The sequence below is a fragment of the Dermochelys coriacea genome, chromosome 1, assembly GCF_009764565.3.
Source record: "Dermochelys coriacea isolate rDerCor1 chromosome 1, rDerCor1.pri.v4, whole genome shotgun sequence".
NCBI classification, from domain to species: Eukaryota; Metazoa; Chordata; order Testudines; family Dermochelyidae; genus Dermochelys; species Dermochelys coriacea.
The window spans coordinates 311852761-311924849 of record NC_050068.2 but is presented as its reverse complement, the minus strand read 5'-3'; the positions used below and the strand labels follow the sequence as shown (position 1 = coordinate 311924849).

Sequence of the window (72089 nt, the reverse complement as noted above, 5' to 3'; positions counted from 1 at the left end):
GATGATCTCCAGCTATCAGTGGATGAAGGGAAGACATCAATTCTCATCCTTCTGTGCCTCCTGTAGAATTCACTATCAACCCTGAGATACTGCTGTCCTGCTTGAGAGATAGCAGCATTTGATCAGGTAATCAGAGACTATATCATAATGCATACACCAAGGTGGCAGATTAAGATTGTGCAGGCACTGGCAGCTGGAGGTTTAGGGACAGCCAGAGCATGGGGTTGCATCCCTGACCACCTTGGCTAATAGTCACTGATGGACCTATCCTCCATGAACTTATCTATTTCTTTTTTGGAACCTGTTCTACATTTGGCCTTCACATCCACCTTGGCAACAAGTTCCACAAGTTGACTGTGTGCTGTGTGAAGAAGTACTTCCTTATGTTTGTTTAAAACCTGCTGCCTATTAATTTCATTGGGTATCCCCTGGTTCTTGTGTTTTGGGAACGAGTTAATAACAACACTTCATTATTCACTTTCTCCATACCATTCATAATTTTATAGACCTTTATCAGACCCCCCCCTTAATTGTCTCCTTTCTAAATTGAACAGTGCCAGTCTTTTTAATCTTTCCTCTTATGGAAGCTGTTCCATACCCCTTATCATTTTTGTTGCTTTTTTCTGTGCTTTTTCCAGTTCTGATATATCTTTTTTGAGATGGGGCAACCAGAACTACATTATACTTAGTTTTCAAGGTGTGGGCATACCATGGATTTATGTAGTGATGTAGTGATATAATATTTTCTGTTTTATTACCTATTCCTTTTCTAATAGCTCCTAACATTCTGTTCACTTTTTTGACTGCTGCTGCACATTGAGCACGTTTCAGAAAAGTATCCACAATAACTCCAAGGTCTCCTTCTTGAGTGGTAACAGCTAATTTAGACCCCATCATTTTGTACACATAGTTGGGATTATGTTTTCCAATGTACACTACTTTGCACTTATCAACATTAAATATCATCTGCTACTTTGTTGCCCAGTCAACCAGGGTTGTGAGATCCCTTTGTAATTATTCACACTCGGCTTTGGACTTAACTGTCTTAAGTAATTGTATTGCCTGCAAATTTTGCCATCTCACTTTTTACCCCTTTTTCCAGATCATTATGAACCTGTTGAACAGCACAGGTCCCAGTACAGATCCTTGGGGAACCCCACTATTTAACTCTCTCCATTGTGAAAACTAAACATTTATTCCTACCCATTGTTTCCTAGCTTCTAGTCAGTTACTGATCCATAAGCAGACTTTTCTTCTTATCCCGTGACTCCTTACTTTGTTTAAGAGCCTCTGGTGAGGGTTCTTATTAGAGGCTTTCTGAAATTCCAGCTCCACCTTAAATCGACTGGATCACCCTTGTCCACATGCTTGTTGACACACTCAAAGAATTCTTGTAGATTGGTGAAGCATGATTTCCCTTTACAAAAGCAATGTTGACTTTTGTAAAGCCAAGTGATTGTTTGGCAGGCTTCCTGCTTCTGATGTACTTAAAAAATTGTTTGCTATTAATTTTTGTTTGTTCAGTCAATTGCTCTTCAAATTCTTTTTTGACCTGCATAATTTTACTTTTATACTTGATTTGCCAGAATTTATGTTCATTTCTATTTTTCTTGGTAGGATTTGACTTATGATTTTTAAAAGATGTCTTTTTCTCTCTAACCCCCTTATTTACTCTGTTGTGTGTGGCATTATTTGGTCCTTTTACATTTTTTTCTGATTTTAGGTATACATTTAGTTTGAGCCTCTACTATCATGTTTTTATGAAGTTTCCATGCAGCATGCAGGCATTTCATACTGTTCCTTTTAATCTCTATTTTAACTAGCCTTTTCATGTAGTGACCCTTTTTGAAGTTAAATGCTTATGTGGTTGGTTTCTTTGGTATTTTTCCCCCTAACATGATAAATTAAATTAAATTAAAATTTAGTTACACTATGGTCACTATTACCAAGTGGTTCAGCTGTATTCACCTCTAGGACCAGGTTCTGTGCGTCACTTAGGCCTAAATCAAGAATTGCCTCTCCCCTTGTGGGTTCCAAGACTAGGTGCTCCAAGAAACAGTCATTAATGGTGTCTAGAAATTTTATCTCTTTATGATATCTTGAGGTGACATGTTCTCAGTCAATGTGGGGATAGTTTAAATCCCCCTCTAATCTCCCTAAGAATTTCACAATCATGGTCATCATCCTGGTCAGTAGTATATTCCTACTGCTATATTCTTATTATTGAAGCAAGGAATTTCTATCCTTAGAGATTCTATGGTACTGTTTGATTCATGTAAGGTCTTTACTATATTTGACTGTTTTTTTTTCACATATAGTGCCATTCCCTCTCCAGCATGACATAAACTGCCATTTCTATATTGTAATGGGGGTCTACAAACACCATACTGAGCAGAGGCAGAAGTGGGAGGTGAGCATCTTCTGCATACTGGCAAACAGTTTGACCATACCCCCATACAGCTGCCACAACTGCCAATCATGTAGGCTGGCACCCAGAGATGCAACCAAATGGGGAAACAAGTCCTGCTATAAAAAAAGAGCTCAGAGAAGGTAGGAGGCAGAAAGGCCTGGGACAGTGAAGGGGTACCACTGCTACACCAGGCTGCCTCCAGAAACACAGCCAAAGAGACAGAAACATACTTCTAGGCCTAACTAGAGGCCGGGGCCAAGAACTGTCCTGACCAGGGGCTAACCGAAGAAAGCCAGTCAGGTTCAGTAGAGACCTCTCAAAAGACCATATCAAGGACAGGTGACATACATATTTTGTACCCTCATATTATTGTGTCCCATTGATTAGCATCATTGCACCAAGTTTCTGTCATGCCTATTATATCAATATCCTAATTTAATATTAGGCACTCCAGTTCACCCATCTTAATATTTAGTCTTCTAGTATTTGTACATAAGCACTTGTACATTTTGTCAATATTTAGTTGCTTGCCTTCACATGTTTTATTTAAATGGGATTCTCTTACGTGTGACACAGTAACTCCTACCTGTACTTTACCAACTTCTTCCCGATCCTCTTTACTGGGATAAAGAATCCCCTCTTTAATAAGTTCATCCCTAAGGGATGTTTCCACCTGAACAGTGTGCTCCTATGTACTTGTCAGCTTTCCCCCAGCCCTTAACTTAAAAAAACCTCTACAAACTTTTTTATTTTATGTGCTAGCAGTCTGGTTCTATTTTTGTGTAGCTGGAACCCATCCTTCCTGTATAGCCTCCTCCTTTCCTAAAAGGGGTCCTAGTTTCTAATAAACCTAAACCCCTCCATCCTATACCATTGTCTCATCCATGCCTTGAGACCCTGCAGTACTGCCTGTCCTTCAGGCCTTGAGTGTGGAAATGGAAGCATTTCAGAGAATGCTGCCATGGAGGTCCTGGACTTTAATCTCATATCTAGCATACAATCTCATACAATCTAGCAGCCTAAATTAGGCCTCCAGGACCTCTCTCCTACCTTTTCCTATGTCACTGGTATCTATCTGTACTATAGCCACCAGCTCCTCCCCAGCACTGCACATAAGTCTGTCCAGATGTCTCATAAGATCTGCAACCTTCACACCCAGCAGGCAATTTACCGTGTGTTTCTCAGGTCATCACAAACCCATCTATCTATATTTCTAATAATCAAATCCCCATTACTATTACCTGGCTCTTGCTAGTAACTTCCCAAGAGGTGTATGATCAGAGCAATAGGATACCATGACATCATCTGCGTCTCTAATAGCTATTAGCTGCTATAAGAACACATATGCCACCTGCCTACAAAGCAGGTAATCGTATATTCTGCATCCAGTGCAATAAATCCCCCTGACAGAATACACTCCTGTGTTCACACCCCATACACTATTGTAATAATCTTTGTACAAGGTATGCCTGTTAGGGTATGATATGAAAACTCATGATTTGCTGGTCAGTTTTGTCCTGATAAAATATGTGTGGCAACACTGTATGTGAAGTTATAAGAGTCCCCTGTGCAATGTTAAGAGTACATGTTTAAAACTCATATAGCACCAAGCTAGTCAAACAGGCCTGTGTTGAACAAAGGAGCGTAATTTGCATATAAGCAATAAACAGTTATCAAGCAAGAAGGGAAAACAAAAAGGAAGCTCAAACAGGTGAGAGAAAAACAGCAGGAAACATCCTTATGTACAGACTCCGTCTCCTAGTTCCTAGCTGGAAATGGTTTTCAACAGGGAGACTGAAACTATAAAAAGAAGGGGCAAATACTCCAAGACCCTTCTCTCTCTCTCTCCCTGCCCAGTACATTCTCTGCACCTGATAAGACAAAGGGAAACAGCTGTTGGAGTTGGGGGCGGGGGGGGGGGGGGAAGGGAGAGGAGGTCCTGACCTGAAGAGTTTGATCAGTAACTTTGCTGGAAGCATGTGGTAAGAAATTTTGCTTGGTTCTAATATAGTTTGTTAAGTTAGGCACTACTAAGTATTTTTATCCTTATTTTTCTTGTAACCATTTCTGGGTTTTTTATGCTTCATTACTTGTAATTTTTCCCCTCAGGGTCTTAAGTCCAGCAAGACGGAAGTCCCTTTAATGTGCCCGTCCCTTCTCTGTAGCCCACTCAGAGTTGCTGTCCTTGGCCAGTGCACCCCAGAGTTCAGAGGTTCATCCGCAGAGTTCACCTCCCATCCTGTGTGGAAGGCAGAGGGTGGGGATAAGGAGGCACCTTACATGCTGCACTGCTCAGGCACTCACTCGTTGCCCCAACGGCCAATTGCCACACTTCCACAGGGCTCTGCCGGCTGCTCTGCTGGCTGCTTGCTGCACCTCTCCGCCAGCTGCCTGGGCCACTTGCTAAGATGTCTTCAGGGGCTGCCCCCCCACACACACTTAACACAGTTCTCAGTGATTTCAGCTGTTAGTGGGGAGCCTCACAGCTGGTACACACTGGACAGACTCTTGTAATAGAAACACTGTCCTATAGTAGGTCTAATACTTTGACCTAGGTATTGGTGATTTCAGTTCTATAGCACGTAACAAAACTCTCAGTTGAGTCTAAATTAGCTCTTTTATTATACTACAGAGAAAGGAAAGGTCAAATGGTGTCTGGGTCTCTTAAAAAGGACCCACCAAGTACCTATTCTCACCCTCTCTCAACTCATTGGGCTTTGGAATCCATGTACCCTGCCTAGCGAGTGCCATTCAGTTGAGGGTGAGTCCCTCAATGGGAATATGCCAGGTACAGTTCTGATGCCTTCGGTTCGCACAACAAGGATAACAACCCTTTATTACTTCTGCCCCAATAACAAGGAGACTGGGGATCCAACACCAACCACAAGTGATCGTTTGGGCAAGCAATCCCATCATGCTGAGCACCCAGGCAGGGTGGGTGTGTCCATGCAAACAAGATCAGCCCCTGAAGTCTTTTTCCACAGCTCACCACTAGATGACAAGGGAGAGCTTATTCAGCCTCTGCTTACATTTGCTTGAAGATTATAGTGTGGTCTGTTCTGGGGGCTGTGGTGCTAGGCTAGCTGAGAACTAACTGATGAGGCTCTTCATGGGGAAAGAAAGATTATGACTATATAGATCAACAACAAAAGATTTGGCACATATAGTGTTGGACTAGTTGATTTTTAATATCCAGTGCAGATAATATGGTCCTTTCAAATAACAAACAGGAGCAAATGGGGGTAGAGTGTCATAATAAAAAAAAATTGCTATGTGTTAATAGTGCCACATTGTACAACAGATGAGCATATTTGCCGAATGATTTAAAACACCTAACTTTTAGGTGTCTACCCACACAGTGGAATCCACAAACCCTGAGTTAGGTGCCCAAGGTCCCTATACAATGCATGGAAAGAATGCCTGCAAATGTGTGATGCTTCCTGGGGGTATTCAGCATTGGGATGCACCTCACTATCGTCTGCCCGTTGAGTGAGGAAGCCTTGTCTGTGTCGGTCATGGGTCAGCTCCCTGACACCACCAGCCACAGGAAGCACAAGCACTGACCTCTCAAGCTAGGCAGGCTTCGCTGTCCCTCTACAGATGAGGGATATGCACGCTCCAACCTCCAAGCATTCACCTGCAGTGCCCAGCCCCATAGCCCAAACTCTGACCTGTGCTTCAACGAAGAGTTAAACTGAGGTTCAAGAAGAAGGGGAGCATAAGAGTTGTGCAGAATATTGCCCAATCACCCCCTCCTTTCCCTTCATTACGCAAATGAAATCAATGAGACTACATGCATGCATAAACTTAGGCACATGCTTAAGTCTTTGGAACATCAGAGTCGCCACCTGACTGGGTGTCCGTGGCAGGGCAGCAGCGGGAGAGTGTGTAGGAAATCCCTGGCAGTTGAGGAGATAGTCCAGCCCTGCCCTGCCTACAGCTTGCTGCTCTTCCCCCTTTGCCCCTTCCTGACCACTGGGGGCTCCCTGTGTGCTCTCCCCACTGCTGCCCAAAGCCAGACACCTGGCCAGCCCCAGTCTCATTTATTTTGAACCCTCCAGAGCCTGCAGGAGTGAAAGTCTCTGAGCAGGGGAGGGGGAGCAGAAGCTTTGGTTCACTCTGTGTCATGTTACCATGCCATGCGTTCTTCCAGGGATGGAGCCAGTCAGTCCTGCCACTGTCCCTCAGTGAGTCACTTTCTGCTGCAACAGGTGGGAGCTGGGGGGGGGACGGACAGGATGCAAAGACTGTTATGTAACTCCATAGAGAAGGGAATGCAGCAACACAAGTTTGGAAACCACGGTTCTAGGAAATCACTTCTGCTCTAGAGTTATTTACTGGAACAAATGGTCACATGCTTACCTGCCATCTGCTGCTTCCAATCTACTGTAACTTTTTGTTTTCTCCACGCTGCCTTAGATAGTGAGGAACCCATCCCTTTTAGTGGAGGATGGTTTCTTGTGGTGATGGTTTCTGTTTGTCATTGTGGCTATTGTTTTCCACTCCTGCACTGTGCTCTAGAAGCACAACTCCACAGTTAGTGGAAGATGCAGTCTGCATGACCTGGAACTTTGAGAGCTTCCCTAATGAAAGGGGAATCATTTGACTTGGCTTTTAGGAGTCGTGCTGCTAAGGAAATTCAGAGAATCCTCACTGGTACAGCAGTCACTTCCTGATGATCACTGTGATTAGGCAGAGAAAACCAGCTGCGGCTAACTGATAGGTGCACAGGTGGATAATTAGCTTCATAATTAGTGAAGTCATTCTAAAATTGCTAAAAACTGATTTTGCTGCATTCTCCAGAAAACTGGCCAGGTACTGGCCCTCGGGTTAAGGAATGTATTAAAGTGTTCTCAGGATTTAGGGGGATTGCAAAAGCTTACTTGAGAGCCTGTCAAGTTCTTTGCCTTTTATTGGTTAATAAAAGACCTGTCTGTGTGCATCTTACTGCCGGCTTGCCCAATTCAGCAACCTTCGTAATATTCTTGTGGAAGTGAGAGGCTGCTCCACTGCTGGCTAGCAGCCAGAAGTCTTAGAGCCATCCGTGGTGGACTGAGCAGTCTCTATAGCCACGCAGGGAGCCTGGGTCCACTCCAAAACCTGGAGAGCTGTGGCGAATGGGATTCAAAGGGCAGGTGTGGGAGGGGATTAGAATGAATGTAAATATCATGTACAGCTGGTGCAAAGTCCAATCCCTCCCGTCCACACATACGCATTTTTAAAAAAATTGAAAAACACGCAGGAAAGACTGGCTAAGTTTTAGCAATATTTCACCACCCTCTTCTCCATACAGCTCCTTCTCTCCATTTTTTTTAAACTATCTATAGAGCTGATGGACATGTTTTTCCCCTTAAAAATAATATGAAATTTCAAAATTCAAAACATCAATTGCTTTGCTTTCAGAAATGGCCTCACTTTTTGACTTGCTGTAATATCGTGGAGACGCCATGAAACACCAGCCTGACAGACTTTCAACAGTTGAGACCAATCTATATTTTCAAAGCTAGTCTTGTGAACAAAATGACTAAAACTTGATTTTAAATACAAGCTAAGATTGACTTGGATGTCTGTAAAGTCCCCAAATGAGAAGGATGAGAGGCTGCAAACATGGGCTTCATAGACCCCCAAATGCCATCTGAACGGATGGTTACTGCCTTTGGTCACAATTGGCTTGGGAGAGATTGGAACTGATTACTTAGAAATGGAAGACTGTTTTGTTACCAGTCACTTGACCCAGGATGTTATTTCATACTTTAATATTTTTTGGAAAAGCAATTTCACCCTTTTCATATTTTGGAGTTGGAAAGAGTTGGTTAACTTTTTATTTTTGCCTGACTCTTCTCTCCCTGGTTTCTGCTGCAGCAGACAATGGAAGAAACAGAAAGTTCACAATAACAATACTAATATGTAGTGCATGTTTGCTGAACTGGAGGTCAAGTCATGACAGAGCTCAGAATAGAATCCAGTCCTATCCATTAACCCTCACTGCCTTCAGCTTGTAAGATTTCCTGCCATTTTACTAAACCAAAGAGATCTGGATGAATTCAGAAGCAATGAAACTTGTTCTGCTTAGCTGAACCTCCAAACCTTTTCAGAGTCCCCCTTCACTACTAAAGACTCCTTCACTCTCCAAGATAACACCACAATATTTTGAAAAATAAAAATAAATCAAAATGTCAGAAGTAGTTATGGCACTAATAGAAAAAACAGACTTTGGTCATATTCTGCTCTCCGGATACAGACATTTAGGAGAATTTTCTCCTTGTTAATTAGTTGGAGCAAACAGAAAACGTATTCTTTTATTCCCCAGATGGAATCTCTCCAGTTCTGTAATGTACCTCAATTATTGGCAATCGGTCTATTTTCCATTTCAGAACAATCTTATTATCTGCTGCCAACAGCTAAGAACTGATCATACTTTGGCACAAATTATCAAAGACATGTTTGGTGAAATCCAACCGATTTGAAGTCAATGGGAGTTTTGCCATTGACTTCAGCGGAGCCAGGATTTCACTCCGTCTACCTAGAATTTCAGTAGTAATTAAAGAGCTTAATTTCTCTTAGTAAGGAGAAATCTGTTACCTCATTCCAAAAATTAAATGTTTGGACAAGGCAGTAATATTTGAGGCAAAGTTCCCTGTAATGGGTATAGAGGTTTTTTAGAGATGTACAGGGCTTTTGGGGAATCACACAATGCACCATTAGCTTGTGGAACTCTTAGCCACAAGACTTCATTGTGTTCAAGAGCTTAGCAGGATTAAAAGAAGGATTGGACATTTATATGGATAATATGATTAAAAAGAGAAAGCATTTTGGAAGGTTATAAACCTTCAGGGGTCAGAGCACAAATCTGTCTCTAACGAATAGTGATTAAAAAGGAACTGTCATTGGGTAGGTTATTCCATAATTGCCTATTGCTGGTTTTCATTGCACCTTTCTCTAAAACAGTGTTTCTCAACTGGTGGGTCATGACCTCTGGGGGACTCATGAAGGGCAATCAGAGGGATCACAAGACATTGAAAAATTGATTACAATCTGAAGCAAACAAAATCTCCCTACCCCTTATACCCTTACTCTTCAAGGTCAATTATTCTCAGTTAACCTCTCAAAACACAAAAACAAACAAATGACATGGGCTTATCATTGTTTTTGCTTAGACATTTTTTGCTCTTTTATAGAAACGAGGTTGAACATTTTTTCCTTCCAACCTGAAAAGATTGAGAAACATTGCTCTAACGCATCTGGTACTGGGCATTGTGAATTACAAACAACAGGATTAGCTGGGTCACAGTTCGAATCCAGTATGGCAATTCCTATGTATCTGAGATAACACTTTGTCTCTCTTTCAGAATAACTACACTTAACATTGGGGGGTGGGGGGGAAATAGGAGGCCACTAGCATAGCTCCCTGTCCACTGTTTCTCTAATAAAAGGGCCTCTCCTCAGGAGAGGAATTTTAAAGGGAGAGACTAGTATAAGGCTCCTGTGATTGGATGACTTTAAAATAGTACAAATTATCTGTATTATTTTGATTTATTATTTGTATTACTGCAGCATCTATGTATTCCAGTCAGGGACTGGACTCCACCAAGTCCTGTGCCAAGTCCTGTACAGCCAAATAACAAAGAAGTCTCTGCCCTACTGATCTTACAGTCTTGGTACCAGACAGGACACTACAGGTGGTCAAAACAGACAAATGGGGAAAAGGTGGGTGGGAGGCTGAGGTGAGAAAATTAACAGTTTAGCAGAAAAATGAAGCCTTTTCTCAGCTCTTGCCTAACCAACATCAGACAAAGGGTTGTTAATTTTAGTGGTATTTTTAGCTGTGCAAATTGTCACTAGTACCTGGTGAGAGGGAAGATACCCAGGACCCTTTATTTGTGTTTAGCTGAAATGTGCTATAGACAGTTTCAATAAAAGACCATCCCAGATAGGGATTACTTCTGAACCAGTGTGATGTATTGATCTGTCAAAAACCTCTGGCTTCTTGCATTCTCTTAGGGCTGAGGCATTTGCATCATCTCTCTGATATCCATTCTGTGAAGTCTGTCTGGGCACTGATAAAAATCTAAACCAAATGTTAGGGCAACACTGTCACACTACAAACAAAGTCAATTGTTCTTAGAGCAACTGAATCTCTCTCTCCAATTCCAAACTTCAGCACTATTGCCTCCCATTTTTTGACAAAAGGCTGTTACTTTACAAAGAGTGTGCAAAAGGTTTCCACTAAGATTTGTGATATTCAATGACTGAGAAATAGTCCTTTCAATTTTATTTGGGAGCTGAATGATGTGATGTTAAATGTCCTTAGTAAGGACAAATAATTCACAAGGAATGTAGTTAAAGTTACACTTAATTTCAATAGGAGTTAGAAGCCTAAATACCTTTGAGGCTCTGGGCCTAAGTTCAAACTTTAGCTATCAAAACTAATCTATAGCCCCCAAATGAATTGTGAGTAGAAAATAAGTCCTTTTACCTTCATTATATTGATCACATCATTCATTATTAAGCAGGGAAGAGGACTGCCCCTATCTGAACACAGGGAATTCACCTGGTCCTTAGTGTCTCTCAAATTATAATCACAGAAGAATTTAAGGGATGGTGGTTTCTGACACTTACATCTGAGTGGGAGCATTCTGAGGAAGTTTAATGGCAGAAGCTGGTCTGTGCTCTATCCATACAATGACAATGGATTAAGTTTAACCTCCAAAAAATTACCAGAGTAATATAAAGTCCAGCAAGTCCTACAAACATAAGAAGAAAAGGAGTACTTGTGGCACCTTAGAGACTAACAAATTTATTTGAGCATAAGCTTTCATGAGCTACAGGTCACTTCATTGGATGCATTCAGTGGAAAATACTTAACCTCCTGCTGGTAATCTCTCACCTTAAGTGATCACTCTTGTTACAGTGTGTATGGTAACACCCATTGTTTCATGTTCTCTATGTATATAAATCTTCCCATTGTATTTTCCACTGAATACATCCGATGAAGTGAGCTATAGCTCACGAAAGCTTATGCTCAAATAAATTTGTTAGTCTCTAAGGTGCCACAAGTACTCCTTTTCTTTTTGCAAATACAGACTAACACAGCTGCTACTCTGAAACCTACAAATGTAAGGAATCCCAGTGCTTATCTAAGATTTATGTTGTTTTAAATAAATTTATTTTGTTGCAATATCTTAAATTTGACTCAGGGTCTTTCAGCACAAAGGTAATGGCAAATCCCAGTATTAATCACAAGAAGGAGAAAGATGAAGGTAAATCAATTGGTGGCATATAGAACAAGTGAATGATTCTGGCCAACCAGTTCATCTTTATTGCACTCAGCCTTTCTATCCTGGAAATATATTGATATAGCATCTGTCCTCAACTCCGATTTCGCAATCAAGAGCAGGTTGCAGTTTGTTTTACATAACTACTACATTTTGGCTGTGAAGTATAATCTAAATATCTTAGTTTATCTTTCTCCCTCTAAGGATCATAAGGCACATAATACATCGCTTGGGACAAATTCCAGGGGCGGCATTCCGGTCACTCTTTTTTTTTTTTTTTTTTGCTTGGGCAGTTACGCTCTCGGAGCTTGGGGTGGCAAATTTTTTGCTTGGGCCTGCAAAAAACCTAGAGCCGGCCCTGAGAGTGTGAGGCTACATTAACAACGAGTTAACCCTTGAGGGCTCAGCTAACTGCTAGTTCATCATTTAGCAGTAAGGCATTCCCTGGGAAATATCCCACCCTCTGACTCTACCACCTCAACCAAGCTTCACAATCATCATCACTGTGTACAGTATTAAATTGTTTGTTTAAAACTTATACTGTGTGTGTGTATAGTCTTTTGTCTGGCAAAAAAAAAATTTCCCTGGAACCTACCCTCCCCCCATTTACATTAATTCTTATGAGGAAACTGGATTCACTTAACATCATTTTGCTTAAAGTCGCATTTTTCACGAACATAACTACAACATTAAGTAAGGCGAAAAGGAGTACTTGTGGCACCTTAGAGACTAACAAATTTGAGACTAACACGGCTGCTACTCTGAAACCTGTCATTAAGTAAGGAGTTACTGTATGTGAAATTGCCTGATAGAAACCAAACATTTATAAAAATGATTTGATCTTGGTTGATGAAACCTATGTAAATACCTTTTCAATACCAGATGATAATATGATTACACTACCAGAACAAAAAAGGCACATGCAAAACAAACTCATGTTTTGGTTTTCTAGCTTAGAGCTTTATCTTGGAAACTTTAATGGGACTACTTATGAGTAAGATCTACAGGATCAAGCCCTTTTAAAAAAATCATCTGGCCCCATGCAAATAATAATTAATAATACCTAGCACTTGTATAGCACTTTTTATCTGTAGATCTCAAAGCACTTTACAATATCATGTACCCCTATTTTACGGATGAGGAAACCGAGGCACAGAGAAGTGCAGTGATTTGCCCTAGGTCTTTCAGCAGTAGCAAACTGAACAGAAGGTATCCTGAGTCCCACTCTAATGTCCTACCCATTAGGCATTAGTGCTTCCCTAATGGATATTATTTCCATTCTTAGGGAAAACCATACAGCAGGCTTGGATAGTCAGATGCTTAAGGCCTCTTGGCTGTGGATCACTAGGCATTTGCAGGACTGCTCAGCTTTTATCAAAGCAATGTGTGCACTGGGCTGTGGAATGGCTTGTAGGTTCTTATCCTAGACTGGACAAAACAGTCATACTGAACCTACTCAAACTGAACTTGAATGTCCACTTGAGCAGTGAGATGAAAGTTTGCACAGTGGTGGATTTCACAAATCCTGTTGAACATTCTTCCTTCATCAGATTGGATAGCCGCTTGCATTTTCCTCAGTTAGGGTCCCTTGTCCCCTCCCACCATCACCCTTTGTGCCCAAACAAACCCTGGGGCCCCTACTAACTATTGTTTTCTTCAGCGATGCCTGGTGTCCCCCTCTCACTTCCCTATGGGTCTTTGGAGTGGGTTGCCTGTTGCTGATGGCCCATTATGCTCAGGAAGCACCAGACACTGTTCAAGTGTTGCCTAATCTAGTAGTAGTATTTCAGATATCGGGGGGGGGGGAGGGTAAGCCTCAGCTTCCATAGTCAAAGGATTGTGTGATAATCTCAGTCTTTTCTTTTCTTTCTTTTCTAAAGTAAGCTTCTAGCTCTCTTGGTTGAAGAGAGAGGCTTAAAAATGTGACTCCCAAAGGCTCAAATGAAAAGAACCCCAAAGGTACTACTTTTAAAGCTCTCCTGATTTTTAAGCCAATCTCCAGATCTTTGGTGATAATGGGGGATGACTCATGATGTTTGAATGCTTGGGTTGGCAATACTAAGGTTCCCTCAGTACCAATGGTCTTGGGGGGAACTGGTGAGCAGGAAGTGACCTGATCCCAGCCCTCTCGGGGCAGCAGGACAGAGAAGCACTGTGCTGCACTGTGTGTTGCTTCTGGTCCCTGACTGGATGACTCTAAAAGCCATATAACTTTCAGAAATAAGTATGTGTGACATGTCCTGTAGGAGTATAGGACCATATTAGACATGGGTGAACCATAGTTTTAAACTGAGTTTGGATCTTAGCATGAGTGATAGGCCCAAAGCATGTGATGAAAAAGATTTTTACCAGGAATAATTCTTCTAAAATTAAAGGCAGAAACCCATATTTGCTGGATGCTATTTATTACTTCCCAGCATCCAAACAAATGCTAAAGCTTTATGCTACAAATAAGAAGACAGGGACCCTTGTTCCAAAGAGCTTACAATCTTATTTCAGACATGATGGAATGAAGAAAGTATCAAGATAGCAGAAAGGGATTGTGGGAGGATGGACAGAAAATACTGCAAAGAGATCGCATGGTTACTCAACAAAGCTTGGAGTTTAATATGGTAGAACAGAAAATGTTGTTTTCCTTTGTTTTTGTTTAAATAAATGTCTTTACTGAATCATTTCTTATAAGCATTGTTATAGAAGTGGGTCTGTAAAGATACAAAACCTGGGGCCTGATCAAGTCCAAAATCTTTATTGCATTATGTATGGCAATTCTTTAAACCTCCTCAAGAAAAGTCTTCTACTGTAATACTCTAAGTACAACTACTAAATATAATTAAAACTAGGCAAAATAAATATCAATACACTGCTTTGTGCAGTAAGAAAATTACTCCTGCTGAGCACTAATCTTTAATCCATTGTATAAAGAAATTGATTTTTTAATTTACAGTTTCAGTGAAACTGATATTCCAGAAAAAGCCTTATGCTCAGTCTTTCATTAGATTCTGACTCTTTGTTTCTTTGTACTTTGAATCTTTCTTTCACAGTAGTCTTAATTGGAAATCCTTTTCTACAAGTTCCAGTAGTATTTTATTAGTGCTTCCCTCTTTTATGGTATATTTAAGATGAACTGAACTGCAGCTTTTAAACTTTATTTTTGATCCAGTTAGGCCAGTGTAACAATTCCGGTTTTGGCCACCTATGAGAACCCAATAATATACATCAGTAAGAAAAGCCTTAGGCAAACAAAACTCTTTTGAAGTATAATTCCCCAGGAAGAAAGGACTCCTAATTCTCAGAATTCTTCATCTTTTCCCTGAATTTTCAGAGATGTGTGTGACCCCACTTGGGATATATTTTCTGATGATTACACACATGCACACTCAGGCAAAAAAGGGCATGATGATTCTGCTGCATTTTTTGCTGGAAAAAATTATTACAAGGAGCAGCGTAACAGCAAATAAAGTGTAAATGGGGGTTAGATTAACTCTTGGATTTCTTTAGAGATGCCTTGATGGTGCAGGAAAAGGCACAAGCATGTTGCAATTTATTTTGCCATTAGTGTGCCAACAGGTCCTCAAAAGAATGGATCTGGTTCCAGTACCAGATACTCTGCTGTCTACTGTTGGTTAAATGCTGCTTTCTTGCAACATTAAGAATGCTATTCGGCCTGCACTTATGAGCCAGTCATCTCTAATTTTTGCATAATTGATACAAGTGAGGCATGCAGTGTGGCTTTATCAAGTGTGTGAAAAATGGCTGTATATTACGTGCGACTTGGAGACCTTTCCAGTTACATGGGAAAGGGGAGCAGGAGGGATAGAGCACATCATGGAAAGTTTGAGGAACTGGTTAAAAGGATTGGAACAGGTCACATAATTTCACTCTTCCATAATGTGAGCACACTGAAGATGGGCATGTTAACTTTTGTCTATTTGATCATAGGGTCATTTTAAACAGTAGATAGACTACTAGCAACTGTCGTGTGTAAAAGGTGACATTATACACTGGTATTTGCTTGTAGGAAACACAAGGAAGACTCACAAATTGTAGATTAATAATTTCACCTTCTCCATATTAACTGAAAAGTATCATTCCATGCCCAAGTATGGATGTTTGCGTAAATGGTGGCTTCATTTATTCTTTCCTGTATTCAGAGAACTAAACTAAACCCCATAGCCCAAGCTCATGATTTCTGAGGCTTCAGAAACCCAAATACTCTGGGCCATAAACACTAAGAAAGCCTTGGCATATAGGGGAAAATCAAATGCTTTCTTATTATTTGTGTTCTCAGAGAGCCCTGTATATGGGCAAGGACCCCATTGTCCTAAAGTCTATGTGGGTTTTAGCTCATGCAGTAGAGGCTCATGCACTAAGCTTCAAAGATTCCACGTTCGATCCCACCTGCCGATGACCGGAGTCTATATTACAAGTGTTATTAATCTCTCTCTAAATGGTCTTAGTGCCACTAGATGGGACAGAGCACCACATCCAGGAGGTGTGGGGGTTACATTAGTTTTGCAAGCCAGTCCATTAACAGGTATACATTTGACATATACCCATTCATTTGCCTAGTTACTCCATGACTGAGAAGGCAATTGAGCATCAAAGGGCCAAATTACCTCCCTTTTATCCACAAGGAAGTCCTCCATACACCAGAGGAATTCCGTCATAATCACAGCACCATCTCCTCCCACAATTTCTGTGTGTCCAGGGTCCATGTGGGATGGGGAGTGGAAGGAGAGTAGGTGCATCGAGGGGATGTATGTCACTCCCCACCCACCTCCAGCCCTAGAGATATTACCCAGAATGAAAGTACAGTCCTAGAGGGCTGCTACTGCTGTCAGGATGAGTCCCTTTTAGAATGACTCCACTGGGGTGGCACTATCAGGAAGCTAGGGGAGGAGGAAAGGCAGGGGGCAGAGGAACAAGACCACTGCATCCCTGGTCCTACTTTCTTGGGATTCGCATCAGCCCTTTTTCCAAAGGGGGACAAACCCCTCCTCTCAACTGTACGAGGAAGATGCTTAATTAGGGATTGAGTCTCCTGATTTTTAACATAGGAGGGAGCAACCTGACCCAATGGATGGAGTATCATTTGTGCTTGGACTACCATGCAATGCCAGTCCCTTGGCTCAACAGAGCTCTGATATACAGTCAGCACAAATCCAGTGAAGTGCTGCCAATATTGTCAAAAGGAGATTCCCACAATTCCCTTCCTTTAACCAAGAACAGAAGCCTGCATACCAGAACTGTATGTGTCTGCACATAGAATGGACGAGGAATTGAAGAAGTTTATTAACATGTTTTCCACTTAAACAAAAACACTCTCCACTTCATCTGCATGTAACAATAACCAAGGAATGAGATTACACAGCTTGGCCAACACACTTATAATAAGTGCACTTCACTGTAAACATTTATACTTTGCTCCTGAAAAGTATACTGAGAGTATTGCTAGCATCACATGGCGCTCAGCTTGTGCAACTGGAAGAGAGATGAGTTATGTTCTTCTGGGGCCATATTTGGAAGCTACCTACCATTTGGTGCAATCTGGTCCAGTCCAGTGGCCAAAAAAACTTTTCCAAATGTTTGTACGAGTCCCAGGAATCAACTGTCTCTGCTAGGGATGATTAAGCAACATTGAGAGAAAGAGTGAACTCCCCTCAGAGATAGGGAAATCACTTGACTCTCGTCAGTTCACTGGTAGACTCACCAGCTCACTCCAGCACATCACGCCAAAAGCCTCATTTGGAACGTGGAATCGTCCAGAGCAGAAGTTCTCCGACACTGGTCTGAGAGCCTCTGGTGTCCATGGAAATATGGCTGGTCACACAGACTTGGCTCTCTTTCTCATTAATGCATCTCATCAATTCATTTCTCATTGCATTGAAAGACATACCTGTATGCTGAAAACTCTCCTAATATTAATGTACAATATAAGAAATTGCTGTAATTATCACAGGCATGCTATGTGATTGCAAATGAGAGAAGAGGTGAAAAAGTTTGAAAACCTATAAACCAGGGAAACACAATTTCCACATTGCAGCTAAAATAAGCCTTATTTGCTGCTGTTTATTGGATAACTGCCCCCTGGCATCACTGGAAAGACTTATACCTTACTATATTGTTTTGGGAGTTAGTTAATTTATTTGGCCACTTATACATGAACCCAGTACTTGTCCTACAGACTTGCTATGAAGACCACTAAGAGCTGGTTAGGACACACTGTACTGGAGTATATAACAAAGCTATTCAGTTTACTATTCTGCCTAGGTGACTGAAGTACCAGCATTTTACAAAATGACTTGTTCAGAAACAAATTATTTATTAGTCACTGTTCTCTGCTGCAATTGTGCAGGGTTGTTTCATGTGCCTGGTAACTTGACTTTCCTTTGTTTCCCCCCCTCTCCCCCATACCATTTAACTACAATTGTATGTTCTAAGTTTACAGAATTTCTTTATACAATATATACAAACAAAATGTGCCTAAGTCACTTTTGTGCTCCCTGCATGCTGAGCTGTTCAGGGCCCTGCCCAGCCCCTAGTATAAGTTAGAGCAGCTTGGAGGCTACTCAAACTCAGTAAGCTTCTCATTGTGAGTCTCTTGTGAGGTCAAGGAAGCAGTGAGTAGCCACAGAGCTCTGCATTGTAGCCTGCCCCTGAAAGACACTAATATGGCTCTCACACCAGGTGCTGGGGCTGCGGGTTTGTATAGCACTAACACCAGCTCAGTACTGGTTGGGGTGGGTACTCTCAGGAAGCTGTTTGAAATCCCTTTCAAGTCTTTTATTTTGCACCCTTATGTCTTATTATCTAGTCTCTCTGATCTTGTATGTTTGTGTATAGCTTCAGAAACAGGATGATGCCAATTTCTACACTCAGATGCACCCTATCTCCCTAGCCCTGCTATTGTGTGTGAGGGTAAAAGCCCATCTACAGTTAAGTCCACTTTGAAAAGTTATCCTTAAGGAAGAAAAATGGACAGGATATTTTGAATGGGGACAGCAAGGCCAGTGTCTGCACTGTGCTGGCTGAAGCTTAAAAACAGGTTCACGCAGTAGGGAGGAAGGGAAGGAATTCAGTAGATGCTGTATAATGAGACATTCTTAATAATCAAATCCCTCATTCACATCACCTGCTCTCTGAGATTCATTCAGCTGGCTGAAAACATAAGCCTGTTCCCTCTAAAGAGCCTTGACTCCAGCTTGCGAATGAGGATGTGTGCTGCACATAATAAGCATGCTACTTAGTTTCTCTGAGTAAAGAAATGAGAACCAACCACAAGTAGGGGGAAGGTGGAAAGTAAGTGCTGCCTCTCCTTACCTCTGTTACTTACATAGGTCGGCAGCTGCTGCTGCCACCAATTGTCAAGCAAGCAAAGAATCCAGTGGGGCAACCACACCCAAGCCTTCTGCAGTGAAGTGGTTGAAATGTCTCCAAACTATGAGTGGAACAGCAGGGATTGATACACACCCCTGGAACTCCCCATGCAGAAGCAGTAGCATAGTACGTTCTCAGGGAGCTATCCCCTAGTGACAAGCAACATAGTCCTGGTAGTGATGGAGACCTTTGGCGTGGATGCGGCTCGCTTTGTGGTATGCACAACATGATTCTGGGATGTGCTGAGGTTCTGCCTCCAGGGCCAACAGCAGCAGCAGTAGCCCCACCCCTTAAAAAGACAAACTAAGCATGGCTGGTAATCATTGTTCAAGATTTATTAGTTTTGTCACTAGTGCTGGTTTTCAAAATACCAAAGGCAATTAGACTACTAGACTACAGTTACTTGTCCAAGTTTGGAATCCAGGTTGTTTATAAGAAAACAAAAATACCCCAGCCCAAGACACTTGCATTTTTGTTTTTCCTGTTCAAAGCTGTAAAGTGGCCACATTATTTTCTTTTAACTGCTAGACAAAATGGTTTCCAGACTGTGACTTTGCATGCAAATACCAGCATGCTGCAAACATTTACAAACAAGCTATATGCCCCTGAAAATAGGGGGTTTGACAGAAGAGCCAATCTTGATTGCAGTGGCAATGGTAGACAGTAAAATAAGATTCCATCAGCTTTGTTTAGCATGGTACTGGGAGTGACTCACTAAAACTACATCCAAAAAGCATCTTCAAACTGAAGCTGCATCAAAATTATTATCATTTATATCATTTGTACATATAATGTTTAAGTAGTGCTCAAACATGTAACAACTTTGTTGATTGCTGTAGCCATCTCTCCACATGCCATCTTTAGACCAGTAAACCCAATAGCTTTTCTCCATGCTGCACCTGCAAACATCTAAAGGAAAGACTTAGCCCTTGGTCAGCTTTCTTGGTTACCTCTGAAGGTCTACTCACTATTTGCGCCTTAAAGTTCCATTAATAGAATCATATTGATCTGTGTACATATGAAACAGGTTCCATAAGAATGCATTTCAGGGCAGGGGGATATCGCTAATGTATGGGATTGAAGAATAATAAGGTACATACAGTAATATAAAAAGAATTAACTGCTTCTTTAGCCTGTTGGCAAAGGAGCAAATCCTAATCCCAGTACAGAGCCCAAGTAACTAGGCTGTGGGCTGGAGAGTTCTGCAGGGGCCAGGGAGGGAAAGAATATTCCACTTATAGGCCACACAACAGCACTAGAACCACTTGGAGTGCTACTGCAGCCTCAGGGAGGAAATGGCCAATAGATCACAGGGTGTGGAGAGTAGAATGGCTAGTCAATCTGTGCAGTCATAGATCCATGCACTCTGGCCTACTCCTCTATATGTTGGTGCTGATGGGCAGCTATTGTAGGAATCTAATACATCTACCTCCCTGCATGAAGCCAAGCATCCTGTTCCACCCACGCAGTGGGACATCACATCACTTTCACTGAAGTCACACACTCCATGTCAGCTAGTAGAGCATGGAGTGGGATTTGCTACAACATGGAGAAAGTGATTTTTTTTTTTTTTTTACATAAAACAGACAAATGAATACGAGTCATTTATGCTTATGATGAGACTATGGTACCCGATTATAAATGTGCAAATTCTTAAACAGCTCTTTTCCACATCTGGCCATTTAAACAACGTTTTGATTGATACGTTCTTTTTTTAAAAAAGGACTATTTGACTATTCAAGAATAACTAACTCAGTATTGGCAATTGAAAATAGATATTAATAGCAACATAACCATAAATACTGTGCGCATATGTTTATACATCATCTCTGCAATACGCCTTACAATAAGACACACCAGTTTCTATTGTGCAGTTTATTCAGCTTCATATTTAAAAAAATTACTAAACAGTTGACAATTCACATGCATAAACTCAAAACATTCCAGCTCAGAAAAAGTATTGATTTTTTTCAGTTTTATATTAAGGCTTTTAGGACAGACAGACAGACATTCTGGATGTATGTATGTTTGTTTTTTAAAGGCCATAATTGACTGAAATTTTACATTTGTTAACAAATCTAGTGAAAGTGAGTCCGGATAGTATTTAGTTTCATTCCTTATCTTTTCAATAGCGTATAGCAGATGGGGACCAGTGAGATTTGGAAAGAAAAGTTATCTTCAGCAAAAGTTTTCTTCAACAATGCCTTGATTTGGAGTGCTGAATAAGCCACTGTAATGTTATGTCTGCAAGGACAGATAAAAAACAAATAATCTGTGAAGGGACATGAGAATGCTAGAAGTCGTTACAATAAAAAAAACAGAAGCCTCACATTTGACTTTATATCCATTTCAAAAGAGTGGGGAGAGAAGAAAATTTCTGCAGTCTGCCTCAATTTGTCATCAAGCTTTTGTTGTTGGGGTATGTTTCAAGGCCAAGACCTTCACAGTTAGCTTACACTCTTGGGCACTTTACACGTGACCCATCCCCAGCTGTGATATGCTCAAGATGAGAGTTCCCAGTTTCCCCTATTTGTTTATCAGGCTCCATGGGAGGAGGGAGAGGGAGTACTGGGTTAGGGCATGGTAATGATTTCTATTGCTCTGCCAAGGACAAGGGATTACTTCTACTTGCCCTGCTCTTCTCCAGTTTTGTATAGGATAAAAGAGTCAAGCAGATCCTTTGCTGATATAAATCGATATAATTCCATTGGGTCAATGGGGCTCCACTGATTTACACCAGCTGAGGATCTGGCACTATTTTGCTAAAGAATGGAAAAACATCCAATATTTAAATAAGTGGTCTGGGAAATAGTGAACTCCTTAGCGCTTAGTTGGGATGTATTTGAACTCAAGGACATTCCAGTACAGAAGACAAAGCTTAAAAGTCTGCAGCAGCCCCTAGGGGAAACATCTACTTGACTGCTGCCTACAAGACAAGTATCCATCAGAAGTTTATTAAACAAGATAACATACTGATATCTTTCTATCCAGGAAATAACAGTCTGCAAGTATCACAAGTTGTATAATATATTTAGTTTATGTTTAAGATGCATCTTCAAGGCTTCAGTTAAACTAATTTATTGATCTTCTGCAAAACTACATGTCTTTCTAACTGACTAGTCTATTTGCTCCCTAAAATTTCTAGACTGTTCTGAAGGGTTGCTTTAATAGCAGGCTTGGGTCAAAACGTCTCCAGCTATAAAGCTGCCTAAGGGAGTTGGATGCTCACTCCCCATTAAAATCTCAATCATAATGTAAGTAGTGCACAGAAAGTATTGTTAAAATAACATGCTTACCTATGTTATCCTTTTCTTTACAGGAAATAGAATAGCAGCAGATTTCTCGGTCTTGAATAGCTGAAAGGTTTCTACAGACAGGAAATTCCATTAAGTAGTTTTATTACTCCACAAAACCAAACCCAAGCATTTTCCACACAATCCACTAAGTTACATGTTTGCAAATTTGTATTCAAAGGGCCAAACTCTAACCTCTGACATGCAACTTTAAAACTCCACTATTGCTTACAATAAGCGCATTTTTAAAGTGTTAAATATTTTAAGGGCTTCAAAGCCTTTCTGATTAAGCCAGGTTTAACAGAGAAAGATAGAAAAGAGTAAGCACCATATGTCTGAGACAATATTTCTTAGTAGTAACGAGGAAACAGTGTCGTGTCTTCAAAGGTAAACTTTCACCCTTTTGTATCAGAAACCAACGTTTTTATGAGTTTACAAGATTTTGCAACAACAGTATTCAAAGGAGCTCAACAGCAATCTTTGGAAGGTTCACAACACCATACGAAGTTTACTAGGTTAAGAACTAAGGTATCTAAGATTCCTGTATAAATGTGGATGCTGCCTGTGGCGAAAAAAAAAATCTGTATTTTAAATAATATTTTTAGTCTCTTTGAGGTACTTATATGGCCCCCAATATTTAGTGTCTGAGTGTATATTTATCCTCACAACACCCCATTTTACAGATGTGGAACTAAGGCACAGAGAGGTTAAGTGACTTGTCCAAGGTCACACAGGAAGTCTTTGGTAGAGCAGAGAATTGAACTCAGGTCCCCCGAGTCCCATCTTAGTGCCCTAACCACTGGACCATCCTTCCTCTCTGAATTCTTTTTCAAAAGGGATTGCATCCCACAAATGAAAAATGTGGTTTGATGCACAGAAACTTATTTAAGCAAAATTACTGCTGTATTGGCAGGGCCCTACCAAATTCAGGGTCCATTTTGGTCACTTTCATGGTCACTGGATTTTAAAATTAGTCAGTTTCACGGTTTCAGATGTTTACATCTGAAATTTCACAGTGTTGTAACCATGGGGATTCTGACCCAAAAGGGGCTTGCAGGACTAACACCCTCACTTCTCTGCTACCAATTGGGCTCAGAAGGCAGCAGCCTTGGAGCTTCCTGCAGCCTGGGTAGGTTTCTGGAGGTGGGTCTGATCTCCCCCATGTTGCTGTGAGCGTCCCAGTGGGGACTCCTAGCTGCTAGTCCTGGTGGGGCTGGGGAAGGATGGGACTTCCTCTTTCCTTGCATGGCTGCTCTCGGGGGGGGGGGGGGGGGGAGATCAGACCCAGTGGTGAGCTGGAGCCGCACGGATCTACTGTTGAATTTTGAAGCCAGTTTAGAACTGGTTGTTAAAGGGGTGGGAAAACTCCGGCCCGCTGGCCACATCTGCACCACAAGACCGTCCTCTCCAGCCCACCTGAGCTCTTGGCTGGGGAGGCTCCCCTGAGAATCCCGTTTTAATTTTTACTCACCCGGCGGCTCTCTGGGTCTTTGGCGGCACTTCGGCAGTGGGTCCTTCACTCGCTCCTCACCTTTGGCAGAGGGTCCTTCGTTGCCACCGAAGACCCGGAGCGACTGAAGGGCCTGCTGCTGAAGTCCCAGAGCAACTGAAGGAACTGGTTCTTCAGCTTTTGGCAGCTCATCACTGATCAGACCCACCCTGCTGTGGAGTTTCCTGCAGCTAGGGGAGGTACTCTGAGGTGGGTCTGATCTCCCCCTGGAAGCAGTCCCTGCAGGGGAAGAGGAAGTCCTGTCCCTCCCCAGCCCCGTTGGGACTAGCAGTTGGAATCCAGTGCATTCTAGGTGTCCTGAGCCCTGCCCTCTCCCCCTTCCTTCCAGTAGCTAGATTTCACTGGGGAGATCTGATTTCATGGTCCACGACCCATTTTTCATGGCCATGAATTTGTTTAGGTCCCTATGTATTGGACTTCTTTGTACAAAAGTAGATTTCCTTTACCCACCATAATAATTTAAGCAAGTTTCAGTAATCAAAAACTATGTACTTTGGTTGTATGCCAAAAATATTGAGTTGCTTAAGTTTACAGACAATAGTTTCAAATGACTCTCTTCCAACAACAGTCAAGCATAAAACTGTCATTACAATGCATCCTGGATAGCGTAAGAAGGAACATTACTCTTTAAATTAGTTGCATCTTCAGTGATGGGGGGGAAAAAAGATATCTGAAATAACTTTATACAACTGAAACTATCAGAAGGAAAGATTCAATACTGGTTTCCTCAGTTGTCAACCATTGCTATTTTAGATGCCAGTGCAGCTAAAAGTGGAGCATCTGAGAATGTAAAATAGAATCTGTCACTGTAGCACACTTCCAATGATTCTGCTTTTACACAACAGCGTTTCAGAATGCCCCAACTATTTAGATAGGCCAGCTACTTACAATTTCTCAATTAGCTGTTTTTCATCCAGTGCACCGGGAAGGTCTCTTTTATTTCCAAGGACTAGCACCTGTGAAATAATTCACATTCAAATTAATGACAGGTTTCAGAGTAGCAGCCATGTTAGTTTGTATTCGCAAAAAGAAAAGGAGTACTTGTGGCACCTTAGAGACTAACAAATTTATTTGAGCATTTTCCACTGAATGCGTCCGATGAAGTGAGCTGTAGCTCACGAAAGCTTATGCTCAAATAAATTTGTTGGTCTCTAAGGTGCCACAAGTATTCAAATTAATGTAAATTTCATGTAATTTTTTTTATTTTATTAATTATTTACTATCATAATTTCATTCTATTACCTTTAACACCTAAATATTTAAGACATGATGGCCTACATTCTCGAAAGCGACTAGTGATATTTGCATTCTAGATGGAACACACCTTAAAAGGGTCCGATTTTCACAAAGGGTTGAGCACTCACAGGCTGAAAATTACAACCTTTTAAGGTGCTTCAAGTTAGGCACACAAAAAGCAGCCAGTGCCATATTCCCTTCCTTTCCCCGTATCCCTTCCATGCAGAAGCAGTCATAGGAGCCTCCATTTAGAACTAGGTAAGAGATGTAAGAAAAAATAAAATAAAATAGATGCTTGTGCTCACAGAACTGCATAAAGAATACAAAGTGCACCATGTATAACTTAACACTGGATAAACATCCTGTATATTTTAATGGAAGACAAAATAAGTGATGGAGGGGTTTTTAAATCATGGTCACATTACTGTTTTAATGTATGTCACAACTGCAAGTAAAAGTCCAGATTAAAATTAAACAACACATTAAAATTCATCCATTGCCATCCTGGGGTTTACTATCTTACTATTATGCCAAGGAATAATTGCCGTAAATAAAGAGTAGTTCAATACTAGTTACTTGCAACAAACTAATAAGCAAAAACAACATACTATTGCAGCCTGAAAATTTAGGTGGACCCACAGAGTGTGATATAACAGCACACAAAAGGAAAAGAACTTCGTTATGCACTGCTAAAAATCTCATCCCTTTCAATCTCCTCATGCTCAGTAGGTAAGGGGCACAACAGTATGGGGAAATCTAATGAAAAACTGAAATAGGAGCTCCCTACTTTTTTGTCCCTGTCCTTGTAAATCCTGGCTGCAGTTCTACTTTCTCTTCCCTAGTTGACCGATCCAATAATATGCAGTGAGGTTACAGAGGGGGGTCTCGTATCTTTCTGTTGTAATAGTGGGTGGGATCAGAAATTTTGCCTGAATTCGTTCTGCAAATCTCAGCTTACTGCAATGATTTGGATGTCAGTTTACTGTCTACCTGTCTACTCCTTCTCATCCAGATCTCTTTTAGCTAGCATTTTCCTAGATCAATTACTGGACAGAACTGAAAGTAGCTGCCCATAGAAAATACGCAGGGGCGAAGCAATAGCTCTACATTCCTAATACTCTTTGTCCTGGGTCAGAGAACAATCTATTTTCCTTCCCAAAACATCATCTCTGTGGATGGGCCCCATGTCCTCTTTTGCTGATATCAGTATCCAGACAGAAGAATGATATAAGGCTGAGGATAACCTATTCTAAAATTGCAAATTATCTTTAACAAAACATTCAATTCCACCTCCTCAGTTACTTAATGGTGCTTCAAGCTCACACTATTCTTTGCCAAAAGTCAAGATCCTCCTTGAGGACAGATTAATTTTTGCATTCCTTTTTCTATTTACATTTTTTACTTTGCAGCCAACATCTTCCTTGACCTGTAGAAGCAGAGGACTATTTCATGCTTGAGTTCTGCTAACCAGCCTCTACAAAGACAAGTCTCATACATCTTAAGATATTGCTACTAATATCTAAATTCTAAAGTCTAAATTCACATGTGAACAATTAAGTAATTAAATAAATCCATTTATTCATGTCTGAATATCAATGACACCATAGCAGAACAATTACATAAATTCAAAAACTCAAAAACACTTACTGGAATTCCATGCAACTGTGGCTTGTCTATTAAGCTGTGTAGTTCATTTTTCGAAGCTTCTACTTTTTCTAAATCTGCTGCATCCACCATGTAACTAAAATGGGAAAATTGTCACTTGTACTTTTATCCATTACACATAGAAAACATTATTAAAAATATCTGAAATGTGTCCAATGCATCCACTGCTCCCCCACTGAGCAGATGATTTTTAAAATACCAATTTTTCCTATTTCATTGGGAATAAAGAAAAAAAGAAGAATTAAATACAGGTTGTGGGAAGACAGAACTTTCTGGAAAATGTAATTGATTGCATACAAAGGATGCTGGATGTGCAAAATATACCATATATGTGTGCCACGTCTTTTTACTGAATGACTTGTCAGATCCAAATATTGTTTAAAAAAAGATTTTTTTGGAGTAACCTTCTCAGTTGGCAGGAAATAGGCAGTATTACACTCCAAGCATAAGGAACCACCACCTATTAAACAATATTGGGCAAACGGATGTGAAGCATGTGCTCCTAGCAAATACATATGTGAGAGTCAAAATCTCCAGGAATAACTGAAGTGTAGGGAATAATCTTGTACAAGTGAGGGGACTGACTGGATAATTTAATAGATGATCTTCATCTAGGGCCTGATTTTTGGGCCTGGCCTTTTCACTAACATCAGTGGGATTTGGATCAGGTTCCTAAATTCTACAAGTGTATATCCTTCTAATGCTCCAATGTTATTTCCAATAGACCATTTGAGAGAAATTTTCTCCCAACCTCCAAAATCTGGCCATCAGTTTAACTCACTCCATATGACCAAGAATGACTGGGTTAAGAAAATGATCCCACTTTTACACAAAAGATAGTGTTAGTGACCAAGTAGATTTTTCTTGTTGAATTTTAGTATGATTATGGTATGATTTTGTCACAGTAAAATTAGGCAACGTTCAAGGAACAGTTATGGTAAAAATGTACAAAATCAGAGTATGGTCACGGCAACAAAAATTGCCTAACAATTTAACAAAGTATCACAGTGTAATGTTAACGCAATAATTTTCATTTCCTTGTCAAAGTAAACTATTTTGAAATTATATATGCACAGTGTGCAATCAATTTTCAAACAAAAATAATGAAAGCTATATTACTAAAAAGAATCAGGTATTTTTGTTAAGTCCCTTGTACAAACTGTTGCAATTTTGGTACAAGACGTTATTTTTTATGTGGTGTCTATTGACACCAAGCACATTTTTAATAGGATAAGGAGCATTTGGCATCAACATCGTTGACTGGTACTGCTAAATATCGCAGGGCAATTGCTGACAGAGCTGGGAATCTGGCCATCATGCTTCTTTAGAACTGGAAAACATCCTCTTTCTCAATACTTGAACTGCTCCACAGTAAGCCCAATCTTCTAAGTGCAGCAATTTTGTCTTCAAACAATGGTATATTTTCATTTTCTGTGCTTTCACAAACATCAAGGTGTTTTGCTTGATTTGGCTCAAATACACGGCATGCACGAAGAAAGCGGAAGCAGACTGCTGAAAGTGGGAGGTTGAGTCAGTGTCCATGTATGACACTGTTTTTTTTTTTTTTGGAGCTTTCCAAGAATGCTGTTTTTGCTGCTAGTGTTGGCAAGATTCAGAGCAGCTCTCTGCCCACAATGCAGGGTCTCCCACTTAATTTTTGACTTCATGAGCATGAACTGTGAGCTCTCCATAAGATGTAAGCATATTCATGATTTGGGGTGCAAACTCTTTTAGAGCCTGGAGTTCTTCAATAAATGCTGTGGATTGACAAGGATAACGATCTCTTGAAAACTTGAACTACTGCTATAACCATTCTCCTCTGTAAAAAATATGAAACATAATCCTCAGTGTGTCCAATGTGATAAAGAGCTGCATTGAACCAGCTGTTCCATATGGTTATTATGGGGGTTGGTAAGATGGAAGGACTTTGCGCTATTTCCATTAGAAACATGCAGAACTGGGCTTTTCTGGCAGGGCAGGCAGTGTTTCACAGCCACAACTAACTCATTTACTTTCAAAAGTATCTTCCTCCTCAGATTGCCCAGAAGGTTAAGCAAATGTGCCATGCATGTAAGATATACAGCATTTAAAAACAAAGGTTTCAAACCTCAGTCCCAAGCTTTTCCCATGTAGGTGGCATTATCGGTCACAAACTCAGTGATGGAATCGAACGGTATTGTGGATTTTTCAACAATTTCCCGTATTGCTTTGCTGACTGTTTTTAAATCAACTACTTCCAAAACTTTACAGTGTAACAAAAAAAACATCCAGCTTGCGTTCACCTGCATTATCACTGCTTGTGGGAATGGGATGGCAAGAATGTTAAGCACATACCTTTCTTCAGCATTGGTAGTTTCATCTGCCACAATGCTAATTCATTCATAGGACTGCAACTTTTCTTTTAAATTCTTCAAAATGTCAGTCAAACATTTTGGGGAGGTAAAACTTTCTAAGTTGATCTGCACTCGGTATAACACCTACTTTGCACTCTAAAAGCCTTCTCACAGTTTTGGATTGTCGAGCGTATTCAGGGGTATATTTGCAGCAGAGAAGACTTCTGTTAACTTGAACACTACATTTCTCCTGTAAAGCTGCTCTTCGGTCTTGGTATTAAACAGCTTTCTGCTTTTTTAAAATTTCTGTCTTCATCCATTTTTAATGCCTCTCATTTGTCCTTATTAGTTGCACTTCCAATATACTTATCACAGCCAGCCTTTCTCGTAAAATCAACAGGTACATTGCATGACATACAAAATAACTTTCCTCCACTTTCATGGAATGTTTTAGAGTACTGCTCTGGTTGCTACTTTGCTAATTTTTTCGTTTGCTGTTGTTCTCCTAGTCTAATTAATTAATTCAAATTAATCGCTATAACCCCTTCTTTTACAAGATGCATGACTCTTACTTGTGAAATTCAATGAAGGCCACATGGTGTAACATTCTTAGTTACTGTTGCTGGAAGACTGCATTCACCACCACTCATTTTGTTTACAATCAAACAAATGTTAGTAAGTTTATTTCAGTTTTTTTTCCATATACTTCTAGTTCTTACAAGTAAAAAAATTAAACAGTTTTACAGTGCATTTTAAGGCATTCTCGCAGCATCAAACTGAAACAAATGGCATAATTCACCGATTCTAGGACAGTGGTGACCTCTGTAACATAATCGTATCAACAAGTGTGGCTAATTCTTCTATTTTGGGGGCCAAAGACTAAATGTTGAAAAAAGCTACTCCATGTTTTAAAGCTTTTTTTGTTTTAAGGTTTAAAGCACTGTCTACCAAGTTAAATTCAATACATAACCATGATGGAAAGCAGGCAGTCACAGAAGAGGTAAATGATTGAGAAATATACCTGTAGGTGGAGGGGACTGAAAGTGGAAGTTGGCAATATTACAAAAAATATTTAAATCATTGATCTGTAAAGAGATACATGAAGATGCTTACACAACTGCATTGACTCCTCTGCAATAGCGCTCCCACATGCTTCGAAACCTCGGCTGTCCCCCAATGTCCCATACCTGGAGGGAAAAAAGGCTTTCGATGTTATTCTGAACATATCGTTAGCATGAACAGAGATTTAGAAATTAAAACAGAAGTCTTAAGTTAAATTTTAATGTCTATAAAGATGAAGTTGTTCATTCACATTAACAACGTTATGTGTGAGAGTAAGGAGACTGGAAGAAAGGATGCATTAGCCCGCCAATGACATGAAGGACAGACAGTAAAAAGTTGGGTGGGGCGGAGAACGAGCCAGTGTAATGATGGACTAAGCTGGCTACCTCTATTATCTCAATAGCTTTCACATTTGATCATTGACGAGACTTTTAAAGATATGAGGTCAAGACAATCAGAAGAAGAAAGAAAATGATAGTCAATTGCAAAGTTGGAGAACCACTCAATGATGAGACATATGACTAATCAGTTCACCACATGAAAAGAAAAGCTCAAATATACATACATTCTACTTAAAAGAGTTTAATGGGTTGAAAATAATCACTCAGGCCCCAATCCTGAAAACACTTATGCACATGCTTAACCGTAAGCATGCGAGTAGCCCCACTGACTTCAATGGAAGCAGAGGCTACTGGAGTTCTTTGAGATGTTTTGTCATTATGGGTGCTCCATGTCAGGTGTGTGCGCCCATGAACCTCTGATCGTAGATTTTTGGTAGCATTGTCTGAGTAGTCCATGCCCTGTACATTCTCATGCCCCAATCTGAGGGTATAACGGGGACACCAGACCCGATGCCACTTGAATCCCTTCTCCAAGATGAAATTCTGCCAGAAGCAAGGACTCTGAAGCAGATGGAAAGGAGGGTGGGTAGTGGAACATCAATAGGGACAAAACAGCTCAAAGAACTCCAGTTACTGTACAAGTAAGTAACCTCTCCTTCTTCTTTGAATAGTTGTCCCTATGGGTGCTCCACTTCAGGTGATTCTCAAGCAGTGTTCAAACTATGGGGACAGGTGCTGAGGAGTTCAATCTAGTACAGAAAGAACAGCTATTTGAAAGATTGCATCTGACCTGGAAGCATACACAATAGTGTAATGCTGCAAAAAGATGTGAATGGATGCCAAGGTGGCAGCTTTATCATAGTCTGTGATGGGAGTGTTCTTAAGCAGGGCGACAGAGGTGGGCTGCACCCTGATGAATGGGCAGCCATCCTAGAAGGGGCATCACACTCCAGAGACTTTTTAGCATGACATTATGCAAACTGAGATCCATTTTGATAGTCTTTAGGTGGAAACAGGGATTGCCTTCATTGTGTCCATGAAGGAGATAAAAAGCTTAAGAGAGGCCTTAAAGGGCTTCTTTCTTTGTAGGTAGACCATGAGAGCTCCAAAGCGTGAAGACTAACTTCTTCCCTAGAGTTGTGAGGTTTAGAATAGAAGACTGACAATTGAATGTCTTGGTTAATATGGAACCCTGAGGAGATCTTTGCCAGAAAATGAGGATGGGGGCATAGTCACTTTGTCCTGGTAAAATATCACATCGGATGGATCCTCCACAAGGGCTCCTAATCCACTATTCTCTTATGACCAAGGAGGTTTTGAAAAAGAAATAGAGGAGTGAATGTCTTTATGGGTTTTAGGATGGTCTCCTTAAGACACTGAGAATGAGATAAAGATCCCAAGGCACCATAGGGTCTCTGATGTGTGGGAAGAGGTTGGTGAAGCCCTTAATGAACCTAGACGTCATGGGATACACAAACACTGAAACCTCATCAACAGATAGGTGAACAGCTATAATAGCTGGTAGGTGGACTTTGATGGAGCTGAGTGACAAACCTGAGGTTTTTAAACTCAGCAAGTAGTCAAATATGTGACTGAGATGTGACTTGGAAGGAGATAATGCCTGCTGGATTGTCAAGGAGTGGAACTGCTTCCATTTTTGTGTGCAAGTCTCTCTCATGGACAGTTTCCTACTATTCAACAGTACATTCCATACTTTGAAAGATCAATCCATTTCTATGCCCAAGAACCTCCAGGAGACAGGCCTCGAGATGTAGTATGGGGAGACTATGGTGGCTCAGTCTCCCTGATCTCCGAGTCATTAGGTCTGCTGACAAAAGTCCGAGAAGAGGTGGCCATACTGACAGATGAATCAAGTCTGAGAACCGTATCTTCCTTGCCCAAGCTGGTGCTATGAAGATGATCTCAAATTTCTTGTTTTATCTTGTTCAAGACTTTAAGAAGCAACAGTGTGGGGAGACAAGAATAGAGCAAAGTTTGTGGCAAAGAGATGAGGAAAGCATCTTCACTAGAGCAGTGGTCCACCCCCCTCTCCTGAATCGTGGTTGGGAGCCGGGGCCGGGAGCCAGGACTGAGGCCACATCCAGGAGTGGAACCAAGGCTGGGGCCAGGAACCAAGGCCGTGGATGGGTGGTACTCCCTTCCTGCCCCCCCGGGGGCTGACCTGGGTCCCACCACATACCCTTAATATTTCCAATATTTGGATGCACAGCCAAGGGAGTGTGTCCCACAGGTTGGGGACCACTGTATTAGGGAACTGTGGCTGTGTCCTCCCCTTGAGCAAAATTTGTGGCACTTTGCAAAGAGGTCTATCTCCAGGAATCCCCCCGGCGAAGAATATTTCCTATAGGATTGGATTGTTTGGCTCCAATTCGTGATCCAATTCGTGATCCTGGCAAAACGTGTTTGTTATGATTCTGCTGACCTGATCAACATCTCAGCAGCATACCTACTTGGTGATTTATGCACCAGTTCCACAATTTTATTGCCTGGTGGTTTATGTAATATATGGCTGCTCTGTTGTCTGTCATGATCCTGACTAACTTGCCCTCCATTATGTGTAATAAGTGGCTGCATGAACAATGAACTGATGCGTATGGCAGATTCCTGAAAAGTCCATCTGCCCTGAACCATAGGGTCCAGGAGGTGACTCCCTCAGCCTAACAGGGAGATATCTGTGGTTATAATCCTTATTGGGGTAGGATGCAAGAGTGGGACAAACTCTGTAAGGACTCTTGCACCCACTCGGACAAGTTGTATTTGTTCAGTATGTAGACAGTCCTGAACCAGGCTGGAAGACATCAGGAATGCAGTCTGGCATGAGCTGTTACGATTGTACAGGTTGCCATACAACCCAGTAATTGCAGCCAGGTACTTGCTATGGTTTGGGGGCTCAGCTGGAGCCTGGAGATGAGGTTGGACATAGTGATGAACCTGTCCATAGGTAAGTAAGCCCTGGCAGTCATGGAATCCACAGTAGCCCGATGAACTCAATGCACTGAATGGGTGTCAGAGTGGATTTCTCCATGCTAAGCCTCAGCACCAGTGAGTAGAAAAGGGCATAGGCCTTGTTGGTTGTGGACTGAACCTCAAGGAATGACCAACCATTGAAGAGTCACTCATCTGGACTGGGGAACACCATTATACCCAATTGTAGTTAGGCTGCCACACCTGAGAAGACCTTCATAAAGACTCTTGGGCAAGTTGAAAAGCAAAAAGGAAGCACTCACCACTGACAGTGATCGTTGCCAATAAACTGCAAGAAGGGTTTGTGAGTTGGATGCACCACTAGGTGAAAATATGAATCCTGAAGGTGGAGGGCCACAAACCAGTCCCATGGATCAAACAATGGTATTATTGTTGGTAGGTTTACTATCCTGAACCTCTGCTTTTGGATGAACGTGTTCAAAGCTCTGAGATCCAGGATTGGTCTCCATCCTCCTCTATTTTTGAATACCAGAAGGTATCTGGAGCAGATCATTTTCCCAATGAAGAAAGGGGAACTGGTTTGATAACCCCCAGGAGCAGATGGGACTCTTTTTTCTACCTTATGTGGGATAGAAAAAGGTAATTTTAAATTTTTGAATGACAAGTAATTTTATTTTAAAAATTAGTAAAGATATTTTAGTCCTGAGAAACAAGAAATGCTAGGTCAGCTTTTATTGTTTCTCTTAAAGCCAACTCAGTGGGGCGATTCCCACTACTTAGTCACAGGAGTTCTTTTACATACCTTAGAGGACACAGTGATCAAGACTAAGCAAAATAATCACAATTATTAATCATGGCTATTTTATTATTAAAGAAAGGAAAATAAAACATTAAACAAAATAGCAGAAATGACAGAACACAAGCAATAAACTGGTGACTTCAGTTACAGTCTCTTATGTATGTCTGTGGACAGCTTTAACACCACTGACTTCCTGAGGAAACTACAATCCATCGGTGATCTTCCTGAAAACACCATCCTAGCCACTATGGATGCAGAAGCCCTCTACACCAACATTCCACACAAAGATGAACTACAAGCCATCAGGAACAGTATCCCCGACAATGTCACGGCAAACCTGGTGGCTGAACTTTGTGACTTAGTCCTCACCCATAACTATTCCATATTTGGGGACAATGTATACCTTCAAATCAGCGGCACTGCGATGGGTACCCGCATGGTCCCATAGTATACCAACATTTTTACGCATCCAATGAAGTGAGCTGTAGCTCACGAAAGCTTATGCTCTAATAAATTTGTTAGTCTCTAAGGTGCCACAAGTACTCCTTTTCTTTTTGCGAATACAGACTAACACGGCTGCTACTCTGAAACATTTTTATGGCTGACTTAGAACAACGCTTCCTCAGCTTTCATCCCCTAATGCCCCTACTCTACTTGCGCTACATTGATGTCATCTTCATCATCTGGACCCATGGAAAAGAAGCCCTTGAGGAATTCCACCGTGATTTTAACAATTTCCATCCCACCATCAACCTCAGCCTGGACCAGTCCACACAAGAGATCCACTTCCTGAACACTAGGGTGCTAATAAGCAATGATCACTTAACCACCACCCTATACCGGAAACCTACTGACCGCTATGCCTACCTACATGCCTCCAGCTTTCATCCAGACCACACCACACGATTCATTGTCTACAGCCAAGCTCTACGATACAACTGTATTTGCTCCAACCGCTCAGACAGAGACAAACACCTACCAGATTCTATCAAGCGTTCTTACAACTACAATACCCACCTGCTGAAGTGAAGAAACAGATTGACAGAGCCAGAAAAGTACCCAGAAGTTACCTACTACAGGAGAGGCCCAACAAAGAAAATAACAGAATGCCACTAGCCATCACCTTCAGCCCCCAACTAAGATCTCTCCATTGCATCTTCAAGGATCTACAACCCACCCTGAAGGATGACCCATCACTCTCACAGATCTTGGGAGAAAGGCCAGTCCTTGCTTACAGACAGCCCCCCAACCTGAAGCAAATACTCACCAGCAATCACACACCACACAACAGAACCACTAACCCAGGAACCTATCCTTGCAACAAAGTCCGTTGCCAACTGTGTCCACATATCTATACAGGAGACACCATCATAGGGCCTAATCACATCAGCCACGGTATCAGAGGCTCGTTCACCTGCACATCTACAAATGTGATATATGCCATCATGTGCCAGCAATGCCCCTCTGCCATGTACATTGGCCAAACTGGACAGTCTCCATGTAAAAGAAGACACAAGTCAGACATCAAGAATTATAACATTCAAAAATCAGTAGGAGAACACTTCAATCTCTTTGGTCACTCGATTACAGACCTAAAAGTTGCAATTCTTCAGCAAAAAAACTTCAAAAACAGACTCCAACGAGAGACTGCTGAATTAGAATTAATTTGCAAACTGGATACAATTAACTTAGGCTTGAATAGAGCCTGGGAGTGTATGGGTCATTACACAAAGTAAAACTATTTCTCCATGTTTATTCCCCCCCCCCCCCACACACACACACACTGTTCCTCAGACGTTCTTGACAACTGCTGGAAATGGCCCACCTTGATCATCACTACAAAAGGTTCTCCCCAACCCCCCCCCCGCTGGTAATAGCTCACCTTACCTGATCACTCTTGTTACAGTGTGTATGGTAACACCAATTGTTTCATGTTCTCTGTGTATATAAATCTCCCCACTGTATTTTCCACTGAACGCATCCGATGAAGTGAGCTGTAGCTCACGAAAGCTTATGCTCAAATTAATGTGTTAGTCTCCAAGGTGCCACAAGTCCTCCTTTTCTTTTTGCGGATACAGACTAACACGGCTGCTACTCTGAAACCTTTAATAGAGATTGCACCCCTGAGAGTGCAATGCAGGCCTTCTTTGTTTGGTAAATTAAGACCAAAGTATATTGTTTCCAAAATTATCGTGAATTCAGTTTAATGTCTTATTAGATACTTACACTGTTTACGTAGGGGCAAAATATTTTGTTCAAATGGATCCTGTTGGTTATTAATAACCAAACAGTTTATAATTGGGGAAAGAAAGCAACCATAACTAAATTCTATAAATTTAAATATTTTCTTCAATATTGTTACTTAGAGGAAGCCATTTAAGGAGCTATCTTGAGACAAGCCAATTAACCAATATTAAGAATCTGAAATCCAATTAAATCCCACTATGTTTCTATTTACCAATGTGTAGCCCATCTCCTCTTCAGGAATACATGGTAATTAACATGAGAAATGGTTAGTAATTTAAGTTAAAACAGCTTTTTCATATCTGAATAAAATCATTTCAAAAGTTTAAATCTAATCCCTTGGTAGTATCTTAGTTAACTTTCTCTCATCAATCCACTTCAGAATCTATACCCTTCTCCTTATGTTCATGAAATATAGGAAAAACACTGCTTTTGGGCTTGTTTAGAGTCAAATTGGTTGCTGCCACTCTTTCACTGGCTCCATTCCTTCATGGGTAGTCCCTAGGTGCCTCTTTGTCTTATGAATATATAGTCTATTATGAATATAACGTTTATTTAATCATCTTTGTTATTCTTGTCTCACGAAAGCATCAGATAACTTTCAAAATTGGTTTTAACTCTTTGTTTTTATTCAGTTTATCCTCAGATTTATTTTTTAAAAGTTTGACAGGCAATTAAATTCCATTTTCAAAAATTCCAAACACTCCTGTTCTTTATACAAATTTTTTAGATTTCAAAATGTCTTAAAATTAAATAACTCCTGGAAAGTTTTGATCCTTATTTGTTGATTTTACATGAGAGTTTTTGGAACAATGATTTTTCTTATCTTAAATTTGCTGAGGATTTGATTGCTCACTGCCAATAAATTAATTAATTCCCTATAAACATTCCACACTTAAATGGCTTATTACATCAGTAATTCATTTAGCAAGGTCATTAGATTCCATGTTGGTACATAAAGCATTTTACCATTTACACAACAATTCTATTTGGAGCTTTGAATTTAGGTAACATATTTGCAAGTCTGCATTTCACAAAGGTGTTTGTCATTTTAACATTTAAGAAATCGAAGTTTAAAACTTTTCCAACTACACTTTTTCCTCTAACCTTTAAGGACACAAGGAGGTTATCTTGCAATAGGGTGGGGGTTGATGGAACCCTCTTTACCTAGATTTATTGCTCTGATAAAGCGTCCTACTTTTTTTTTTTTTTTTTTTTTTTTTAAATGGACAGTCAGACCTCTTCCTAAAACATGAAAGTTTCATGGTTTGTCTTCTTGATGCTTGCAGAAGCAGAAACCTTCTGGAATTTCTTTTATCAACATTAATATTTTGTAACATAAATAGCTAAACATGTGTATTGTTCCATTTCCAAGCATCATGGCTATAACTTATTTGTAGCTATAGCTTAACATTCAGGAAAGGTATAAGCAAGTTTGCAACTACCCAAATTAAAAAAGTTATATCATCATTTTGCATCAATATTGGTTTCTCCCCTAAATTTAGTAGACCCTTGTAAAATGGGGTCCTGAAAAAGGAAGGTGTGGGGGGGTGGAAGAGGATTGGAACGGAAGTGAATGGTATAATCTGATGTAATGACTTCCAGCATCCGTTGGTCAGATGTGCTGTGTTCCCATGAGAGTCTGAAATGGGAAAGACACTCTCCATAGCGTGGGAGCTGGGAGGCAGCAGGGTGGTGCAGCATAAGATCCTGATGGTGGAGACTCATGGTTCTTGACCAGTACAACAACGACCATTTAGAGGTAGTTGCTGGGCAGGTAGTGGCAGTGGATGATAAGTCTTTCTTATGGAATCTAGGTCTTTCCTTGGGCAGTTCTACCATCCTTTGGTATGCATGGAACTGAACTAGGTGAGACTTTTGGGCTGTCTGTGACCTGCTGAATTTCCTCTTGGTTGCCGGAGTGTAGATGCCTAAGGATCAAAGGATTACTCTCAAATCCTTTAATGACTGGAGGGTCTCATACACAGCATGAATGAAGAGCTTGGGTTCTTCGAAAGGGAGATCCTCTACCATGTTCTGGACCTCTCTGGGGAGTCCAGACTGGACTGGAGCCATGACGCATGGTGCTTTATTATGGTGATTGCCATAGAGCGAGAGACTTTATCTGCCACATTCAGCAAGATTTGTAAGGAGGCTTTTGGTAACCACATGATCTTCAGATCTTCAGTGATAAGAGCTTCAGACTGGTCTTTTGATCCTATTGGAAATTATTAATAAAGTGAGAGTGAACTGACTATAATTTGTAGAGTCATATTTAGCTATTAGGAGATAGAAGTTACCTACCCCAAAATTTTAAAGAGCCCAAAAAGTAACTTTTGTGGCCAACATCAAGATGCTTAAGCTCCTTGTCGACAAAGCACAGTGCTGCCTGTTTTTCTCATTGACAGTGTCAACCATCAGAGATATCAGTGTGTGAGAAGAGTTATTCCGAGCCCTTGGTGGGTACATAGTATTTCTTGTCCACTCTTTTGCAAGTGGGAGGGATAGTGACCAAGGATAGCTGTTGCAGTAAGGAGTCATTTATTAGGCTATCTTGCCCTGAGGAGAGGTGTGGAGGATATCCACTAGGCTGTGCTGTGGTTCTTGCGCTTCTTCCAAGGGGATTTGTAAGGACTCTGCTATCACCTCTTCATGAGGTCCTGGAAAACTCTGAAGTCATCTGTGTAGGATGGAGATGGGGGCGTTACTGCCTCATATGGTGAGGAAGATGACTTGTCAGATGGTGTCACCTCTTCCTCTACTGTCAGTACTTGCTCCTCAAAGGAGTACCCTTGAGGAGGGGAGAATAGGGCATGATCTTGGGATACCAGCAGCTGTCCCTCCTGATGGGTCCTCTTGCATGTGCGTGCCCTGTAGTACTGATCTCCATACACGGCAAGGATTCCAAAAGGCCCATTGAGGTGAGACAAAGGCAAAAGGTGGAGGAACATAAGGGTGTTCCTGCCAAGGAGGTTGCTGAGTGATTCATTGACTAGTTCCTGGAAGCTCTTCCTCAAGATACATCTCAGGTGAGGGGATCTTAACGGGAATCTAGTGGTACTTCTGAGTCCAAAGAAGTAACCTCCCATTTCTAGTTGGGGGAGGGAGGGCAATCGTGTTGTCATACATGCAACAGCACCGGCAAAGATTCGTTTTGGTATCTGTCAGGAGAGGGGAATCAGAGGTCCATAGCTGTGGAGAAAAGACCTATTACAGGTCTGCTAAAGCTTGAAACCTGGGGTTTAGAACACATACTGTAAAAAAAAAGAGAAGGCCTCAGACAAAGGGAGAGAGGTTAAGGGTGGGACAGATAAGATGTGTGTGTGTGGGGGAGGGGGGGAGAACGTCCTGACTGCAGGAAGAAATAAGGGGGAGGGGAAAAAATGCACACCAGGTGTGATGGGGAAATAAAATAAACACAATAGAAAGCAGATTAGCTAAACTTGAAAGGTTAACTAATGGACACCACAGAACTCCATCTCAGGCCACAGGTGGCTGAGAAGGAACTGGAGTGGTGGTGAGTCTTATACGCCCTCAGATAAGGGCACGTGGATATGCAAGGTGCAGGTGCAGACCATGTAGACACTGCTACAAAAAATGTCTGATCAGACACACAGACATGCACCTGAAGTGCAGAACCTACAGCGACAACTATTCAAAAAACAATTAATTATTCATGCATTTGTAGAACTGAGATTTTAATTTCCTGCCTAAAATCCATTTATTCTGGTTTTGTTTATATAGTGGTGAATTTCATCCATGAGAATAGACCCAAATGTTCATACTCATTATCTAAAATTACATCTAAGACATAGTATCACAGTGAGGATCTAAAAATGTATGGTCACATATAGGGAAGTTGTAGCTACGTGGAAGTAGATGTTATATTATATGGAAGTAGATGTTATGTTACAAGACACCCATCTATTAAAATACTGATGACTACTGAAAAATAAAACCAAAGAAATGTATTTCTTCTCAAACCAGGGGCAGAGAGAAGTGATTATTTCTTAAACATATTTAGTTATCAAAATGATAAGATCTGAATCTGAACTAGGAGGAATATGTACTACAGCTCAGTTTGGATTTATAAACATATAGAACAGAAAAGGTTTTTACGGCTTTTAAATTTTCTTAATTTTTTTCAAGTTTATTCTCTTTCCCAAATCCACCTATGTTGGAGGCTGCTAAGGCACTGCAGACTCACATGAAAGAGTTAGACTTAAATAGATCCCTGGAACTAAGTCATTTCCAACTGTCATGAACCTTACTTTTTATTCCATAGCCCATAAATCATATTAATATATTGATCTCTATATCATTTCCAAAACTTTAGGCTCATATTTTAGATAAAAATACTTCCCAATTCACAATTAAATAATTCCTGGATTGATATCTTACTACTCCCTCTGGCAACACATTAATATATCACAGGAATGTAGACTGCTTTTGATCCTCAACTAAGAATGTACACTTTAAGAATAGCTAAATGACCATTTGTATGCCATCAATTATGACTCTCCCTGATTTTTGGGGGGATGTTTCAGAAAGACTTAAATAAATGGTTGATTTTTATTATAAAGCATATAAAGGGATGAATACATAGCGCAATATTGCAAACCTCACACTAATGCCAATATCATACTAGGTGACGAGGACCTTGAAAAAATCAGTTACCATATGGTGCACATCTGTTTGAGTGGAGAGAAAAAACAAGTTATTTTCCTGATAGATCAGAAGAAAAAGGAGGAAGGGGGAGACTGTGTGTTAAGAAAAGACTTTAGAAAACTACAATGATTCATTACTCTTGAAAACAGAAAGGTCTACAGGATTCATAGATATTAAGGTCAGAAGGGACCATTATGATCATCTAGTCCAACCTCCTGCACGACGCAGGCCACAGAATCTTACCACCCACTCCTGCGAAAAACCTCTCACCTATGTCAGAGCTATTGAAGTCCTCAAATCGTGGTTTAAAGACTTCAAGGAGCAGAGAATCCTCCAGCAAGTAACCTGTGCCCCATGCTATAGAGGAAGGCGAAAAACCTCCAGGGCCTCTTCCAATCTGCTCTGGAGGAAAATTCCATCCCGACCCAAATATGGCGATCAGCTAAACCCTGAGCATATGGGCAAGATTCACCAGCCAGATACCCAGGAAAGAATTTTCTGTAGTAACTCAGATCCCACCCCATCTAACATCCCATCTCAGGCCATTGGGCCTATTTACCATGAATATACAAGATCAATTAATTACCAAAATCATGTTTCCCATCATACCATCTCCTCCATAAACTTATCAAGTTTAATCTTAAAGCCAGATAGATCTTTTGCCTCACTGCTTCCCTTGGAAGGCTATTCCAAAACTTCACTCCTCTGATGGTTAGAAACCTTTGTCTAATTTCAAGTCTAAACTTCCCAATGACCAGTTTATATCCATTTGTTCTTGTGTCCACATTGGTACTGAGCTTAAATAATTCCTCTTCCTCTCCTGTATTTATCCCTCTGATATATTTATAGAGAACAATCATATCTCCCCTCAACTTTCTTTTAGTTAGGTTAAACAAGCCAAGCTCCTTGAGTCTCCTTTCATAAGACAGGTTTTCCATTCCTCGGATCATCCTAATAGCCCTTCTCTGTACCTGTTCCAGTTTGAATTCATCCTTCTTAAACATGGGAGACCAGAACTGCACACAGTATTCCAGGTGAGGTCTCACCAGTGCCTTGTATAACGGTACTAAAGCCTCCTTATCTCTACTGGAAATACCTCGCCTGATGCATCCCAAGACCGCAATAGCTTTTTTCACGGCCATATCACATTGGCGGCTCATAGTCATCCTATGATCAGCCAGTACTCCAAGGTCCTTCTCCTCCTCCGTTACTTCTAATTGATGAGTCCCCAGCTTATAACTAATATTCTTGTTATTAATCCCTAAATGCATAACCTTACACTTCTCACTATTAAATTTCATCCTATTACTATTACTCCAGTTTACAAGGTCATCCAAATCTTCCTGTATGATTTCCCGGTCTCTCTCTAAATTGGCAATATCTCCCAGCTTTGTATCATCTGCAAACTTTATTAGCAAACTCCCACTTTTTGTGCCGAGGTCAGTAATAAAAGATTAAATAAGACTGGTCCCAAAACTGATCCCTGAGGAATTCCACTGGTAATCTCCCTCCAGCCTGACAGTTCACCTTTCAGTAGGACCTGCTGTAGTCTCCCTGTTAACCAATTCCTTATCCACCTTTTGATGTTCATATTGATCCCCATCTTTTCCAATTCAACTAATAATTCCCCATGTGGCACAGTATCAAATGCCTTACTGAAATCTAGGTAAATTAGATCCACTGTGTTTCCTTTGTCTAAAAAATCTGTTACTTTCTCAAAGAAGGAGATCAGGTTGGTTTTGCATGATCTACCTTTTGGAAAACCATATTGTATTTTGTCCCATTTACCATTGACCTCAATATCCTTAACTACTTTCTCCTTCAAAAATTTTTCCAAGACCTTGCATACTACAGATGTCAAACTAACAGGCCTGCAGTTACCCGGATCACTTTTTTCCCCTTTCTTAAAAATAGGAACTCTGTTAGTAATTCTCCAATCATACGGTACAACCCCTAAGTTTACAGATTCATTAAAAATTCTTGCTAATGGGCCTGCAATTTCATGTGCCAATTCCTGTAATATTCTTGGATGAAGATTATCTGGGCCCCCCGATTTAGTCCCATTAAGCTGTTCGAGTTTCGCTTCTTCCTCAAATATGGTAATATCTACCTCCATATCTTCATTCCCATTTGTCATGCTACCATTATCCCTAAGATCCTCTTTAGCCTTATTAAAGACTGAGGCAAAGTATTTGTTTAAATATTGGGCCATGCCTAGATTATCTTTCACCTCCACTCCATCCTCAGTGTTTAGCAGTCCCACTTCTTCTTTCTTTGTTTTCTTATTTATATGGCTATAGAACCTTTTACTACTGGTTGTAATTCCCTTTGCAAGGTCCAACTCTACTTGACTTTTAGCCTGTCTCACTTTATCCCTACATATTCTAACCTCAATAAGGTAGCTTTCCTTGCTGATCCCTCCCATCTTCCACTCCCTGTATGCTTTCTGCTTTTTCTTAATCACCTCTCTGAGATGCTTGATCATCCAGCTTGGTCTACAAGTCCTGCCTATGAATTTTTTCCCCTTTCTTGGGATGCAGGCTTCCGATAGCTTCTGCAGGTTTGATTTAAAGTAAACCCAGGCCTCCTCTGGTTTAGATCCATAAGTTCTTCAGTCCAATCCACTTCCCTAACTAATTTCCTTCATTTTTGAAAGTCAGGCCTTTTGAAATCAAAAACCCTAGTTGCAGATTTATTTTTGTTAATCCTTCTGTTCAGTTTGAACTGAATTAGCTCATGATCACTTGAACCAAGATTGTCCCCTACAACTATTTCTTCTATGAGGTCCTCACTACTCACCAAAACCAAATTTAAAATGTCATCCCCTCTAGTCGGTTCATAGATATATAGACACATAGATACTAAGGTCAGAAGGGACCATTCTGATCATCTAGTCTGACCTCCTGCACAACGCAGGCCACAGAATCTCACCCACCCACTCCTGCGAAAAACCTCACCTATGTCTGAGCTATTGAAGTCCTCAAATCGTGGTTTAAAGACTTCAAGGAGCAGAGAATCCTCCATCAAGGATGAAGGAATCCATCAGCTATCGCATCTAGGAAAATCTGAGCCCTATTATTATTACTAGCACTCGTCCTCCAGTCTGTATCTGGGAAGTTAAAGTCTCCCATGATCACGCAGTTTCCATTAGTATTTACTTCATTAAAAACATTAAAGAGGGCTCTATCCATATCCAAATTAGATCCAGGCGGTCTATAACACACCCCAAGCACTATCCCAGGGGAGGCTCTAGTAGTTTTCTTCCTCAATGTAATTTTTGCCCAGACGGACTCTGTCTTATCCATTCCATTTCTGTAGCTTGGAGTAAAAATGAGAATCTGAGATACAAAGATATCAGTTCCACCCTGTCCAGTGATACCGTATACCTGATCTATGCGATATTTCTTCAGATATAAGAGCATTAGTCTTATCAGCAGAATCATCCTGAAACACTGGAAAGACAAGTTATCTCCAACTGAGTATGAATCAGTTTTCTCAATAAACCTGTTGGCAGTCCATTAGAGAATGCATACAGGATGCAAAATGTTATGAATGTATTTGATAGGATTTGGAAACCATTTAATCTATAACTAGAGACAATGACGTTATCACTAATAGGGAAAGAAAACAGACAAAACTGATTAACTAGAAAAATGGGTAGTGTATGAACTGCCACCTGTACCCCTTTACCTATCCAAATAAAAATGATTAGGTAACTATTTTTCATACTAGTACCATCCTTCTTATGCTTATTTATCATTTTACAGAGCCCACAACTGTGATAGGTACTCTGTAGAAAACACAGGCCTCTGTCCCAAACAGCTCACAATCCAAATGACGGATGTGACAGAGAAATGATGATATAACATACACCAGGAAGAGGAAAGGGGAGGAAAGACATGGGTTAAAGATACATGCTTAGATGGTGACCCAAGACATACATTCGACTTGGTCATAGAAATGTATTCTTGTGCATGCCCAGTATATGGAGCACATAACTCATTTTTGCATCACAGTATTCAGTGTATAGGGCAGTGATCCCCAATTTTTTTCGGTCATGCCTTCCCTTACCTGTCATGGAACCTGTTCGTGTCTCTCTCCCTCCCCACCTCCGTAGCTGCAGCTGGGAGTGGGGCTGGAGTTCTGGTCGGAAGCTGGGGCCACGCTTGGGAGCGGGGCCTTGGGTTGGAGCCAAGGCTGCGGCTGGGGTCTGAGCTGGGGCTGGAGCAGACCTGGTGACAGTGCAGGGCTGGGTGGCACTCCTGCCGAGCACCCCCACCCTGCAAACATTCCCCCGTGCTCCCCTAGGGGATCCGTCCCACAATTTGGGGATCGCTGATATAGGGGAAACATATGTATTGGGTATTTTACTGGTAAAGGAGGGAAGCCATGACTGAACAGCACAAGATACAACTCATTATAAAAATCAAACTGTCTAGATCAGGGGTTCTCAATCTTTTTTTTTTCCTGAGGCCCCCCAAAATGCTATAAAAACTCCATGTCCCACCTGTGCCACAATAACTGGTTTTCTGCATATAAAAGCTAGGGGGTTAGCAAGCAGGGCAACTGCCTGTGTCCCCATGCCACAGGGGACCCCACAAAGCTACATTGCTCAGGCTTCAGCATCAGGTGGCGGGACTCAGGGACCTGGGCTTCAGCCCCATGAGGTGGGGCTTCAGCTTTCTGCCCTGGGCCCCAGAGAGTCTAATGCTGGCCCTGCTGACAGGCCCCACTGAAACCTGCTCAAGGCCCCCTACGGGGCCCCAGACCTGTGGTCGAGAACCACTGCACTAGGTGATATTAAATGTAGATTAGACTTTAAATTATTACTGCAGTCTTCTTTGATCCTTCATGATTAGAATGGCCACATTTTATAGGCAATTTTATCCCAAGTTGACCAGCACAGCTGAAGAACTGGAAAATGCCCTGAAGTATGCCCAAAATGAATACTACTCCTGGGGGAATTCTGCATCAAAAAATTAAAAATCCTGCAATAAAAATTTAAAAATTCTGAGCACAAGATTTTAAAATTCTGCATATTTTATTTGTAAAAATAACAATATAATCACACCAGTTTCAATTATTTTTGGTCATTTATTTCAAAATACCCGTCAGCATACAATGCAGACAACAAAAAAGATTCAGAAAATGTTTTTTGAAAAATAGATTTCTTAATAGGCATATTAATATAGAACTCTGAGTAATGATTCATTTAAACTACAATAGAGAACCATATTTCCCGCACTCTCCAGAAGCGGTGCAAAGGCTGGGGAGAATCCGGGTGACAGAGGAGTGAAAGGGAAATAATTGCTGGGAAGGAGCTTAGCTGTGAACTTGGAGGGTTGCTGGGTATGGTTGGGAAAAGTATAGAACAGGTGGGGGGGGGGGAGGGACTGTTAGGGAGCTTCCCCCATGCAGACCCTGGCTGACCCCTAGCCTCTCCCATTCAGTCATACGTGTCCCTCCACCCCCACTCAGACACCCACTCTCCCCACCCCAAAGTGGCTCTGAACCCCCACCCCCATCCCATGTGGCCCTGTGCCTCCACTCCCATTCAGCTCCTGCCCCGGTCTGTCCTCCCCCATTAGCCCTTATGAGCCCATCTGACTTTCCAGCAGCCTGACACTGTCTCCCCATAGCCTGTCTCCCAACCTGGCCCTACAGGCGCTGAAAGGTTCTGCAGACTCTCTCTTCCCTAGCTGGCTGGGAACAGCTGCTGTGTTCTATTGCCACAGTGTCCTCTGGTGGGCAAAAGGTGGAACTGCAGCAACTTTTCAGCAACAGCTTATTTCTGTGCAAAAATTAAAAGTACGCTTGGCTCATTAATTATGCACAGGTGCAGAATTCCCCCAGGAGCAGAATAAGGAAGAAGAGTCTTTGCTAGGTGGATGCATTGCTAAAGAGGATATTTAAATCACATTAAGCAGATGTTGTTCAGATAAATCTCAGAGGCAGATCATATTCCTCACAGAAATTTATAGTTTCATTCATTCCTGTTTCTGTGGAGTAATAATTCTTAGCATATAAGAAGTGTTTCATATTCTGAGAGGGCTGTCCAGTACAAACACTAGTTAATGTTTTAATTAGCAAGTTAGGGTAATCAGTATGTTTTAAATTCACCATTCCTTTTAGTGTCCTTACACTGATCTGTTAAATCAAATTCTTCAAAAACAGGAATCCCTCTTGTCCTATTTCCATACTTTATCTGGGCGTAAAACTCTTCCTTAAAATTCCAGATATCAGACTGAATAACAGGTTTAAGGGGAAAATCTTTCCCTTTTGTGCACAGGAAAGTTTTAGCAAGGGAGCAGGAATGCAGTTGGAGGCATGCTTAAGAATGTGGAAAGCTGTAGGTGGATTAGGGACTCAATGCACTGGTTGGTTTTTGATAAGTGTTTATTGTGGAAAGATTTGACAGGTAATGGAAAGTTGCAGGAGGGGAAAGGGTAGTTTTGTCTTATGCTGTTCTTTCAATGTCTGCCTCCATGCAACCATCACATTTATTTCTACTCAGGAGGTTATCTTTGCAACCAGACAGGTTTAAACAAAAAAACTGTTTTCAGAAGAAAAACAGTAAATCTTGTAGAAACAGAGATGGGAACCAAACTCCACAGGGAGAAACTAAATCCTTGGACAATGCAGAGATTACACAGATTTCTAGTGTGCTGCTCACAGGGCAACATACACCAGCAATTTCTGACAACATTATACTGTGCACTGACAAGTAGGGAGGAATAAGGTGCTTCTACAGAGGTCCTAGGCACACCTATAATATTTAATGCCAATTCCCAAAGTCACAATATAAAGGCAGTAATTATCAGTAACTGTTCATCTAGCACAGTGGGAATAGCACTCAGGAAATACTGAACTTCACTGTCAAGGAAATGGGAAAAAGGAATTCCATTAAAGTAACAATGGAAATTTCCTTCAAATCATCTATGTGGATAGGTATAAAGGGTATCTAGCAAGAGATGCCTTCTTTTAGTACTAGCCAAATTAGCTGCGGTGGAAGATACACTCTCCTGCTCGATGCAAATGATGTGCCAGATGTACTTCTTAATGGTCTATCATCTCACCTTTTGCAGTATAGATTCCTTTTATGACTAGCTCTGTATACACTGAAAATAATATTTCACATGACTACATTTCCACCAGGCAATACATCAGAGAACACTACGTTCTTTGAAATAATTCCTGGCCCTTTGAAGAACCCTGCTGTCAATTTTCTGTAGGTGGATGAAGCCCTACTTCTTTCTATGACATTTTTCCAGTTAGGTAACAAGATAAGAAATATTGTGTTACTTCTGAGAGAAACAAGAGTAATTTTCCCAGACACACACTTTATGCACCATATTTTTAAATTTAATCATGATACTCTTCTCTAATAATCAAATGCAAACATATTTAGGGCCTGAATCTCAAAAACAACTGAGCATACAAAGCTCCTGAAAAAAAGGCCAGGAGTACATTAACAGAAAGCAGTATTACTCAGTGGCAATGCAGATCTTAGTGCATCATCATGGACATGTATTGTGACCAGAAAAAGTGCATGATGCCAGAATTTTCAAAAACTGGACTTTTCAGAGGGGACAAAGGGAAACTATTCCCATTAAACAAAATTGACATTAATGGTGCCTCAACCCACACTTATTTTGGATGACAATGCATACCCACTTTTGCCATGGCTCATGAAACTGCTCCTAGATTATACAAACCCAATGAGATGCTGATTCAGTTAATAAAATAAAAATTTCAGAAGTGCCAAAAGTTTGTTTAAAAAAAAGAAATCTGCAGAACCATTTCAAAATTTCATTTCATTTAGAAGTGTTAATTTGGACATTCAAAACATTTCATTTCAACTTGAACAAAAATTTGTTGCATTTTCTTTTGGGGGGGGGGAACACAATACCCAAAAAAAACCCCACCCATCAGTTTCGGTTCAAAAGGAACCTATCCATTCCCCATCTCTTCTCCTGCTCCTCCCACCCAAGTTTGGCCACCAATCCAAAAAATGTGTTATTCGCTCAGCTTTATTTGGGAGACGGAAAGTGAGACAGGAAGGGATACTGGCCTACAGAGATGGGTCAGTAATTAATGTAGTGATTATTAATTTGTCCGCTGAGTTTTGAATAACGTATACTAAAGCAAAGATGAGGTCTTTATTATTAAACAGTGAAAAGGAAGCATGACTCACAGCACTACTACTCCATGGGAACGAGAAGTTGTTGCAGCAGTAGTTAAGTAGTCAGAGAAGGAGGGCTGGCAATGCCAGCTTGAGCTCTCCTGGGCAGTTTACAACTAGAGCCCTGTGCAGATACCAATTTATATCCACAGATATGGATATAAATTGGTATCTGTTGAACTGCAGGGCTCTCCCAGGAACCACAGCAGTGAAAGGAGCAGAACATGGAGCCAGCGCCCCAAGCCAGCAAATCCTCTGGAGCGGCTGTACCACCTCTAGCCCCATCCCTGCCCCTGCCCTTCTATGCAACTGTCTGCATCTCCTGTCTGGGGGCACGTGCGTCGCTTGAACACAAGAGCGTGACCAGGGACAGCTGCCAGTGAGCCTGGAGCCTGTCTCAGTGGGCCGTGCTGGAGGCACTGCCGGCACAGGCTGCTGGCTCCTGGGAGTGGCAGCCCCACATTCTGCTCCTTTCACCGCTGTGGTTCCTGGGAAAGCCCTGCGGTTCTGTGGATACCGATTTCTATCCAAGGATATCCGCATACACGGGTATAAATTTCTATCCCTGCAGGGCTCTATTCACAACTTTTTCCACATGCCCACAGTTGCTCCCCCCATTCAGGTCTGGGGTCTCCTGAGTAGTTCTCCCGCTCCTGCCTCTGGGGCTGAACCCAGGATTCACCCACTCTCCGTCACCCCCACCCATACCCTAGTTCAGCAGAGCAAAGAGGCCCGAGACAGTTGAGATTGAACCTCCACGCAATCCTTCTTTAAAATTCATCCATTGTGTGCCTCCCCCTCAAGTAGTTCAGTTCTCAGTCTTTAGTCCAGTGGTTCTCTACCAGGGGTACACATACCTCTAGGGGTACACAGAAGTCTTTCAGGGGGCACATCAACTCATCTAGATATTTGCCTAGTTTAACAAGCTACATAAAAAGCACTAGTGAAGCCAGAACTAAAATTTCATAAAATGACTTGCTTATGCTGCTCTATATACTATACGCTCAAATGTAAGTACAATATTTATATTCTAATTGATTTTATAATTATATGGTAAAAATGAGAAAGCAAACAATTTCTCAGTAAGTGTGCTGTGACACTTTTGTATTTTTATGTCCGATTTTGTAAACAAGTAGTTTTTAAGTGAGATGACACTTGGGGGTATGCAAAACTCCTGCAAGGTATACAGTAGTCTGGAAAGGTTGAGAGCCACTGTGCCCCAGTGACTATTAGTCTATTCTGTGTCCCAGTTTCATCAATTACATTCTCTCCCTAAATCCCATATTTCTCTGTCCCATAAACCCAAGACCAAAACACTACATTCTGATGGCCCAAGTCCTAGCTGTTCATCCACAAAATTCCTCATTATATAGGATAGGAATCAGGAAGAGGGGGTGGGGGGGGCACTTCTGGTCACCCTGTCTCTCCTTCTCAAATTCCTCCTTTCTTCCCCTCTATTCCATCCACCCACTTCTACCTAGTCCAGTACTGACTGCCCGAGATGAAAAATCATGACAGAACAAAAACAAACAAAAAATCATGAGATTACAAGACTCATAATTTTTGAGCTACACTCCCATTGCCTTTTTGGTCTGTTTTCTGAACTCATGGGGATGGGGGAGGGGGGAGATGTGCACACACACTTCACATTTGGGAGGACCTACTCTCTTTTACTCCTAGTTGATAGGTGGGACACTTCAACACCTTTCCCTGATCCCCTCTCCATGCACTGTTCTGTGGTTCTTCATCCATGCCCTGCTCCCTATAGGCCCCTCCATCTAATGGGCATTATTCTGTCTCATGCTCTCCACTTCCATTGGACACAACCCCAGCCTTGCGCCTCCCTCATCACCAGATGTTGGCCTTGTCCCAGCACCTTCTTTCCCCTCAATGCCTGGCACACACTGCTCAGTTCCTCCTCTCGAATCACTATCCCTGCCCAGATCCCTCTCCACTCCCCATTATGGCCACTGCCTGGCCCATTCCATGCTGAAGCTCAGTTGCAGTAAAGGAACTGGCTCCCCACAGGATGTAAAGATGGGAAGCACACACACCTAGGATCGCTTCCTTCTCTCACCCCTCTGTTCCAACCAGGGCCAGATTATGACATGCTGAGGCCCTAAACTATGGTCCTGCTTTGAGCAGGGGACTGGACTAGAGGATCGTCTGAGGTCTCTTCTAACCCTAATATTCTATGATTTTAAGTATAAGAAGCCCCATACCATTTAAAAAAAAGGAATTTATTACTTTCACAGAAAGGACATTGAATATATAAAACATGAAAGCTTTATATTTGCATATATACAAAGGCTAAATTGCAAAAATAGAATAATCTTCATTTTCAGCAGCCTTCTCTGTAATGATGACAAATCAATTTTAGACAAATTCTTTGAACTAATTGAATATAAGTAAGTAAACAATACAATATACACAAATATTAAAAAATAAATACAGTAAATAATACAATTTACTAGAAGAGTTCAGGAAATTTTTCTTCTCTGTTGGGGCATTTAAATTGTGGAATTCATTGTCTGAATACACAATGAGACTCTTAGAGGATATAAGATGGCAACAAGAGGCAATAAAGGATATAGGATGCGGATAACCCATAAGCTTAAAGCTCAACTAATAGTTATATTGATATGAATTACACCCAGGTAATAAGCAAGCCATCAGAAAATTGTGTGCAGGTTGTATTTTTCCAATAAATTGATTTATTTTTATAGAAGGTTATGCTGAATTACCTAAGATTGGTACTAAAATTAGTAGCAAAGTTTTTATTGAAACGAGTAAAAAAAAATTTTATATTATAAACATTGAGATTTATGTATCTATACAACAAAAAGTGTGTGTGTGTGTATATATATATATATATATATATATATATATATATATATATATATATATATATATATATATATATATATATATATATATATATATGTGCTGAAAACCTGTGTTATTTTACCAGGATATTTCTGTGAAAGTTAGTGCTATTTTGTCTATGTACTCACAGGAAAACGAGAGGATATATAATTTTTTTACACCATGAATAAGGAAAATTATTCTTCTTTTCATATGAATAAATGAAAAAATGTTTGATTTTGTTAGGGAAACACAAAGTTTATCCAGACTATATATAAAATATATTTACAAATGTTTATTCTGATTTAATTTTTGCTACAAAACAATGAATTGTTGGGATTTTTCTTTTGCCATACTTAAAAATACAATCTATTATGCACAGGATATGTGATTTATAGAATCATATAGAATGACCTTGAGAGGTCATTTAGTCCAGTCCCGCCTCATGGGAGGACTAAACATTAGCTAGACCATTCCCGACAGGTGGTTGTCTAACCTGTTCTTAATCTCCAATGATGCAGATTCCACAACCTTCCTTGGCAATTTATTCCAGTGCTTAACCACCCTGAAAGTTAGGAATTTTTTCCTAATGTCCAATTTAAACCTCCCTTGCTGCAATTTAAATCCATTGCTTCTTTTCCTATCCTTAGAGGTTAAGAAAAAACATTCTTCTCCCTCCTCCTTGTAACAAGTTTTTACATAAATGAAAACTCATGTCATCGTCCCCGCCCCCTCCCCTGCACCAAGTCTTCTCTTTTCCAGATTAAACAAATCCAAGGTTTTCAATCTTCCCTCATAGGTCATGTTTTCTAGACCTTTAGCCCAGAGAAGAGGGACAAAAGTGATTTCTCCAATTTGTCCACATCCTTCCTGAAATGTGGCACCCAAAACTGGACACCACACTCCAGTCTATACAAGAATTTTTACATAATATTTTATTATAGGTAGTAGACTCTCTAGTGCACTCCAAACCTGGCGAGCAGAAAATCTCAGTCTTTTTTCTAGGCACACACCTCTCTTCACATTCGCTTTTCTATACTCTGTCTCCCCAGGACCACGAATTAATCTTAAGTAAACACCTCGGACATACAGAGTGACAAGCTATATGCACGAAAAAGAACGTACTAGAAAAAAGACTGGTAATCTCTAGACATGCATTGAGAAAATGAGAAAAACTAGCCTATATTCTAGCAAATATAATTATTATAGGCTTTAATAGCCTATAAATCATATATGCACATAGTTTGAAATAACTTGCTCACCAAGTACTCAGAATATTTTTATATACATCTATATCTATATCTCTCTCTTCCTTCATTTCTCTCAAAACCCTCTATTTATCCTTTTGTCAGCACTCTCGGATATTTACTGTGAAGTTCCCGAAACTGACGGAGGGAAGCCAACACAAATTTATCCTCAAGATCCACTCGACCCAAGTCCATAAAACGATCACCTGCAAACTCAATCACGTGAAGCATGGATAAGTCATGAAGCAGAAAGTGGTGTGCACACTAAAATACAAAATTGTACATATGTACTGATCAAAAGAAAGAACACGCTAACATACGAGCACAAGCTTGGCAGGATTGCTTCACGACACTGTCATCTTTGCCCTCACATTCTTCCCGATTTTATCGGCAGTGAGATTATCTATTTATTTAACTAAGGTATGACGGTACAGTCAGAATTTTACCAGTAGCAGCTCGCCAACAAAACACTGCCTTAGGAGACTGATAGCAGACTTACTCATAGAAAAACTAATTTTACAAGTGCAATTTTCATTTTTTTTTCTCAGCCCCAGCCTCCTGCCTGTCAATAATGAACAATTAGTGAAGGGTAAGGGTATTTGTGTAGCCAGATGTGTATATCTGTCATATTTGAATGACAATGTCTATATTTAGAGAGCATCTTCTTTTTCCCCCCGTATCTCCTTTATTCATCAACCGATTTTAATAAAATTTGAAATGGAGTCAGTTTTTTCTTTTTTAGAGGTCCCTCATATTGCGAGGCCCTAAACTGTATCTTAGTTATCTTATACCTTAATCCGGCACTGGTTCCCTGAGCTGCCTTCCCCTGGGGCTTCCACGCACTGCATAGGCAGCAGCAGCGCAACTGAGGGAGCAGATTCCACAGTAAGTGGAGGGGCGGCCTCTGCTGACGACAGCTAGAACTGCAGCTCAACCTGCCGGTGCCTGCCTCTGGTGGTTCCAGCCAGAACTGCAGCATCATTTACAACTCAGGCAAAAATGTTAGAGTTCCCAGAGATTGCAATAGATCAGTACCCATGCTGCAAAGTTGCTGGACTCACCAAAATACCTCAAGAGCTGGCAACACAGCTGCCAGCCCACCATCCTAGCTACAATCTCCTCTCCAATTCCCTCTAATCCACTTCTGTGGGTCTGCCTCAATTTCCCTCTACCCTCCTCCCCCAAACCTCCCCTCACTCTGGGCCCCCTCACCTCAATACCTCTGCCTGCCATCCCCAGGCTCTTCTATTCCCCCACATCTTTTCATGTACCTACCAACCTCGGGGTTCACTCACTCATTCCAGTACCCTTCCCTGTGATTACTTTCCACTTAGGCACTCAGGTTTTCTCAACTTCTTATATACTCAACAGAATCAATTTCCCTCTCAGGCCTCAACGGTCTTGCATCAATTCCCTGTCCTCTTGCCTAAATCTTCTTTTTGGGTTCCTTGACCCAGTACATTCAGAGCCCCAGTAATGTCACTGTCTGTGTCCAGAAGTAGGTCTTCCTTACTCGATTTGTTCCCTGGCCCTCTGTTTCATAATGCTTTTATCACTGGGACTCATTTCCTTTCCCCACCACTGTTCAGAGAAGTCCATAGCACTGCCATGGCAATTACAGTGAAAAAAATGAAATGATCACAATTAGCCACAGAAATACTGTAAGATAACAATTTCAATTCAGTTTTCAATTCCAATGCCCTTTCTCCTTGGCCTAGAACTTTTAAGAACCAAAAATTAAAACTAGCACATAATTATAGGGGTAATTGGGGATGCTAGACTGATATCAGAAACTGATTTTCAAAGGTGTTTTTTCCCACCTTTGAGGGGGACAGTTGGTGGTGAGTGTAACAGGACTAAAATGTTAATGCAAGCAAACAGGAGCCTCAGAAAAACAACCTCACCCAGTTTGCAGAACATACCTACCAGGGAGAGGGGAAAGATTGATAAGTTCGTAACAGAATTATTCATACAAGTGACATTACAGAATCAGCTCTCTGAAGGGAAATGCTGTGCAAGTTTCTGTGGGGATGGAAGGAACTTTGCCTTGATTACAAAGGTCAAACACTTGTTTTATGAAAGGTTCTAGGACATAATTGCGGAAAATTGAGCAAAAATAATGTTCAGATTCATTAGTATCTCCACTAGATTTCTAAAAAAATTAATATTTGAAAATATACAAGAAAGATGTTCACTTATTCCCCCAAACCTAATAGTCTGACACTTTTCTAGCATAATATCCTGTGAGAGAAATAGCATATATGGGAACAGAGACCTTTTATAAACTTTAGCTGTTTTTATTTCTTGAGAGGTTTTAAGTAGCTTCTTTATCAACATGAAACTTTCAAAGATAAGCTGTTTGATTTATGACCTAGGTCATAAATATCAAGATTACTAAATTGTATCGTTTGCAAGAACAATATCTGGTCATAATATGTTCAAATTTGTTTTTAATTTTGTTGATGGATGAATGTTGAATAGCTGGTTGTTGCTAGGATCTTTCCAGTTATTTTTATAAAATTTTGGATCAGATTTATTGTAAACTGCTGACAATGAATAAAGAAACACTAATCTTCAGTATCTTATTTTTACTTTTTCTATTTTTGTCTTTGTTTTTATTAGTTGGGAGACATCCCAGCCTTTTTATTCTCTAGTTTTTAGGGTTGAAAGTATGGTGGTTTATGCATGTGTGTATGAACACCTGTAAAAATCCACCTAGGGAAGGCACCATTAAGGAAGTTCACTAGATTTAAACGGCCCTAAAACAATCTCAAAAGATATTCACTAAAGCGCGTTCGGCATTCTGCTTCTGAGTGTCCTAAGAAACTTGAAGCTTTCAGCCGTAAACTGCTAAACAAGAGAGTTTTGTCAGTGTTCTTTTAGGTCTGTGTTGTATTATCTCTGTTTAGGGATAGGGTAGGAAAGGGTTAGCCAATATACAGCAACTGAAATCTAAGGAAGAAGCTCTAAGATAGTGGTTTAGACTTAAAGTAATAATTTCATTTCACTATCAAAATATTTAGCCATCTTCAAGTTATAGATACAATCAATTTTGGTAAACTTCTTATAACTGGTATATAGCCAAATGGACTGCCACCTCCTTGAATTCCTTCTCAGAATTTAGATTTGTTGTATTAATCTTACAATTAACTAATTTGATTATTTAATTCCAATCCAGTATTGAAGCTAACTTGTTGATTAAACCGTGATTTGGTTTTTATTTGAAAGTTGTATTGCTTTAGTCTTAGTATTACTGAATATTATTAACAGTATCTTAGCTTTGGGGATGTTTTTGCGATTTTATTAAAACAATTAATCAAAAATAAAATGTATAAATAGAACACTCAGCCATATTACTTTCAATGAGCAAACAAGGGTCTAGAACCTTTGAGGACCTTGGTGGACATCAGCTGGTCAACCTAAAAGCCTGAGCAGCTCCCCCTAATTAGCCTTTGTTTCTCACAATGCCTGGGAATACTTCATGTATCAAATACAAAAAATGAACTGTGATTGCTAATAAGGTGCTTGCCTGGCACATGCAATGCAATGCAAGTATTTTAGCTACAGTGACTGATATGAAGAATCTTGCAAAAAATTTCCTATCTGTATATTTTTTATAATGCAGTTTCTATGCAAAAGTAAAATGTTTTTTCCCTGTTCTTGTCCTCCATTTTCAGTCCAGACACATGACTTGGCACAGCAACCGCTGGGCATGTTCATCTGGGCACTTCCACGCTAACTGGGGATGGCAAGATCATGTAGCCAAAGGCTGAGTGTTACCAAGGGTGATGCTGACTGTGGGGCAGTAGAACCAGGTGGGACAAAACGGCTTGGCAGTTGCTACTTGGCTGTAGACATGAAGAAGGGGTGGAGGGGGGAGGGGAAGGTAAGGCGGAACCGTTTAAGCTGAGGGAAGTAATAGCTGGAAGTGCTGCATGACAGGTAGTCACATTGATGTGAAGTTATGGCTAGCCTTTAATTTATCCTAATGGTAGCATCCATAAAACCCCTGAAAACAACAAATACACAAGTCAGGGATGGGGGGATGACACAAAGTCAGTCTCCATGGTACACATTTAGAATAAAAAGCAGTATACCTGTTGTACACAGCTGAGGGCCCCTCAGCCACTATTTCCTCTTCCCAGTTCAGTTGCTATTTCCTCTGCTATGTCTGGATCCTAGGTCCCCCCAGAATAGTTTCTGGTAGTGTTTTTAGGCACCCCCCCCCCCGTTGGCTCTCTCTCTCTCTCTCCTCTGATTCATGGAGCTAGTGTTTTCTTTCTGATCCTCTTTGTCCCTTACCATTGCAATGAAACTAACCTTATAGCACTTTGGGCTGGTTGGAGGGATGAGTTCTGAGGATTTGGTCCAATTCTCCATAGACCAGACATATTTTCCAGGCTTATTACTATTGTCACAGGTCTTGTCATATAGGATCTTAAGCTCCTCTATCTTTTCTGAGTACTGCTTGCTGATCTAGGTAATGCTAGTCTTGGCTAGCTGCTCAGACAGCCCCACATGAAAGTTACTAAGTTTATCTGGCCATCAATCTCATCTGCACAAATTGCCACCAGTTCTTACATGTTTGCCTCAGACCACTAATAGGAAGGGCTGCTCTGAGTCATGCTATTGATAAAAGCAGAATGAAGTCTAGTACAACGTTGCTGAAAAGGTTGGTATCTGAGAAAATAGCATACAACAGAACAGCATGACAAGTACTTGTTTGTAAAGGTAAATGGCTCATTCAGTCTCTATCCCAACTCTGGGAAAGCTATGAAATTTAGGAGAACTGGACAGCAGAAATATTCTTCTTGGGCTACTCCCAATATCTATGTGAGCATTCCCACAGCATTTCCCAGTATAGAGTCGGATCATTCCCTTCTTTATAACTTGGGGAAGTTTGTTCTATAACTTGCCCAACATTTACCCTTCTTTCTAAAATATGAAGGAAAAAAACAGGCATTTTATTCCAAAAATATAGTATTTTGTATTTCTGAAATATTTTGAAATAGCACACGTTCCCTTGTGATTATGGCAGAATGTGGTTGTTGCTCAAGACTTTAAATAAGGAAGACTGTTCCCCATTTTGAGGACTAAATCGATTAAGATTTGTCATATCTTCAGAGAGAAATTTTTTGTTTCAAAGAGATTTGGCTAGTTTGGATTATATTCTGCAATTGTGTTCAGGTAATATACATGGTGGTATATATCCCCCAAAAAGCCACCCCTATGTTGAAAGAATGTTATTTAGGTTGCAAACTGAAACACTTGATATTTAGGAAATACCAGATTCCCATTGCCCATCCATATGCTGCACTAACAAAGACAGGGATCCTACAGAAAAATAGTTTGTGGTCATGCAATTTAAAGGCTGTATTATAAAGTTTATGCACAAGATGGCAGATTTAAGGTTTCACAGGCAACTGCAAAGCTCACATTTCCCAACTTTGAGTGCTGCTGTGTTTTGGTGTGGGCCCAGCCTTAGAATGTTCATGTTTATTTATTTGGCATGCTGTCAAAATTTTCCCCACAAGTGCAAACCACAGCAGAAAGATTGCGATATCTAAGTTTATATCTCAGCCAAAATTGAACAGAATTTCAAGGACCATTAAAAAAAAAGGGACATTTCTATAGCTTGAGAGCTTTCATTCTGCCTAATTTCAAAGGCCTTCTGCAAACAACAGATGTTAGATCTTCTCAAAAAAAGTTGGCAAGAATCTTTTATAATGCAATTGTTTAGGTAAAATAAATATACTGGGACCTAACAGCTTGCCCTATGATTATTCTACAAGCTAATAATTTTAAAAACTGAACGCAAAATATTAAAACATTGAAATGCAATGTTTAAGGTCTTATTTCCTATTTGTATAACTTTAATACTTAGAAAGAAAAGGAGTACTTGTGGCACCTTAGAGACTAACAAATTTATTAGAGCATAAGCTTTCGTGAGCTACAGCTCACTTCATCGGATGCATTCAGCTCACGAAAGCTTATGCTCTAATAAATTTGTTAGTCTCTAAGGTGCCACAAGTACTCCTTTTCTTTTTGCAAATACAGACTAGCACGGCTGCTACTCTGAAACCTTTAATACTTAGGAGTCCTAGTCATTGGCCAGGAACCCATTGTACTAGGTGCTGTACAAGCACAGAACTTGTCTACATGGGAAAGTTTTGACAGTTATACTGATACAGCTATACCAGTATAGCCCACTCATGTGGATACTCTTATTCTAGTGGAAGAGTGGCTTTTTTGGTTTAGATTAAACCCACCAAACTTAACCAAAAAAAAGGTACTCATACCAGAATAAGAGTGTACAGACAGGTTTTGGCAATTTAACAACTGTTTAAATTAATATCTTAGACTATTAAAAAAAAACAAAACAAAAACCCTCTCAAACTTTCCCAAGTAGGCAAGGCTTTCAACCAGGTGCAGGAATCCCACAAATCCAGAGGGAAGAGAGACAATTTCCAAGAAATGGAGGAGAAAGGATGAAGAAGAACAGAGAAGACAGGCCCAGAAAAAAAGGAGAAGTAGCAGATAACTGTTTACATATGAGACAGCACAGTAATTTCAATATATTCAATACTGCTCTAATCTAGATCAATTGGAGCCAAAAGAAATTCATTCAGTCCATTCTATAATTTTTGAACTTCTTCCATTTGAAGAGGTATGGAGGGAAGGCATTGGCATGGCGGAGACTTCCCAGTGACAAATAAAATAAGAATGTATTTATTGGAAAAAAGATGACATGTTTTGACCTGAAACATATAAAAAAAGAACACTGTCATTGTCAAATATAAAAAGAAGGGTAAACACCTTTAAAATCCCTCCTGGCCAGAGGAAAAACCCTTGCACCTGTAAAGGGTTAAGAAGGTAGGATAACCTCGCTGGCACCTGAGCACAATGACCAATGAGGAGACAAGATACTTTCAAAGCTGGAGTGGGGGGAGAAACAAAGGGTCTGAGTCTGTCTGTGTGTGATGCTTTTGCCGGGGACAGAACAGGAATGGAGTCTTAGAACTTAGTAAGTAATCTAGCTAGATACGCGTTAGATTATGATTTCTTTAAATGGTTGAAAAAATAAGCTGTGCTGAACAGAATGGATATTCCTGTCTGCGTGTCTTTTTGTAACTTAAGGTTTTGCCTAGAGGGATTCTCTATGTTTTGAATCTGATTACCCTGTAAGGTATTTACAATCCTGATTTTACAGAGGTGACCCTTTTTACTGTTTCTTCTATTAAAATTCTTCTGGTAAGAAATTGAATGCTTTTTTCATTGTTCTTAAGATCCAAGGGTTTGGGTCATTGGTCACCTATGCAAAGTGGTGAGGATTTTTTATCAAACCTTCCCCAGGAAGGGGGGTGCAAGGTTTTGAGTGAGGATTTTTGGGGGGAAAGACGTTTCCAAACAACGCTTTCTCAAAAATAAACCCGGTTAGACGTTTGGTGGTGGCAACGATAAAGTCCAAGGACAAAAGGTAAAATAGTTTGTACCTTGGGGAAGTTTTAACCTAAGCTGGTAAAAGTAAGCTTAGGAGGTTTTCATGCAAGTCCCCACATCTGTGCCCTAGAGTTCAGAGCGGGGAAGGAACCTTGACAGTCATCTTAGACACTTGTCTGCTTTTCACCTGTACTGATATTTTAACTGTAAGATTACTATATTTGAAAAAGATTGGAGAAAAAAATAATCATTTTCAGTTTAATTTGTGCATTGGACAGCTCTTCATATAGTCAGATTAACTACTTCCTTGTATTGTCAAGTAAATTTTTCCTGTTTTTCACACAGGAAGAGAGCACAAAGAAGATGATTAGTTCAAACATAAGAGTCATTGAAAAGTCACAAGAATTGAAAGAGATGCAGTGGCAGATGTAGAAAATAGTTTTAGCTTTCTTTTTTTAAATAGAAAGTTTTAAGTTTGTTTGATTACTTTAATAATGTGTTCTTCACTATGTAGGACTGTTTTCATAAAAGTGAACATATTTCTGTTGGTTTCTTGAAATAACTGACCACAGTGCATATTCAAAAGATTAAAAATAATAATAATAATAAATATATTATATATTATATAAATATAATAATAATAATAATAAAGATTATTAAAAACAATAGTCCATCCTATTATTTCACACGACAAAATTGAGAGCTGTCATCAATTATTCTAAGTGCAGCCATTTTCACCATGCTTACTAAATATTACACACACACACACACACACACACACGCTCTCCCCGTGCTAAAATATTTGGTTTTAATAGTTATTTCCTCTTTTGTATAATTCAAACAAGAACACTTACCTTTATGGTGACATTTCCTTTTGTTATTTTTCTCATATTGAAGCCTACTGTAGGAATCATATCTTCTGTGAACTGCCCTGACTAACCAAAAAAAAAAGTTATAATTAATATAACTAATTAAGAACTAATACATTCATCAATTGTAATCTAAATAATCTTTAATTTTCACAAGATAAATTGAGAATTATATAAATTATTTAAAATAATATGAACCAATGCTTCGATTAACACACTATCCTGCCATTGTGAGAAAACTGACTCATGTCTGGCCTCTTGTTCCTAGATCGATTATCCTGAGTAGTCAAAGAAATTCTCAACACACTTCATCTGGTTCCTTTAGCTAAACTGGGGGCAGCATTGTTGGATTACTATGAGGCCTTGACAACACTAGGATGTTTCTCCTAAAGTTCCTCACCACTGCTACCATAGGTTCAGCTCCACCAAAGGTAACAATGGTGAAAGTGGGTTGTGCTGCAGGGAATAACTGGTATTTTGAGTAGCTTGGTGTTGGAAGCACCATCTCCCCTTAGGTTCTTATTACTGCAATAAGTGGAGCTGAGTGAGTGATAATTTGGGAAATTTTAGGAAAATACTCTCTCATACACAAGGTTAAGGGAAGTCCTGTCCAGTGCCTCACAATTGAAATGACCATTGCTACAATAAAGGAACTTAGTTGTTTTTTTTTAAATCGCACTTTACCATAGTACCAAAGCACTAAAATAGACCATGAGAGCGCAGGCGGTGAAAAATGAGAACCTAAGTAGAGGACTCCTTATGCCCTCTCCACCCATCACCTCCAAAAATGTACCTTTAATAAATATAGTAGGCATTTTCTCCCACTAACAACATTACACTGGAGCTATTTTCTATGCCATTTGACAACTGACTGATTCCTAATGTTATCACTGGTCACACCAGGCTTGCTGCATCTTTCCCCTTCATTAACTGGGGTTAAGAGAATAAGATTCCATCGCTCTATCCTTTATCTACCAACTATGGTAAACCAGTGTTAATCTAGGGCTTGAAAAGTCACAAAATTTTCAATAAAGATCTGTTACTGTCACTTGATTTTTTTTTTTTAATGTTCTCTATCTTTCAGATTAAAACAACTTCTATTAGTTAGTTCCTTGGTTTGTTCAGGGTATATTGTTCCCAGGACACCAAACTTCTCTATAGAAAGTCTTATGGATAAATTTTCTCCTGTGCTTTGCCCCCATCCTTTGTTTCTGTATGTCCTCTCTCTCATTCTTTGCTTCATTCACTTTCTATAAATGCTTCCACATGCAAAAATCATCACTAAAACACAATTGTACCTGTGCTCCTATATAAAACCACATGCCTAGCAGCAACAGGAGCAGAAATTTGGAATGCCGATAAAATCAGACAAAGCCTAGTTAGTTTCAATCTTCTGGTAAAGACATTGGTCTAATTTGTTCAATATTATATGCTGAATAATTATTTTATGCTGAACTGACTTTCAAAGCGAGAAACCAGAAGAAATGTGATTATTCTTCAAATAGTGGAATCTTGGGGAAAAAACTAGAAAGTTATGCCAGGAATCCATTAAAAGCCATGATTTGGTTAATCCTAAGAAAGTAAGTCTTCCATTTTTATTAGCAAAGTATACATTAGACATATTAAATAGGAAGATGTACATAATAAAATAAAAGCCAAAACTGCCCTGGTTTGGAGACACAATGTATATATTGGGGTCCTCTGTCTCCTATTTAGATATCTGGTTATATCTTTGAGATACTTTTATTATGGTAGAAAGGAAACAGTTACAAGCTGGACATTATTTTTATAGTTCTCTTCTCCATATACAATCTTGGACTTTACAGCTGAAAGACTGGGGGGGGGGGGGGGGAGCAAGAGGAAAATTACTAATTGTTGCCCAATTAACATATAAAGAAAAGGAGTACTTGTGGCACCTTGGAGACTAAAATTTATTTGAGCATAAGCTTTCATGAGCTACAGTTAGTTTCTTATCAAGGAATCTGTTGTGATAAGATAATTTGTTTCAAGCACTGTAAGCTGCCTTGAAGTGAAAAGAATAAGTCTGATAAATAAATATAAATAAAATAAGTCTGGTAAATATTCAGGGGTGTGCAGTCACACATCCTTATTCTATATTTCAATAAAACAAACTACAATCTGAAGGAGACAAAAAACTTGATGTTTGAGGGTTTTGAAATGAATTTTTCATAGCTTCCAAAGCCAGAACCGACTATTGTGATCATCTAAACTAAGTGCCTGTGTTATACATGCTTACAAATATGGATTTATAAATGCTTTGGCATACTGAATTAAATACCTCCAAATATTGAGTTAACTATAAAAAGAAAAGGAGTACTTGTGGCACCTTAGAGACTAACAAATTTATTTGAGCATAAGCTTTTGTGAGCTACAGCTCACTTCATCGGATGCATTCATCCAGTGAAGTGAGCTGTAGCTCACGAAAGCTTATGCTCAAATAAATGTGTTAGTCTCCAAGGTGCCACAAGTACTCCTTTTCTTTTTGAGAATACAGACTAACACAGCTGCTACTCTGAAACCTGAGTTAACTATATGGACTATTTTCATTAACAGTCACTCTTACCATTAACAATGGCCTAGATTCTGCTCTGTTATACAGGCTCAAATCCAAAATAACTCCTTTACATACAATGGAATTTGTCTGGATTTACACTGGTAGACCAGGGCAAAATCTTGTCCAAGCTCTTCAGGGCAAGGACTGTCTCACAGTGTGTTTGTACATGGCTTAGCACAGTGGGACCCTGACAAGGATCTCTGAAGCTACTGCAATACAAACAACATCCTACCCCTGTGTTTTATGGTCCACCACAGTTTGAGTTTAATACACAAAGTCCTTTTTCATGATAGTTTCTCTTTTCCCACTCAACCTGTCCCCTCCCCCCGCCCACACACTTTCAATCCCCTCAGGTCTATTGTATTCAAGAATAATCCACTGTGAACCACTTATCATGGTCTGTTTACTTCAGAACTGGTTCCCAAACAACCTTTCTCTATCATGATACCTTATCTCCAACTTGAAGGACACAATACATGTGCTTTTCCATAGCTGCAATCTGTGCCCTTCCCCAAATCAGAAAACATGGTTAAAAGTGATTCATCTCATAACATTCTTCTTAGACTGCATCTGTGCTGGCAGAAATTAGACATGTAATTTTTCACTAGTGCATCTCCACTGATTATAGTAATGGCAGAAACTGTAGCATACACAGTACCACCATATTGTCTGGACCATTTTGTACCACCATATTGTCTAGCCCATTTTGAGTAGAATTATATAACATGACAACAAGAAGTTGAGGGTCCTGTCTGTGCTCCATTTCCAACATCGCTACCACTGGTTGAGCTGTGACGTAATGACTTATAGCCACAGTTTGCTAATGTAAATGCAGCCCAAGACCAAAACTTGTTCTCCTCTAACCTACAGCAGGTTAAGAGTTTGTGCTAGTCCCAGTGTAACTGCACAGAGCACCATAAACACACTGCTAGTGGGAAGTGAACTCCTTGTAAATCATTAAGCGCTAGCACCCGCACTTATTACACTGGTGCTGTTGTCTTATTATAAGACAATTTCCATTTTTGCCATGGTTGCAAGCGGCAAGATGATTTATTGTTTGCTAAGCAAGAACTCCCAAAGGCACAGCAAGCCCTTGCGAGCAGAATGAGACTAGATTAACAGCAGCACTGCTGAGGCCCATAACATCAGATCACCTGAATGCCAGATATGTTAGCAAACTGCCTTTTACAATCTGAACTGCAGACCTCCGTTTCTATTTGCTGACTGATGGTCTTCCCCACAACATACCCTCCCAGTGGCCCCACTGCTAGCCTCACTCTCCAATACCTGCCTGCTTCTCCATCTTTTTCCCCTTCTATCCTGCTTCCTTCCTCCTCCGATCTCACCCCCGCTGTCATTTCCCTTCATCGCACCTTGGTCCCCATATTATAAAGTAAAACAAGAAACAAATGTGGACTGAAGTTGTGTGCCTACCACCACCCCAATCACTTCCTTATATGTTGTATCCCTTCCTCACATGCTTCCTCTGTTTTCTGTCTTCTTAAACTGCCATCTTTTCAGGGTAGGGACTGACTCGTCAAGTGTCTATATGGGTGATACTGCAACATTAGTAGTAACTGTCAAGGCTGATTCCCCACTCTGGCACTTTGAGTGCAGAAGGTGGGGGCCCACAAGGATTCTAAATATTAATACTGGCCACTCCACGCTGGTATTAAACTCCCAAGGTTCCAGCTTTTCTCTGACCTTGGATTGGTAGATGTTGCCACCACCCAAGTGCAGAACCCCTTTGAGAGCCCAGGAAGGCGCACTTGGGAATTCTTTCCTGTGAGGGTACCCTCAAGCCCTTTCACCCATCCTCTGGGGGAAGAGATGAGAAAGAAAACAAAGGAAATCAGCTGTTGCCAACAGCTAATTCAACAACATATGCACAAACCTCTTAAGACACACAAAAAAAAGCCAATCCTGTTCTTAAAAATGGTAAATTTTATTAAAAACAAAAAGAAAGAAAATATATCTGGAACTTAGACTACTGCTAGAATTAAAAAGAGCAAATATAATAATTAAGCATCAAGAATGGTTTTCTTAAGGTCCATCTTAAAGATTAGAAGCAAAACAAAAGCATTTGGGGGTTAGCACAGAGAAGTCCACGAGTTAATAAGAAATAAAAGAAATAACTCTAATCGCATCTTCCTAGACATTCCCTGATTTACTTACATATCTGGGGTTCAGATAAGTAGTTCTAGATATGATCTGATGATTTTCCATATCTGGCTTAAAGCTTCTTATAGCATTGCTGCTATGCGTCTCCTCTCTCCGGAGAACAGATAGACAAAGGGAAAGTTTTTTTCCCCCCCCCCAATTTTAAAAAGTTCTAACCCTCCCATTGGCTCTTTTGGTCAAGTGCCCACTCATTTTCCTTTACCTATGCATGCAGTCAGACTTTTTAACCATTTACAGATAAAGCAAGTAGAGAACAGCTACCAAGAGGGATTCTATAGTTAACTGGCAGGCTGCGTGTCAACAAAAGGGAGCTACCCCCCTCTCATTTATCACAGTAACAATGACAGGCAAAATGGAGACAATGGGATCCATTGGGAAGCCCAAAGGAAAGATTAACTTTGAGTAACAATGGATAAATAGATAAGATAGATAGTTTAGCTGATCAGTATACACTGACAGGTAGGGCTGGTCGACATTTTCCATCAGAAAATGCTGATTTGATGGAATCAAAATGTTCCATGCGAATGTGTCAAGTCCATTGAAACTTTCAAAAGAAATCAGGCAGAATGGCAACCCAGCTGGTCAACTCTTAAGTGCCCTCAAAGCTGCACAGCAGCTTATTAAGCGCCGCGCAGGTGCTCAGGGCTGCAGTGGGGAGAGATGCCTTTCCCTGCCAGCCCCAACCCAGCCCAGCCCAGCCCAGCCCCGGACCTGCCATGGCCAGGGGAAGAGGCATCCCTCCCCTAGCCCTGGCCTGGACCTGCCACAGCCAGGGGAAAGGAGCCTATCCCACAGCCCCAGCACAGGTGATGCTGCAGGGAGAGAGAACTGGGAGGAGTCCTCTCTCCCCACTGGTTTCAGAGTAGCAGCCATGTTAGTCTGTATTCGCAAAAAGAAAAGGAGGACTTGTGGCACCTTAGAGACTAACGAATTTATTTGAGCATAAGCTTTCGTGAGCTACAGCTCACTTCACTTCATCCGATGAAGTGAGCTGTAGCTCACGAAAGCTTATGCTCAAATAAATTTGTTAGTCTCTAAGGTGCCACAAGTCCTCCTTTTCTTTTCTCTCCCCACTGTAGCCCTGAGGCAGCCTGCACCCCAAACTCCTCAGTCCTGGGCCCATACCAGAGCTCACACCCCCAGCTGGAGCCCTCATTCCCCCCCAACCCCAACCCTCTGCCCCAGCCCTGAAACAGTCATCCTTGGCTCCACCCCAGAGTCCTCACCCCCCACACACATCCCAACCCTCTGCCCCAGCCCTGAGCCCCCTACCACACTCCAAAGCCCTTGGCCCCACCCCTGCCATATGAATTTTGTTATGTGCACCAATATGGAGGTGATGTGTCACACATCACTTTTATATTAGTGCACATAACAAAATTCATTCCGCACACGTGTGGGGAAAAATTAAGAGGGAACACTGGTCAGCTCCTCAGATCACTACCTGCTGGCCAGCTTGCCTATTACCTAGCTCCTTGGCTGCCATGACATAGTAGTAAAAATCTTTCAATCTTTATATTCCATTACAATCAACAAGACTTTTATGTAATGTTATAAAGTCAAAACTAAATGTTTGGACACAGTCAAAATAAAATGTCATTTGGATTCTTCCAAAATGAACTTACAGAATTTTGCTCCAATGAACATTTTGAAAAAAATATTGTTACATTCCTATTCTACATACATTTTGGAATTTCCTACAAAATAGGTATTCCATGTTCCAAACAGCTCTAACATTCAATGTGCATCTTTTTGGCGCCAGGGAAGCAAATCTTTAGCAAGGACTTGGATGTGAAAAGTGGTGGCTTGACAAACTGATATGAAGTGGGCATTCTAAGCACAGGGACAGAATGGAAAAGGGCAAGTAAATGGAAACGAGAAGAGGAGATGAACAGGGCATTAAGGGTAGCATCATGTGAGGACGACACAATAATACTTCAGATCAGACACACAAGCTGATGAAAACCTATTGAAAGTAAGGTGAAAAAAGTTTAAAACTTGATGTGATGGATGATCAGTGGGAGTCACTGAAGGGATTCAGTGAAGGTGGTGATAAAGTCTCAATGACAGACTAGAACATTATTTTATCAGATGCATTTTGGCTAGATAGGCGGTGTTGATGTGAGGATTTATATAAACAAAACACTTTTATTGTAGAAAAAGTGACTTTGTATAATGTACAAATATCCTTTGCCTGGGGGATTCAGAGCGAGATAGATGAACCTGATAATCAAAAAGCTATTTTCTCATTTCTAATCTACTTTAAACTCACATCGGTTGTTGGTGTGAAATTAAAGTGGTTGCAAAATGGTCACTGTCCCATGGTTCTTCCCATCCCCCACTCGCTACGGAGATCTTATGACAGGATGAGGACTTCACCACAGGCAATAACCCTCTCTCGTGAGGGCATGGGGAGGTGAGCAGGAGGAAAGAGAAGTGCCAGACATTCAGCTACAAGGCACTAGAAATCCTAACAAATTTGCTAGTTACCATCTGCTTTCCAGCCTCAAATACAAACCATGTTCCCCCCCATATACGACTACAGGGATTCTCAAGATTTTTCCTTCTGGAGCCCCCTCCCCCAACATGCTATAAAAACTTCAAGGCCAAGCTATGCCACAACTGTTTTTCTGCATATAAACGCCAGGGCCGGCCTTAGGGGGTAGCAAGGAGGGCAACTGCCTGGGGCCCCACACTACAGGGGAAACCGCAAAGCTGAGTTGCTCAGACTTCAGCTTCAGCCTGGGGCCGTGGGACTTGGGGCCCCGAGTTGCAATACCGGGGGGCAGGGCTTCGGCTTTCTATCCTGGGCCCTAGCAAGTCTAATGCCAGCCACGCTTGGCAGACCTGAAACCTGCTCGCCTCCCCCCCCCCCCGGGATCCCAGACCCCAAACCACTGTACTACTACACACCGTCCCAAGGGCGACTCCCAAGGGGGGAAACCAACCACAGGCAAGGTTCATCCAGCAGGCAGGGCTGGGGGCCTGCTGCATCCAAACCCAGGGACAGACCGCCTCCATTTCCCCTAAAGAGAGACAATCCCAGACACGGCCCCCTCGCAGCAGATAGGGTCCCCCTGCCCCCTTAAAGAGACACACCCCCCCCCCCAACCCCAGTGACAGGGTACCAGACATAGACCCCCCCCCGCCTCCTTAAAGAGACACACCACCCCCACCCATCCAGACAGAGCTCCCCCGCCTGCCCCCCAGACACCCTCCCCTCTCATTAAAGGCACAGCCACAAGACAGAGCCCCCGCTCCCCGGAGGGCCAGCGCCATGGCCCCCTTCCCCCGACAACCACGCCGCGGGGAGGCCGTGGCCGGGCGCCGTACCGCCAGCACGGTGAGCAGGGTGGTCTTGCCCGAGTACTGCAGCCCCACCAGGGTGAGCTCCATCTCCTCCTTCCAGAACAGCGAGCGCAGCCACTCCAGCAGCCGGGCCACCAGCGCCAGCATCCCGGCCAGCGCCCCCGTCCCGCCTCCCAACTCTGGCGGCCCTGCGGGCTCGGCGGCGCGGGAGACAGCGCCGGAGCCGGAGCAGCTGAGCGGGCAGACGCACGTGATCCCAGCCACCGCCCTTCTCCCCCCCGGCTGCCGCTGGCTGAGTCGCCGCAGACTGGGCGGGGCTCGGGACGGCGCGGCCGGGCGGGTCTCAGCGGCACGTGGGCTGCGGGAAAGGGGGGGGGGGATGAGCCAGGGGGTGATAGGCTGGGTCTCCGCGGGGGTGTCGTTGAGGAGCGGTGGGGGGTCACATGAGGGCTGGCAGGATGGGTCCTGGGGGGAAGGAGGGGGGTCATTGAGCGGTGGGGTGTACATGAGGGGGTCATAGGGTGGGTGTCTCTGAGGGGCTGGGGGGGGTCACATGAGGGGTGATAGCGCGGGCCCCTTCAAGGTAGGGTTGCCACGTTTCGCTGGAGGTATTCCTGGAGGTTTCATCACATGACATAATCATTAATTAAAAATTAGTCTTTAACTCCTGGAGACTCCAGAACAAACCTGAAGGGTTGGCAACCCTACTTCACGGGGTCTATTACTGAAGGGCGGGTGGTGGGGTGGGCTGTGGTCACATAAGGAGCGAAAGAGTGGATCCTTATGGGATGGGCCCTGACAAAGAGGCGGGGATCATGTGGGGGCCATAGGGTGGGTCCTCGCAAGGGGGCCACCGAGGGGTAGGGGAATCGTGAGGGTTGACAAGGTGGGTCCTCATAGAGGATCACTGCGGGGCAAGGCACTGGCTCTGTGTAGCGCTATTGTGCAACAGAAGCAAATTAGTTCATGGGGGTTTTTGGCACTAGCCTAGTTCTTGGGAGAATCAAGGGTCAGTTCCCCACTCTGCCATTGATTTCCTGTGTGACCTTAGGCAAGTCATTTAGCCCCTCTGTGCCTCGGTTTCCCATCTGTACAATGGGGATTGCAGACCTGCCTTGCCTCACAAAATAGTGGGAGATTAACAGTGTTACATTAACATTGTAAAGCACTCAGACATTACAGTGATAGGGACCAGAGAAATACCTAAGATAGACAAGACTGGTACAGTGTGGGGGAGGAGGATGTGATGTGACAGGTGATGGTCTGGGGTCCATGCTGGGCACATTGTCTTTAGGTTTGGGCGGAGGTGAAAGTAAGCCAGTACGCCCTGGTACAGCGTACCAGCAAGAGCCGGTGCGCCGTACTGGGGTGGACTGGCTTCCCCAGGTGCAATTTAAAGGGCCTGCGGCTCCCAGCCGCGGTTGGAGCCCCCGGCCCTTTAAATTGCTGCCAGAGCCCTGGGGTAGCGGCAGCGGGGCTGGAAGGCGATTTAAAGGGCTCGGGGTGGTAGCAGCAGCCGAGCGCTGGGCCCTTTAAATTGTCCCCGGAGCCCCGCCGCTGCTTTCCTAGCACTCCGGCAGGCTCCAGGGACGATTTAAAGGGCCCAGGGCGGTAGTGGCGGCTGGAGCCCTGCTGCTGGAGCCCTGGGGAAGCAGCGGTGGGGCTCCGGGGACGATTTAAAGGGCCCAGGGCTCTGGCCGCTGCTACTGCCCTGGGCCCTTTAAACCGCTGCCAGAGCCCACGGCTGCTGCTGTTACCCTGGGGAGGGGGAAGGAGGCACTTGCCGGTACAGGGTGGGCCGGGGCTGCCTCTGACCTCCCCCAGCCCCACCCCTTCTGCCCGAGGCCCCGCCCCTTCCAGGGGCCAGAGCCGGCCCCATCCCAGCCCCATAACAGTAAGTCTAGGGACCCCTGGGTTTGGGGGTCAGGCTACAGTTGGAATACCTCTCCCCTCTGTCAATCTCCTATAGCCAGCTGAATGGCTTTTCCCATACTACCCCTTACGTAGAGAACAGTTGTTCAATTCTGGTCACAAGGCCAATATCCTCTCATTCAGATTCTTTTTTGAGACTCATGTTTTGGTGATACCCATTTGAAGTGACATGCTAGCCTGTGGTTAACTCGATGTTTATGCCTACAGAGTGGATTTTCTCTATCACAAGGAACTTACTTTTGTTTGCAACTGATAAGGAAGCACACTAATACTCACCATGCTATTTTGACTCATAGTATTGCATAAAACCTTATATTTCCCTTATATATA

At 41.4% G+C, this 72089-nt stretch overlaps 1 protein-coding gene across 2 annotated transcripts; it reads right to left on the bottom strand.

The window, feature by feature from the left end:
* Positions 1–19376: 19376 nt before the first annotated feature.
* On the bottom strand, positions 19377–70183 carry LOC119845952 (ADP-ribosylation factor-like protein 8B). Of its 2 annotated transcripts, XM_038378967.2 has the most exons (7): positions 69852–70183; positions 61748–61828; positions 30213–30286; positions 26749–26842; positions 24754–24821; positions 22359–22429; positions 19377–21306 (listed from the first exon to the last, which is right to left on the bottom strand). In XM_038378967.2, exons 1-7 carry the CDS (start codon positions 69972–69974, stop codon positions 21257–21259), a joined length of 561 nt encoding a protein of 186 aa, XP_038234895.1. In that variant the 5' UTR covers positions 69975–70183; the 3' UTR covers positions 19377–21256. The 2 variants fall into 2 exon arrangements, with proteins under 2 accessions (XP_038234895.1, XP_038234904.1); XM_038378976.2 differs by lacking the exon at positions 22359–22429 and having other exon boundaries at positions 69852–70125.
* Positions 70184–72089: the final 1906 nt, after the last annotated feature.

What these genes read in the sequence shown, in the direction of transcription:
- LOC119845952 (XM_038378976.2), bottom strand. Translation starts at nt 69,974, where the DNA reads ATGCTGGCGCTGGTGGCCCGGCTGCTGGAGTGGCTGCGCTCGCTGTTC. An exon ending in AGAGGAGTCAATGCAGTTGT is followed by an intron (nt 26,843 to 30,212) that starts GTAAGCATCTTC and finishes TTCCCATTTTAG; the next exon opens with TTACATGGTGGATGCAGCAG. An exon ending in AAACAGCTAATTGAGAAATT is followed by an intron (nt 21,307 to 24,753) that starts GTAAGTAGCTGG and finishes CTGTCCTTGCAG; the next exon opens with ACATAACATTACAGTGGCTT.